Source organism: Muscardinus avellanarius (assembly GCF_963383645.1).
Source record: "Muscardinus avellanarius genome assembly, chromosome: 7".
In the NCBI taxonomy this organism is placed as follows: Eukaryota; Metazoa; Chordata; class Mammalia; order Rodentia; family Gliridae; genus Muscardinus; species Muscardinus avellanarius.
In genome coordinates this window covers 59499382-59571470 of record NC_137793.1, presented here as the reverse complement: position 1 = coordinate 59571470, position 72089 = coordinate 59499382, and positions in this window count along the sequence as shown.

Genomic DNA, 72089 nt, shown 5'->3' with positions numbered 1-72089 from the left:
ACCCAGGGACATTCTGCCTCTGAGCTATACCCCAAACCCTTTTTATTTTTTATTTCAAAACAGGTCTCACTAAGTTGTGGAGGGCCTCACTAAGTTGCTGAGGCTGGTCTTGAACCTGGTAATTCTCCTGTCTCAGGCTCCCAAGTACTAGGATTACAGGTGTGTGTTACCATGCCTGGCTTGGAACTCCTATTTTTTTTTTTTAATTGCATCATGGATCAGTTTAAAAATGTAAAACAAAATTTGTCTCATTAGTTTAGTTATGTAATATTTTTGCATGAAACACCCATCCCTATTAAAGAGATGACTAGGATCCTCTCCTCCTTTTTAGAAGAATGTGTAAAAACAAGGTACATGAAAAAGAAAAAAACACACACACAGGAGAAAATTCCAAAAAAGGAATTTAAATAGCGATCTGAATAGAAGAATCCCTGGATTGCGAAATGAGCCTCTTCAGCATCCATTTGGAATGGACACATTGGTGTAGGGAGCCATGTTAATGTGACCCTTCCCTTCCAGAGAGCTTGGCTTTGCTGTGTTTCTGATGATTAAGAGCAAGAGAACCCCGGGTGTCAACGAGCCTGCCGCCGAGGCTGAGCGCCTCTGTGTTTGGAGGACGAGATGGTGACATATCAAGGAGAACCTTCTCTACCAGCACAAGCACCAGAGTACTGTGCTCCCCATCCTCACGGATGCCAAGACTCGAGAAGGGTGCTCCCGAGCAGATGGCTTGACAGACTAAAGCATTAGTTTGCTGAGCCTCCGTGCTTGCTAATTAATTCTTCAGTTTACTAGGGTTTAAAATGATTGTTCAAAACATGACAGCCCTTAAAATAAAAGCTAGGTGGGAGTCTCAACACGGTATTGATTATTAAGATGGTTATGTCCCACAGCCAAGGACATCCTGAAGTAACCAATTCTCTTACCTGCTCGGTTGTTTAATTGAGCCACTTTTGGTTTGTAAAAAGATTATGTACAGTTCTAATATTCATGTGCTTCTAGGTTGTGTTTTCCAATTCCTCGCTAAAGTGAGTGATAAAAAGAACTCTCTGGTAGATCTCCTGACACAATTCAGATGGAATACTCTTGCCATTTATTAATGGGAAAGCAGACTCTGGTTTGCAGGCCCTGGACGTGGGGAGCTCCGAGTCACCAGTTCTCGTTTGGACACAGTTTCTTACTAGTTAGCACATGTCACTTGACTTCTGTGTGTTCCTTCCTTTCCAGAAAATTAGAAAGCTGATCACTGACCTCCTGTCTCAGGACTGTGAGAGCTAGCTACCTACTCGACAGGATGTTGAGAACATATAGTATTTTCACACTTCAAGAGATTATGAAATAAAATCTAAGGCTTCAGAATTTTATTTTGTTTCTGTGGTGCTGGAGATTGAATTTAGGAGTGATTTACCTCTGAGCTATGCCCCCAGCCCTTTTTATTTTAATTTTGAAACAGGGTCTCATTGGTCAGCCTCCCAAGGGCTGCATTTAGGGTCATGTGCCACCACACCTGGATGCTTCAGATTTTTATTGTATTGAATTTTTAAAAAATTATTAAGCTGGGTGTGGCTTGTAATCCCAGTATCTGGGAGGCTGAGACAGGAGGATCATGGGTTTGCAGCCAGCCTCAGCTACTTAGTGAAGCTCTCTGAGACTTAGTGAGATCCTGATTCCAAATAAAAGATAAAAAAATGGGGTTGGGGTGTGGCTCGGAAGTAGAATCCCCCTGGGTTCAATCCCAGTGCTGCAAAAAAAAAAAAAGAAAGAAAGAAAGAAAGAAAGAAAGAAAGAAAGGAAAAAAGAAAAAAGAAAAAAAGAAAGAAAGGGCTTTTGTGGTGACTTCTTTTTCTATTGGAACTTTGATATTGAAATTGGGTATGTAACAATGCAAAGTCAGGCAACTGTTTATTTAGAAGAGTCAAAGGAATCTCAAGAGCATCTTTGTAATACAACAGGCTTTCCATGTGTGTATCATTTTCTTAGAACCATGAGTGCTTTTTGAAAGATATAATAATTTGGACAGGTTGCTAAGCTATTGCCGTTTGAAAAAGAAGGACTATAATTTGAAGGCTGGGGATGTGAAAAGGAATTCAGAGGCAGGCGTGATGGCGCACGCCTGTGATCCCAGTGCCTGGGAGGCTGAGGTAGAAGGATCACAGGTTCAAGGCCAATGAGTGGTAATTTAGTGAGGCTATGTTAAAATAAAAAATAAAATAGGGCTTCAGATGTAGCTCAGAGGTTGAACAGCTCTGGTTTTCAATCTCTGGTTCCATAAACAGCGACAATAAACACATAGATTACAGTAGGTGAGTGAGATGGTGTAAATGAAGCAGCTGGGCCCCAGATTCTCTTCTGTTCCCTCTGATCATTGCCATGAGTGTCTCTCTCCTTTTTTAAAAAATTATTTTATTTTTGGTACTGGGGATTGAACCTCAAAGCGTTCTACCTCTGAGCTATACCTCAGTCCTTTTTTTTAAATTTGAAACACATTCTCATAAATTGCTGAAGCTAGCCTCAAACCTGTGATTCTCTTGTCTCAGCCTCCCAAGTACTGGGATTATGGGGGTGTGTTTCCATGGCTGGCTATCGAGTAATATTTAGTAAATGAGAATCAAAAAAGAAACAGCTAATTTACCATGGAGGAGGACAGCTTGGCTCTGAATGTGGTTTTTTTTTTTTTTTTTTCTATCTCTATAGGCCCTCATGATGGATCCTATAGATAGTTGGTTAATAGGCCTGGAGGAGATCTGGATGGTGCCCTGGTCCTCAGCATTCACCAGATAGCTGAAAGCCAGAGGGGCACTGGAAGGCTGAAAGACAGCAGCTAGAATAAGAGGAGATGAGACCTGGGAGCAGTTTGACAGCGAAAGCCAATGAGACGGAGATCAAGTAACCAGGCAGTTATATACCTCAGGAAAAATATGATACAGATAAAGCACAAATATTTTAGATACCTTTAAGGTAGTTTACCAATGTACTCTGAATGTATTTAATGGTTAGTATATTTATTTATTTATTTTTGTGGGTCTGGGAATGGAATCCAGGGGCATTCGACCTCCGAGCTACACCCCCTGCCCTATTTTTTATTCTTTATTTTGAAACAGGGTCTCACTGAGTTGCGGAGGGCCTCACTAAGTAGCTGAGGCTGTCTGCGAACCACAATCCTCCAGTCTCAGCCTCCCGAATGCTGGGATTACAAGCGTGCGCCACCATGCCTGGCGGTTAGTACATTTAATAACAGAATTTTCTCTGCTGCTTCTTGCAAGATGTGGTACATGGCTGAAACTTCTAACTAGATCAAATACTTAAATCATCTTCACCTTCTCTTTCTTTCTTTCTTTTTTTTATTTTTTTGAGGGTAGGGGGAATGACACTGGGGATTGAATCCAGGGGTGTTCTATCTTCAAACTACAGCCCTAGCCCTTTTTATTTTCTATTATTTGGAAACAGGATCTCACCAAGTCACTGAGGGTCTCGCTAAGTTCCTGAGGCTGACCTTGAACCTGTGATCCTCCTGTCTCAGCCTCCCAAGTACTGGACTTACAGGAGTGTGCTGCCATGCTGGGCTCACCTTCTCTTTAGACTGTAGAAGATGCAGTGTGGGCATGTGATGAATAGAAGTAGAACAGATTAAATTTTAGTAATTTTTATCTATTCATATTTTTTCTATAATAATCCCCACTTACCACACAACCAAGTCCTCAAATTTACGACCCTTTTGTTAGTTCCTTTTATAAGGTGGTGCTTTACTAGTTTTAAACTTACCACTTCCAGGTAAAAGAATGTCCCATATTTTCTTTTGGGCAATATTTCTTTTAAGATAAATTAGTCTAAGCATGCTAACATTATCTATTACATTAGTAATCTTTTCTTTATTTCCAGGATACTTCTTGACAAATTTTCTTGATATTTTAACTGCATCCTAAGCTACAGAAGAAGACATCTAGGCCAATGGTTTTTCAAATTGCAAATTGTGACCCATTAGTGGGCTGTGCAGTCAATTTGGTTGGTGTTTTAGTCAGCTTTTCCTTTACTGTGACCACAATACCTGATGTGAACAACAGAGGAGGAAAGGTTTATTTGGCTCAGGGTTTCAGAGGTACATCCATAGTCAGCCTACTCCAAGGCAGCACGGTGTGGTGCAGGACAGCAGCTCATCCCATGGCAGCTGGAAAGCAGAGCAAATGAGACAGGAAGCAGCCAGGGACAGATACAGTTCCCAGGGCCACACCCTCAGTAATCTACCTTTTCTAGCCACGCTCCACCTGCCTATGTTACCACCCAGAACAATATCCAAATTGTTACTTCTTCAGTGAAATTATCATTGATAAGATTAGAGCCCTGATTCAGTGATTTTTGTCTCTGAACATTTTTGCATCGCCAATATGTGAGCTTTTCCGGGGGACATTCTATATTCAAACCATAACAGTTGGTCATGTCAGTCTTTAAAAAAGTTAACTAGAATAGAAAATATTTCAATGTGTCACATATAAAGTTAGTTTGCTTTGTAAAAAAATTTATTTCAGCTGAGTGTTGGATTCATGACTGTTTATACACATATGTGGGCACAAAGGGGTGTATATGAGTCCAGGGTTGGGATATAAAATCTATTTCTTACTGTAGATTATAATTTTAAAAGTTTTGATTTTAAGCCTGGTGTGGTGGTACATGCTTGTAATCCAGTACTTGTGAGGCAGAGACAGGAGGATTGAGGGTTTGTGGCCAGCCTCAACTGCTTATTGAGGCCTTCCACAACTTAGTGAGACCCTGTTTTAAAATAAAGAATAAAAAAATAGGGCTAGGGGTGTAACGTGGAGGTAGAATGCCTCTGGGTTTAATCCCTGGTACTGAAAAAAAAAAGTTTTGATTTTGAGAAATACTGGCCCAGTAACTTCTGGGCTGACACATGCCACCTTAGATCCCATCACTGGAAATCTTTTCATCTCGGTCATTCTAGAATTGAACACAGCACCTGGTATGGATCAGGCACACAACAAATGCTTGTAGAATAAGTAAGTGGATAGATACATGCGCATTAGTGTAGTGTGGGTTAATTTTTCCTGAGCTCATTATCCTACATTTGCTGATGTTCAGGATGGCTGTGATACAGTGAGAAAATAAGGACAAGAAATCAACTCAGTCCCTCTAGGAGCTTTAAAAAAGGAAATTTGATTTAGACAGAAATAATTATTATGCATTTCAACCACTGCTGGGCAGAGAATACCTGAAATGCTAAATGGAAATGCTATGTATAGCACCTTTATAAAATTTTATATTATTGTACAGATATAATCTTGTTCATTCAATTTATAGGAAAATATATCATTCATTTAAAAAAATTTTGGTTCTGTTAAGAAACCATTTAACCTGATTCTTGAGCTTCTGTATAAGTGGTTCAACACAGTGAATATCTGATGATGGTTTGGAAAAACAAAGACAGCCATTATACATTTATTTCTTGTTCACCTTGAGCAAAACCGCAGAGCTTCTGTTTCTCCAACACCGAAGTCATGAGACTTTATCCAGTGGCACCTTCCCAGCTGAGCTTCTGTCTCTCTGGAATGAGCTAAGTTTAGTCAGGTTCTCAGACGGAACGTGAGTACAGAAAAACTCACAGCTAATAGCAATAGAAAACACGAGCCCACACCCCTGGCCAAGAGCAGCTGACATCACTGATGCAACAACATCCTGACAAATGGAACCTGCCACCTGCTTACACCTGGAGGAATGGCAAACACCCTCTGGTGAAGCAGCTGAGCGGCTCATGAAGCTTTATCAATAGGGAAAATCTGCAATTGATTTGTTTTCTGTTCATTATCTTTTCCTATTTTTCTGTTAATTGTTTAAGCAGAATCATTGTGTGATGGTAATGGACCAGAATTAAGTGATGAAAATATCAAACCACCCCTCCAACCCTAAAAGATGGCAGAGGCTGTCAACATCTGAAACTATCCATGACCTCACAAACAGTTGCTCATGCACTCCAGCCTAAAGTACTATTTGGGGCTAGAAGGATAATAAATGTTTTTGTTTTTATTTTTGTTTTTGCAGTACTGGGGATGGAACCCAGGAACATTCTACCTTCAAGCTACATCTCCAGCTCTATTTTTTATTCTTTATTTTTGAAACAGGGTCTCACTGAGTTACAAAGGGCCTCACTAAGTAGGTGAGGCTGTCTGAGAACTGTGATCCTTCTGTCTCAGGCTCCCAAATGCTGGGATCACAAGCATGCACCACCACACCTGGTAGTTTTGTTTAAATACATTTGTATAATGATAATGTCTCCAGACTGAAGGAATTGTAGATTACCATAAAATATTGGCCCAATAACTGATGCTGCCCTCGGAGGAAGTTTATGTAGTTTATAATGCAACGAGAACCCTGAGGACAACATTGTTTTGTTTATTTTTTTATTTTGTGAGAGCGAGAAGGAGGCAGGAAGCCAGAGAGAGAAATAGGAAGATGGGCAGGAAACAGGAAGCCGGGGAGAGAGAGAGAGAGAGAGAGAGAGAGAGAGATGGATAGATAGATATCAGAGGGAAAGGGAGAGCAAAAGCAGGAGCAAGCATGCATGTGTGTCAGAGAGAAAACAGGAAACCAGAGAGTGAGAGTGAGACAAGAACCATAGTGTTTTGTTTGTTTGTTTGTTTGTACAGGGGAGTTGAACCCAGGAGCATTCATTCTACCTGTGAGCTACACCCCCAGTTCAGACCTCTTTATTTTTTATTTTGAAACAGAGTCTCAGAGAATTGCTGAAGGTCTTGCTAAATTGCTGAGGTTGGCCTATAAACCTGTGATTTCCCCGTCTCAGACTCCCAAGTACTGGATTATAGGCACGAGCCACCTCGCCCGGCCATAGTTAGTTTTTTGTTTTTTTTTGATCTGGGGATGGAATCCAGGGGCATTTGATCTCGGAGCTCCAACTCCTGCCCTATTTTTTATTCTTTATTTTGAAACAGGGTCTCACTAAGTTGCTGAGGCTGTCCATGAACCGAGATCCTCCAGTCTCAGCCTCCCGAATGTTGGGATTACAAGCGTGTGCCACCACGCCCGGCCATAGTTAAGTTTTTAAATAAGCTAAATGATTATATTTGCAGTACTGTTCTTTGTTCTGAGGAACTGTAGCTATCTCACTTTGTGTGTGTATGTGTGTGTGCTGGAGAGGGAAACTCATTGTGCTAGGCGGGTGCTCCGTCACTGAGCTAAAGCCCTAGTTCCCTTTGTTGGTGTTATGCTAATTCTCTTTATATTTTTTAATGAGATTATGGTGAAAGTTCATTATTATTTTTAACTTGGTTGGTGCTCCTTAAGTGGACACTTCTGATCTATTCCAAGTCTCTAGCGTTTGAATGTCCTTCCCCAATTCTTTGGCGCGTTCATTCAGCCTTTGCGGGAAGCAGGGACTGCGCATCTGGAGACCATGCATCTGGAGTGGATGCTCAGAATGCTCTTTAGTGGCCCTCAGAACCCTCGAATGTTCTCGCTCCATTGAAGATATCTCTCTCTAGAATTTCTCCTTAATGCTCCTTTTATGAACCTGCTATCCGGGAGGAGGTCGTTACAAGTTTGCAGAACTGGGGTTCAGTATGTAGCTCAGTGGTAGAGCTTGTCTAACTTGTCTAACATGTGTGAGGTCCTGAACTTAACCCCTAGCACTGCCAAAATATAATAAAATAATTGGAACACAAAAAATATTGCTGGGTGTAGTGGTACACACCTATGATCCCAGTACCTGGGAGGCTGAGACAGGATGAACACAGGTTTGGGGATACCATAAGCAACTTAGTGAGAACTTGTTTCAAAATAAAAAATAAAATAGGGCTGGGTATGTAGCTTAAAGGTAGAATACCCCTGGGTTCTATCCCCAGAACGAATAAACAAATAAATAAATAGAGCTGGAGATATGGCTCAGAGTAAGAATTCCCCTGGGTTCAATCTCCAATACTGCCTTTCACCCAAAATAAAATAAAATAAAATAAAATAAAATAAGCAGAACTGATTCCTTTTTTGGGGGGAGTAAGGTTTCTTCAGATATATCCTAGATTATTTTAATGATCCTTTATATAGTATATATCTTATAAAGAATATTGTTAAATTGAAAAGATCTTTGTTAAACTAAAGTAATTTCTGCTCCATGAATGATTTTTTTTCAGTTTTGAGAAATTCATCCAATTGAATGAAATCCCTCAGGAGAAAATAGAAACATATTTTGAATTTATTATAATGGTTTAACTGTACTTGGGAACACAAGTTGACAGTCATTTCAAGGGGCCATTCTCTATGCCGTGTTCCTCGGCACTCTCAGGCTGTACCATTCCATTGCTGTGGTGTAACTTACTATCATAGTTACTAGCCCTTTACATGGAAGAGTCTTTTGTAGTTTACAAAACTGGTGCACTTCATGGGGGTGGAGGATTGAACCCAGAGGCATTCTACCTCTGAGCCACACTTCAGTCCTTTTAAATTTTTTATTTTGAAACAGGACCTCACTTAATTGCTGAGGCTAGACTCCAACCCCAAATATTCCTGTCTCAACCTCCAAAGTATTGGGATTATAGGTGTGTGCCACCACACAAATGGTCTTATTGAATCTTTATACTAATTCTGTGATATGGTCAGAGAGGGATTTTTATCGTCATTTTGGATGTGGTAAACTGCTGCTGAAAATTAGTAAGCGACTTGCTTGTGCTCTGGCAACTTAGAGTGGCAGGGCCGGGCCTTCATCCTTGGTCTCTTGACTCCAAATCCACAGCTTTCTCGTCAAATCAAGAAAACCTCCATCCAGCTGCAAGGGTTAATACTCTTCCTTTCATTTTCAACTTTGCTAACATTTGATGTTAAATCCACTCAAGAGAAGGTTCCTCAGAGAAAACATGGTCAATGGGGCTTCTCCAGTAAACAAACTTCTAGGTCAATTTGTTCTATCTAAATAAAGTCAAAGAAACAACTAGAGTGTCCTTCTCCTGTTCTGTGTACACACGAGCACGCAGTGCATACTGTTGACAGACTTCGGTGACACAAAACCTAAATAAAAAGTCGTGGTGTTTCTGATTTGGTACAACCCAAAAGCATCTCAGAGAAAATTTGAGAGTATATATATATATATATATATATATATATATATATATATATATATATATGTGTGTGTGTGTGTGTGTGTGTGTGTGTGTGTGTGTGTCAGCACGCACGTGCACACACACACACGCACACACACTCATCTATATCTTGGTGGCACATAGACTGTCTCTCGGCTCATGATTTTGAGTGACCGACCCAAAATAAGCTTTTCTCTCCTATTTTTTTTCCACAAGAAAGATCAGTTCAGAATAGTAATAGCAATTAGTATTCCACAAGCAGCAAGCGGCCTTCAGCTGCAATGGCAGGATCCAAACAGCCGGAGCAGCATCCATATGACAGCTCAGTTCTTTTTATTTATTTATTCTAAACGCATGTGGTCTCTGCCGCTTCGTGGCTGGGGACCATGATTATAAGGGCAGGGTGACAATTTCAGCCAGGGAAAATTCATTAAAAGGGTTATTTGCTTAGCTCAAGTTTGAGGCCAATGAAGAGACTCCCAGGAAACAGAGAATTAGCTTACACTTTTACCTGCTGGTTCTAGCCAGTCGGCTACGTTCAACAGTTTCTCAAGGACAAGACAGAATTCGTGCTGGCTTGCTATCAAGAAGCTAACTCCAAATAGACAGAGAAACAAAAGCAAGAGCAGGGCCAATAGATAAAAGAGCCCTTGTGAGTGGACCAAAGCGGCTGCTACAAATAGGACAGCGGAAGGAGAGCCGGGAGGGGGAGAGTGAAGGAAGGTCAAAGAAGGATGATATCAATAGAATGTCTCCAAATAGCTCAGAAGACAGCGAGGAGTAGCAGCAGATGTCAGTCCAGCCCCATGTCACCCCCGTGGAGCGTGTGGACAGACTCAGGAGGAAGTGGCACCGCTGCAGTTGGCAGGCAGAGGACAGAGGCAGCAAGGGCTGCCGTCCTCCCTCAAGGGAGCGAGTGGATGCGGAGACGTGCCCCGGCCACCGCCTCGTCCCCTTCCCGCTGGCCCCGCTCCAGCCTTCCGGGTTCCCTCTTTATCTGGGACTTTCATGCCTTCCTCTCCTCTTGATTGACTTTCTTCTTCCAGACTCTGGCTGCCAGTTCTGACTCTGCGCCTCGCCCCGCTGGTTGTTTCTTTCCTGTGCCACCAGGCACCTGCTTCCAGATGCTTCCCTGGCCTCAGCCACCTTCCAGGACTGAGGAGGTGTATCTAGGAGAACATGTTTACTGCAGCACTCAAAAAATTCCCATCGTGATTTTAGACATTACTGGCATGGATTGGCTTTCCTAGCCGTGGAGGAACGCCAAGAATGTATAAAGGAAGTCTGTTTTCAGAGTTCATATCCCTTAATTTTAGTGAATGGATGTGGGTGTGTTGAAAACTTTGCTTCTTAAGAACTGCCTAAATTTCATAATTATTTCACTTTCATCCGCTCACAGATGGCTTTGCCCTGGGTGTAAAAATTGAAGAGCCAATATGAGATGATGCTACCTTTACTCTGGCAGTTGCATTTTAAATTTCGGATGTTGGTTTTTCAGAACCTTGGAGAGCATTGGGCTCAGCCCTGCAGCTCCCTCACCAAGCCTGGGGAGTGTGGGCTGGTTTCTCTTGAACACACATGACATGGGAAAAGCGGGATAAGCTGACAGTGATGCTGGAAATGCCTTCCACGATGACCCAGTTGGTACAATTGAAACTTAGACGCTGTGCCATGTGGTGGTGGGCAGTGCTGAAGACGGTGGATGTGGAGTCAGGAAGACATGAATCTAAAGCTTGACTGCGCAAGCTCCTAGTAATAGAACCTGGGTCAAGCCCATCTCCTGAAGCCTTGGCTCTTTTCTTCTGTATAGTGGAGCTACGTAGTAGCTCCCTTTCCCCCCTCAGTCATCCTTTCCTTCCTTTCTTCCTTTTTTCCTCCCCTCCTTCCATCCTTCTCCTTTATTCCCCTTCATCCCTCCCTCCACCTTTCTATTAGATCACATTTCCATTTATTTTTTAATTACCCATCCATTTATCTACCCACCCAGTGACTGCTTCAACAGTTCTTCTTGTTGTTATTGGTGCTGGGGATTGAACCTAGGGGCATTCTACCTCTGAGGGATACCCCAGCCCTATTTTATTTTTATTTTGAAAATACGTTGCTCCCTAAGATGCTAAGTTTCTGGGGCTGGCCTTGAACCTATGATCCTCCTGCCTCAGTCCCCCATGTACTGGGATTCCACCCACCATGCCCAGCTTCTGCAATGGCTCTTCTCTCCACACAGGACCTGCATTAGGAGAGGACCAAAATGAAACAAGACACAGTTGCTGCCTGCAGAAGGGCATGTTTCTTTAAAGAAATGAGCTGTAGAAGTACCTGCCTGCATTGAAATACGGTTTGAAAACTTTAAGTGTGAGGTCTTTTTTGCATATGCGGACATGGAGGAGCGCCAAAGTCATCCTCTTTCATCTGTAGGACGATTCCAAGTTCAGGGCCATTACCTGCCTATGGCAGTGAAGACACTGAGGCCCAGGGAGGCAAATGAATGACTCAAGACCACACAGCTAATGAGATGGGAAAGTCAGAATTTGAGCCGGGTCTGCCGAACTCTCTAAGTTACTTCCAGTAAATATGCTGCCTCTTAAAAAAGGATAGCTACTCCACTGGGACCACAGGTTACAGGACGAGGCGCCTGTGAAAATTTGGCATCTCCCAGGCATGTACCTTTCTGCTTGCCTTTCCCCTTTTCTTTCTTTCTCTTTCTTTCTTTCTTTCTTTCTTTTTTTCTTTCTTTCTTCCTTTCTTCTCTCTCTCTCTCACACACACACATACACACACACACTCTCTCTCTCCTTCTTTCTTTTTCTCTCTTTCTTTCACCTATTTTTAAATTTTTTTATTTTGAAACAGGATCTCACCAAATTGCAGAGGGCCTCACAAAGTAGCTGAGGTTGGCCGAGAACCTGTGATCCTCCTGTCTCAGCCTCTCAAGTACTGGGATTGCAAGCGTGGGCTACCACTCCCGGCTCCTCTGTGCCTTTTCAAATGAGTGTCTCTCGACTCACTGGCAACTGCTGTCATGACCAGTAGGAAGGGTTTGGTCTCCTCAGAATTTTTCTTTTGCTGGGTGAGGAGTCTGGAGCCCCAGAAGAGAAGACAGCCCTGGAAGGGAGGAAGCAGCCTAGTTTCAGCATCCGCTGTTTCTCCTTCACGTTCTGGAGGGGGGGCTCTCAGCTCACAGATGTCCAGAACATTCACTCACCAGTGGTCCAGCGCTGCGCCACTGTCCGCCCTGTCATTGGCTGCAGATGGCGTCCTCCCTGCTGCGCCCCTCCCCGTGGTGTCTCTGCTGAGGATGGCGTCTCTTGCCCATTTCATATGTATTTATTGGACACCTGGTTAGTGCTGGGGATCATGCTCAATGATTGAGATGGGGTAAGGAGCAGAGGGCCCATGCTTCTTCCAGGAACTTCTCACAAGAAGACTTCAAGGGCTAGACTGCTCATTTCTTGCCGGGGTACAGGCAGTGACTCAGCTACCCTAGGCTTCCTGTAGACCCAGTGATCCAGAAAAGGCAGGTGGAGCTCAAGAGTCCCCCAAGAGCAGCTGGCGCCTCTGACCTGACCTCCCTGAGGAAGAGGGCGGGGCTGGCTGGCTGCATGTTTCCACTGCAGCCCAGCCTGCCCAGCCTCCCTTTGCACCAACCCGTTTTCTCATGGCTATTTCTGTAGTTCTCCTAGAAACCCCCAAATAAACTAATTAGTAATATTTCTTTTTTTTTTCCTCTAAAACCAGCTAGTCAGTTTTTACTTTGCCGTTAAGAATTTTTACCATACCACAGGATACTCAGATCCCATCTCTGCACTTGTAAGCCAGGTGACTCTAGACACATGGTTTAATTCTCTAAAGCCTTGGGTTTCTTATCCGTAAAATGGGCAAGACAGCAGGTGAGAGAGTGTTCATGTCCTCCTCCTGCCATATTTGGAACACGATGCGTGCATAATTAGCTCCAATCAACATGTTTAAAAATAATGAGGGCTGGTGTGGTGGTGCATACCTATAATCCAGTACTTGGGGGCTGAGAGGGGAGGATCACAGATTCGAGGCCAGCCTCAGCAACTTAGTAAGACCCTATTTTCAAAATAAGAAATAAAAAAGTCTGGGGTGTAGCTCAGAGGTAGAACAGCCTGGGTTCAGTTCCCAGCACATAATAATAATAATAATAATAATAATAATAATAATAATAATAATATCATAGTAATGGTGGTGGCATGAAAATAGAGAAAGGTGGCAAAACTTTCTCTATTGAACCTTTCGCCTGTACAACATGCTACTTGTCATAGTTTGGATCTGGGATGTGTCCCATAAGCTCATGGGTTAAATAAAGGCTGAACAAGCCACAATAGCCAATTATAGACCTGACCTGGGCATCCATCAGCAGACAAATAGGTAATGGAAATGTGGCATATATACACAACAGAGATTTACTCAGCTATAAAGAACAACAACATTAGGTCATTTGTAGCAAAATGCTAAGTGACACTGGACAGTCTCAAAAAGCCAAGGGTCATATGTTTTTTCTCATATGTGGATGCCTGAACAAAAATAGGAAGCAAAAGGGACTTCAAATAAGGAGAGAAAAATAGTATAATTTTATAATATTATAGTATTATAAATTATATAGTGGAAGGGGGTTGGGGGAGAGGAGGTAGGGAAGAGAAACATGAGGACTAAGAAAGGACCAACAGCCCATAAGGTTACGTCCATACAAGGGTCCACTACAATCTCACTAACATGTATGGCGAGGGAGGCAGGGGGTAAATGGAGGGAAACACACCAAGTGCTGTGAGCATGTATGTTTGTATCACTTTGAATCTCACATTGCACCCATAAAAGTTTAAAAATAAATGAAGGAAAGCTGGGTCCCAGTGTGGTGCCATTGGGTGGCTGTAGGAACGGTAAGAGGTGGGGCCTGGTGGTTCTTTACCTCGCTGGGGCAGGCCTTGAAGGCGGCTGTGGGACCCTAGCTCGCTCCTCTTTCTCTTTTTCACATTCTGGCTGCGAGGGGATGGCTTTGCTCAGCCATATACTCCTCCAATGTAGTTCTGCCACTCCACATACCCCAAAGCAAAGATAACGATCAGTTGTGCACCAAACCGTGAACCGATATAACCCTTTTTTCTTATAAGTTAGTTATCTCAGGCATTTTGTGCTTTGTCCTGCTCATGGTCAAGATCAGCTTGAACAAATGAATATTAGTCTGTACTGGGGATTGAACCCAGGGATGTTCTACCTTTGAGCTACACCTCCTGCCTTGTTTTATTTTGAAACAGAGTCTCATTAAGTTGCTGAGGGCCTTACCAAGTTGCTGAAGCCTGACTGAAGCCTGTCTCAGCCTCCCAAGCACTGCAGTTACAGGCATGTAGCACCACACTCCACGATGTTAGTCTTTTTGTGTGTGTACTGGGGATGGAACCCAGGGCGTTCTACCTCCGAGCTATACCCCCAGCCCTCATTTTTATTCTTTATTTTGAAACAAGGTCTAAGTTGTGGAGAGCCTCACTAAGTAGCTGAAGCTGGCTTAGAACCACTACCCCTCCGGCCTCCCAAGTACTGGGATTACAAATGTGCGCCACCACACCCAGCCTTTTGAAGTATTTCTTTATGTGAATCACAATAGACATAGAGATAAATTAAGATAGTAGCATTTCACCTAAGACTATCAACTTTTTATTTTTTATTTCTATTTTTTTGTGGTATTGGGGATTGAACCTGGGGCATTCTACCTCCAAGGTACACCCCCAGCCCTATTTTTTTTTGCTAAACCCCCTGCCCAATTTTTTATTCTTTATTTTGAAACAGTGTCTCACTGAGTTGCGAAGGGCCTAAGTAGCTGAGGCTGTCCTCGAACCGCGATCCTCCTGTCTCAGCCTCCTAAGTACTGGGATTACAAGCGTGCACCACCACACCCGGCTATCTTTTGATTAAAAAAAAAAAAAAAAGACTTCACACTGTAGTCTGAATTATTGCTTTGGTTTGGCATGGCGGGTTTTTTCCCTTTGTATTATTTATTCCTGCAGTCTGTCTAGCAGTAGTGAATTGTATATAGCTATGTAATTCTGCTAAAACATTTGTAAATTCTACAAATGCCTTGACGTTAGGCAAAATAGCTGGAGTGTTAATTATCCTGGAAGTATCCAGAGAGATAGTGTCTTATGGGGTGTCCGATATGCTTTACTCAAATTAATCTTGTTTCATACCTAGCCTTCAGGCCCAAAGAGCTTGGTCAGTAAAAGCTGTGAGATGGACAAGCAGAAGTGCAGCATGAAGATTTAAACAGCTTTCGGCTGGGCAGAGTGGTGTAAACCTGCAGTCCTGTACTTAGGAGACAGAGACAGGAGGACCACAGTTTGAAGATATGCCTCAGCAACTTAGCAAGACTCTGTTTAAAAAAATTAAAAGGGGTGGGGATGTAGCTTGGAGGTTGAATGCTCATGGGTTCTATCCCCAGTATCAAAATAAAATAATAAAGTAAAATAAACAGCTTTCAACGTTGAAAGTCCTAGCTTTCTGCACATGTGGCGGCATTTCTAGTAGGAAAGAGAAGACATCTGGGGGCAGGAAGATGGGATGTGGAAAACAACTCGGCAGAACCAAAAAACAGAGGAGAAGGATGGCAAGGGACTGGGGGGGGGCCCACGGGGCAGTCACGTGTCTGCGGAGGGTCGCTGAGAATTCAGTTCCCAGGGATATGGGTTTCTATTTTTTCTTTTTTTTGGTGGTATTAGGGTTCCTGGAAGCCCTTCTACCTCCGGGCTACACTCCCAGACCTATTTTTATATTTTTATTTGGAAACAGGGTCTCTTAAGCCAGCTGAGTTTGGCTTCCAACCTGCACAATCCTCCTGTCTCTGCCTCCCAAGCGCAGGGATTATAAGCGTGGGCCACCATGCCCGACTGGGTTTCTATTTAATAAAAACAAAAAACAAAAAACAATCCCAGCGCTTGGGAGGCTGAGACAGGTGGATCTCACAGGTTGGAAGCCAGCCTCAGCTACTGAGTGAGGCTCTCAGCAACTTAGTGAGACTCTGTTTCCAAATATAAATATAAAATAGGTCTGGGAGTATAATCTGGAGGTAGAAAAGCCCCTGGTTCTACCCCCAGTAAAACACACATGCACACACACACGCACACACACACACACACACACACACACTCCAGGGCATTGCGAATTTTTTTTTTTTTTAAACTGGGGTTTGAACTCTGGGACATTCTACCTCCGAGCTACATATATAGCCCTACTTTCTTTCTTTCTTTTCTTTCTTTCTTTCTTTCTTTCTTTCTTTCTTTCTTTCTTTCTTTCTTTCTTTCTCTTTTGGTGGTACTGGGGTTCCTGGAAGCCCTTCTACCTCCGGGCTATACTACCAGACCTATTATATATATACACACACACATATATATACACACACATATATACATATATATATACATACATATATACATATACATACATATATACATATATATACATACACACACACACACATATATATATATATACATATATATATTTTTTATTTGGAAACAGGGTCTCTTAAACCAGCGCTGCTGGCTTCGAACCTGCGCAATCCTGTCTCCACCTCCCAAGTGGGGGTGGGGGTGGGGGTGGGGGATTACAAGCATGCGCCACCATGCCCGGCCTTTATTCTTTATTTTGAAGCAGGGTCTCATTAAGCTGCGAAGAGCCTCACTGAGTAGCTGAGGCTGACTGTGAACCCGTGATCCTCCTGTTTCAGCCTCCCAAGAACTGGATTACAAGCATGTGCCAGCCACCATGCCTGCCCAGCTGAAAACTACCTTCTAAAGTGAACAGCTACCTGTATGGAATTGGGTTCCTGGAAACCCTTCTACCTCCAGGCTACACTCCCAGACCTATTTTAATATATATATAATTTTAATTTGGAAACAGAGTCTCTTAAACCAGCGTAGCTGGCTTCGAACCAGCGCGCGATCCTCCTGTCTCCGCCTCCCAAGTGCAGGGATTACAAGTGTGGCCACCACGCCCGGCTATACCACACTTTTAAAAAAAGGAACCTTTCAGGAATTCGCATGTCATCTTTGCACGGAGGCCACGCTAATCTGTGTCGTTCCAATCTTAGTGTGCATCCTGCTGAAGCAAGCACTATGTCTGTCTGTTAACTCTAGCAATTGATTCTTGTGATTCTGAAAGTCAAACAAACAAATAAACAAACAACAAAGTTTTTCAAAGAGCGAAGCTGCTGGTTTAAAATATCGTTCTTTCCGTCTCATTGACATTCATGTCATTTAATACTCTCACAACTGGGTAAGAATGCAGCTACACTTTTATCTTCTATTTCTAAGAAATGTTTCGATTCCTCTTTCCCTTTTGTGTTAGCGTCTCTTCGTCTTTTTATTTTGAGATTTCTTTGATTCAGGTGTTGTCTCTTTTTTTACTCCAAAGCTCATTTCTTCCTGTTATTTGATACTTGTTTTTTAGAAGTGTGGTTTGAAAATACCCTCTTCCTTTAGGTAAACTAGTTTTCTCAAATACAAAAACTTATTCAGGGTGGTGATCTGTCAAAATAGTGTGCAGGAAGCTGTTATTTATTAATGGGAACTGCCTGTCGACTTGTGTAGAAAGATTTGAAAATTACCCCTACAGAACAGTGGGAGTCTAAGATGAATAAAGATATAAATCCGTGTCAGCACGATTGCCGGGAAAAGGATTCATTCAAATGCCATGCTGGCAAGAAAGAAAAAAAAATTATAGCACAAAAAATACTTGGCAAATTCTCCTTGTTTGTAACAGCCTATTCTGTGAAGGGTGTGGATTAAATAACAAACTTCAGCCGGAAGTGGTGGCTCAAGCTTGTAATCCCAGGACTTGAGAGGCTGAGACAGGAGGGTGGCAGGGTTGCAGCCAGCCTCAGCAATTTGTGAGGCCCTTTCCAACTTAGTGAGCCCTTGTTTCAAAATAAAGAATAAATAGGGCTGGTGGTGTAGATTGAAGGTAGAATGCCCCTGGGTTCTATCCCCAGTATCATGAAAAAGCAAAACAAAAATACTTCATATCAGGTGTGGTGATGTATGCCTGTAATCCCAGTACTTGAGAAGCTGAGACAGGAGAATTGCAGGTTTGAGGCCAGCCTCTGCAATTTAACAAGACCCTATTTTTTTTTTTTTTTTTGGTGGTACTGGGGTTCCTGGAAGCCCTTCTACCTCCGGGCTACGCTCCCAGACCTATTTTATACTTTTTTATTTTTGGAAACAGGGTCTCTTAGCCAACGCAGCTGACTTCGAACCTGCGCGATCTTCCTGTCTCTGCCTCCCAAGCGCGGGGATTACAAGCGTGCGCCACCACGCCCGGCAGCAACAAGACCCTATTTTAAAAATAAAAATTAATGCCAGGCGTGGTGGTGCATTCTTGTAATCCCAGTACTTGGGAGGCTGAGACAGGAGGATTGCAGGTTTGCTATCAGCCTCAGCTACTTAGTGAGGCCCTCTGAAATTTAGTGAGATCATATTTCAAAATAAAGAATACGCCCGGCGTGGTGGCACACGCCTGTATTCCCCGCGCTTGGGAGGCAGAGACAGGAGGATCGCGCAGGTTTGAAGCCAGCCGCGCGCGCGCTGGCTTAGGAGACCCTGTTTCCAAATAAAAAATGTAAAAATAGGTCTGGGAGTGTAGCCCGGAGGTAGAAGGGCTTCCAGGAACCCCAGTACCACCAAAAGAACAACAACAACAACAACAAATAATAATAATAATAATAATAATAACAATAATAATAAAATAATTAAATTAAAAATAGGGCTGAGGGTGTAGCTCAGAGATAGAATGCCCCTTTGTTTAATCCCCTGTAACACACACACACACACACACACACACACACACCCCCCTAAACTTCATTATGCCTGACACTAAATAAATACCATGGGATAATAAAACAGGAGTCCGGAACCTTGCATCTCTCCTTGTTTGCTTTTGGGGAGGCCGCTATGAATAGCCAGTGAAAATGCGGTTGGAGCAGGGGCCATGTCCTCTGCAGCGTCCATAGCAGATCTTGTGAGCTTCGGGCATAGCCCAGAGACATTAAATACAGTGCCAGCATACAACCTGGACCAGAAAAGGACAGGGATGAGCCAGGCAGGGTCACCTCCCCCCAAAGCCAGTGCGGTTTCCGGGCGGCCCTTATTTGTCGTGAGTGCATTGGTTTCCTTTTCCGCGCGCACCTTGGTTTCCTTTTCCGCGCGCACCTGCTCTGGGCGCTGCGCCTCTCCCGGGCCTCGGGCCCAGCCTGGCATTTGTCCTCCGTGTTAGGGGACCGAGCCGGCGGCAGGGCCCCCGCGTGGCCAGACGACTGGGATGCCGGGCTGGCAGTTGTAACTTCCCTTCAGAACGACACAGAAAGTACCTGACGGCCCGCTTATTCGCTGCACTGTTGTTCATGTACTATGTGATCAATACCGGAGAGACAGAGGAGATCCCAGTCCTCAGCTCAAACGCAAGCCCACCGAGGCCAGCCGGAGCCTCGCGGGAGGCAGCTCTGCGCCTGCGCGGCTCGGCGGGAGGGAGCTGGGAGGCGAACCCCAGCTCCAAGGTGGGACTGCAGACTGCTCGGTGGGGCCCAGAGGACCCGGCCTAGGAATGAAGACCCACTCCTAGGTTCTGGTGTGAGCCAGGAGTGATGACGGAGCCATTACTGAGACGCTGGCGACCAAGACAGACGAGAGATGGGAGGAGGACCCAGAGCGTTGATCTGGACGCAGCGGCCCTCGCCTCCATGTCCACTGCTTGGGAGGCTGAGACAGGAGGATCCAGGGTTCAAGGCCAGCCTTAGCAAGTTAGCGAGACCCTGTTTCTTGTCTTCTTTCTTTCTTTCTTTCTTTCTTTTTTTGGTGGTACTGGGGGTGGAACCCAGAGGCTTTCTACCTTTGGGCTATACTCCCAGACCTTTTTAATATTTTATTTGGAAACAGGGTCTCACTAAGTTGCTGAGAGCCTCACTAAGTAGCTGAGGCTGGCTTCGAACCTGTGTGATCCTCCTGTTTCAGCCTCCCAAGCGCGGGGATTACAAGCGTGGGCCACCACGCCTGGCTGTGAGACCCTGTTTCTAAAAAAAAAAAAAGGCCTGGGAGTTTATGTCTGAGGCAGAATGCCCCTGGGTTCAATCCCCACCAACACACACAAACACTCATACACACACACACACACACACACACACACACACACACACACACACACACAGAATTTTTTTTTTCTGTTACTAATGTATGGCACACTGTTTTCCTTTGTACTGCTTAACATAAATTAACTGAGCAGTCCTCTTTGATGGGCATCTAGATCTGTTTCCATTCTCTGGTACTGTGAATGCTTTAGGAACTTTTTTTCAGTATTCAAATTATTTGGTATGTTTTAATTATTGCCTTGAGATAAAATTTCATAATTGGAGCTTATGGGTTGAATAATATACACTTTTTTTTTGGTACTGGGATGGAACCCAGGGGCATTCTACCTCCAAGATACACCCCTTAGTCCTATTTTCTATTCTTTTTTATTTTATTTTGAAACAGAGTTTCACTAAGTTGGGGAAGGCCTCACTAAATAGCTGAGGCTGGTCACAAACCTGTGATCCTCCTGTCTCAGCCTCCCAAGTATTGGGATTACAGGCCTATGCCATCATACCTGACTGAATAATATACACATTTTAAGGCTTTTAATAAATATTTTCTAATCATCTCGTATGTTTACATTTGCACTTCTACCAGCAATATTTGAGATGGCTTCCTATTCTAGTGTGAAAAGTAAAAAAAAAAAAAAAAAAATTAGAGGTGTACCTCCAACCTGTACCCCCAGCCTCCCAAGTACTGGGAGAGCCACAATATTTGTCCTACAGGTTTGTTATGACCATCCAGTCTCCCTAAAATGTTCTAAGAACCTGGGCATTCAAGGTGCTGAACTTGGGCTGGGGACATGTCTTGTGGTAGAGCATTTGTCTGCACGTAGAGGGGCCATGAGTTGGATCCCCAGCACCCCTACTTAGAAAGAAAGAAAGAAAGAAAGAAAGAAAGAAAGAAAGAAAGAAAGAAAGAAAGCTAAATGGGCCAGGGGAAGGGAGAAGAGGTGGCCATTGGGAGGCTTAAAAAGTGAGGGGAACCTGGGTGCGGTCGTGCATGCCTGTAATCCCAGTACCTGAGAAGCTGGGACAGGAGGATCGCAGGTTTGCTACCAGCCTTGGCTACTTAGTGAGGTCCTCTGCAACTTAGTGAGACCGTTTTAAAAGAAAAAAAAAAAAGTTGGGGTGTAGCTCCGAGGTAGAATGCCCCTGGGTTCAATCCCCAGTAACCCCCCCCCCCACACACACACACACACAAGGTGAGGGGGAGCCGGGTGTGCTGATACACCTATGATCCCAGTACTTGGGAGGCTGAGATGGGATAACTGCAGGTTTGAGGCCAGCTCCAGCAACTTAGTGGGACTTTGTGTCAAAATAAAAAATAAAAAGGGTTAAGGGTCTAACTGTGAGATAGAATGTCCCTGGTATTCATCTCCAGTACCTTTAAAAAAAAATACTGAGGGAAGCCGGGCTGAAACAGGAGGATTTCAGGTTCGCAGCCAGCCTCAGCTACTTAGGCCCTCTACAACTTAGTGAGACCCTGCTTTAAAATAAAGAATAAAAATAGGACTGGGGATGTAGCTTGGTGGTAGAAAGTCCCTAGGTTCCACCCCCAGTACCAAAAAATAAAAATAAAATAAAAATAAAGGGATTCCCTGGTAAACAAAAAACTTACCCAAGCAAGAACTGGCTAGAGGAAAAAGTTCCACCTCGTTCTTGATCGGCTCTGGCCTCCTCCCTGCAGCCAGCACTTCTTTCTTTCCCACTTTCCCACGCAGCCCTCCCACCATTCCTGCACCCAGAGCCGGGATGCTGCTCCCGCACGTGGAGGTGTAGCCGGAGAGGTCGCTGGAGGAGCTGCACGCATCCTGGGCCGGCTGCCCCAGCTCAGGCAGCTAATTGTGCCGGGCTGGCTTGAATGCAGGCGAGCTCTGTGAGCGCTGGCTGGCGCGGATTAGCCGTGCTTTCCCATGAACTACAAAAGAACGCCTAAATCTGGGACGTTTGTCATCAAGGGGCAGGCTGCTCGGGATGCAAGGTAACCAGAGCTTTCCCCGACTGCTGCAGTCTTTGGGGGACGAGGGTCACTCTAATCCTTCCTGTTTATATTGTGGACGCGTAGACAGCCAGGCTTAAGCCCTGCAGTGGGAAATGAGTCGCAATGCAGGCATTCCTAACCAGCTACGTCCTCTGGTTCTTTCTCTTTTCTTTTTTGGAGGGCACCGTTGTCCCCAGCCGATTGAGCCCCTCTCTGCAGCACTGCTGGGGTTGCCGCAGAGACGCGCCAGCATGGCCCTCTGCCCACCAAAGCCCACTTCGCCCTTGCCTTTCCAAGGTGCCCTTGTTGACACACTTCCCGGTTTTCTTTCTTCTCTCTTCACGCGACCACTTTGCCCTCCCATTATTGGGAGGATTTCAGAAGATTGTTCTAGCATAATTGCCCAGGCACATCGAATTTAACAGTTAATTCTCAGAAAATGACAAGTTTTTTTTTTTTTTTTTTTTTTTTTAGGTGTTTGTGGAAACCTACAGATTCATTAGTTAGTAGAACTCTATTAAAATGTACTTGGGCTGGGCACATGCTTGTAGACTGTCAGTACTTGGGAGGCTGAGACAGGTGGACCACAGGTTCAAGGACAGCCTCAGCAATTTTGGGAGACTCAGCAACTTCCCGAGACCGTTTCCAAAGAAAAAATTTTAAAGGGGTTAGAGGTATAGTTTGGAGGTAGAATCTCTCTGGGTTCAAGCCCCGGTACCACCATAAAAAAAAAAAAAAGTGGCATTTGGAAAGGGTGTTAGCAATGGTTCCCAGTTTGCCAGGTCTCAGAATGACTTAGGGCTGGCACTGGCCAACCCTCATAGTACCTGCCTTCCCATCTCACACGCAGAGCTGGATCTCTGAGGTTGGGGAACGTATATCTATATATTTTTATTTTTCTCTATTAGTGCTGGAGTAGAACCCAGCACCTCAGAGTGCTAGGCAGGTGCTATACCACTGAGCTACATCCCCAGCCCAGCACCAGTATTTAAAAGCCACTTAGTAGATTCTATGGCTCATCTGAGGCTTTGGCTGAACTCATTTTTAAAAATTTTCTTTCTTTTTTTGGTACTGGAGTTTGAACTCAGGGACATTCTACCTCTGAATTACACTCCCCCACCCCCAGTCCTTTGTTGTTGTTGTTTTTTTTTTTTTTTTTAGGCACTGGGGATGGAACCCAGGATATTCTGGGCTGTACCTCCAGCCCTATTTTATTTTTTATTTTGAAACAGAGTCCCACTAAATTGCAGAGAGCCTCACTAAATTGCTGACGTTGACCTTGAACCTGGGCTCCTCCTAACTCAGTCTTTCAAACACTAGGATTACAAGCATGCACCACCCACACTTTGCTAGCACTTCTTTTTCTTTATTTTAAAACAGGGTCTCAAAAAAAAAAAATAAAACAGGGTCTCACTAAGTTATGGAGGGCCTCACTCAATAGTTTCTGAGGTTGGTTTCAAACCTGTGATCCTCTTGTCTCAGCCTCCTGAGTGCTGGGATTACAGGTGCATGCTACCATGTCCAGTTCTTTGGTCTCATCTAAAGCATGGGGGCACGTGGTGGCTGGCAGGAGGTGGCCCTGGGCAAATGGAAAATCATCTGCCAACACAGCAAGATGACTCAGGCCTTATTTAGCCAATGGTGAGGAGTTAGGCTTGTCCCCAAAGCACGTAGTTGGTATTTCTGCAACAACTATGTGGAAAACATTTACTTCTCGGATTTCTTTGCCTGCCCCTTTCTTTGGTACTGGGGATTGAACCCAGAAGCATTCTAGCTCTGAGCTATACTCCTAGCCCCTTCTACTTTTTATTTTGAAACAAAGTCTTGCTAAGTTTTCATACGCTGGCCCCAAACTTGCAGTTCTCTTGTTTCAGCCTCCATGTGATTGCACAGAAAAGAATCCAGTTCTCTTCTCATTTTTAGCTCATCTCCTTCCCCAAGGTCAGGAGATCTACTTTTCTTTTTCTTTATTTTTTCTGGTACTGGGGATTGAATCCAGGGCCACACTACCACTGAGCTATACTCCTATTCCTTTTTTTTATTTTGAGATAGGGTCTCACCAAGTTGCCAGGCTGGCCTCAAATGTGGGATCCTCCTGCCTTAGCCTTCCAAGTACTGGGTCTACAGATGAGTGCTGCTGTGCCTAGCTGAAGACATGTTTTCTATGGTGCGTGTGTGTGGAGGTGGGGTTCCTGTCTGTGATTAGCAAACAGGGATATATCTGTGCTGTTAAAGCCCTTTATAACAGGGCCTGTTCTTTTGCATAACCCTGTGCATAGCCCTGTGCACAGATAGCCCTGAGCAATTGTCCATTGAGTATATATTAAGTGTGCTGTCCAATGTCAGGCAAAAATGAACTGCCAGATTTTATCTCTGCCTTCAAGAAATTTATAATCTATTTGAGGAACTAACACAGAAACATGTGTAATCAATAGTAAAAGGGTTGAATAGTAAAACCAATGGTACAAACAATAAACTTAGGGAGACTTCAGAGAAATGGTAAACATTCCCATGAGAAAGAAAATAGAAAAGACATTATTAGCCTACCTGCTCATGCCTGTACTCTCAATACTTGGGAGGCTGAGACAAGAGGATCACAGGTTCAAGACCAGCCTCAGAAACCTAGTAAGGCCCTGTTTCAAAATAAGCTTTTTTTTTTTTTTTTTTTTGGTGGTACTGGGGTTCCTGGAAGCCCTGAAACAGGGTCTCCTAAGCCAGTGCACACGGCTGGCTTCGAACCTGCGTGATCCTCCTGGCTTCGAACCTGCGCGATCCTCCTGTCCCTGCCTCCCAAGCGTGGGGATTGCAAACATGCACCACCACGCCTGGCTAAACAAACTTTTTTTTGAAAGGAGGCTGAGCATGTAGCTCAGAGATAGAATGCCCCTGGGTTCCATCCCCAGTACCATAAAAAAGAAAAAGGAAAAGAAAGAAAAGACATTTTAGGAATGCAGGACTCATGAAACCAGTTTGGTCATGGTACACCATCTTCTTGATATGGTTTTTTTGTTGTTGTTTTTTTGGTTTTTTTTTGGTTTTTTTTGGTGGTACTGGGGTTCCTGGAAACCCTTCTACCTCCGGGATACACTCCCACACCTATATTATATTTTTATTTGGAAACAGGGTCTCTTAAGCCAGGGAGGCTGGCTTTGAACCAGCGGGATCCTCCTGTCTCCGTCTCCCAAGCGCAAGGATTACAAGCGTGCGCCACCACGCCCAGCTTGATATGGTTTTGAATGTGATTTGTTAGTATTTTATTAAAAGTTTTTTGTTAGGCATGGTGACACATGCCTGTAATCGTAGTACTTGGGAGGCTGAGGCAGGAGGATTGCGGGTTTAAGGCCAGTCTCAGTAACTTAGTGAGACCCTCAGCAACTTAAGAGACCCTGTCTCAAAAATAAAAAAATAAAAATAAAAAATAAAAGGGGCTATGGGTGTAGCTTGGAGATAATATGCCCCTGGGTTCAATCTCCAGCACCAAAGAAAAAAAGTTTTTTTCTTTGCATCTATGTTCATCAAGGATATTGGTCTGTAATTTTCTTTCCTTGAAGTGTCTTTATTCGGTTTTGGTAGACAGGTGACATAGGCTTTGTAGAATGAGTCTGGGGATATTCCATCTCTTTCTATCACATTGAATAATTTAAGGAACATTGGGATTAGTTCCCCAATTAGCCAATGAAAAAATGGACAATTGAACTGAATAGAAACTTCTCAAAAGAACAAATACAAGGGGGACGTGGTAGTAATGCCTGTAATCCCAGCATTTGGGAGGCTGAGACAGGAGGATGGCAGTTCACAGCTAGTCCCAGCTACTTAGTGAGGCCCTTTGCAATTCAGTGAGACCCTGTTTCAAAATAAAGAATAAAAAAAATATGGCTGGCAGTGCAGCCAGAGGTAGAATGCCCCTGGGTTCCATCCCCAGTACTGAAAAAAAATAAAAAGAAGAAACACAAATATCTAATAAATAAGTGAAAAATGTTCAATTTCAGCCGGGTGTGGTGATGCACGCTTGTAATCTCAGCTTTAGGGAGGCTGAGATAGGAGGATCAGGGTTTACAGACAGCTTCAGCTACTTAGTGAGTCCCTTTGCAACTCAGTGAGAGTTTCAAAATAAAGAATAAAAAATAGGGCTGGGTTCCATCCCCAGTACCAAAAAAAAAAAAAAAAAAAAAAAAAAGTTCAGTATCATTAGCAATCAGGGAAATGAAAATCAAAACTACATTCTAACCCCAGTTAGAATGGTGACCATCAAGGATACAAGCTAGCAAGGATGTGGGGAAATAGAAGCTCTTCCACAATACATTGTTGATGAGATTGAAAGTTCGTACAATCACTATGGAGATCATTTGATGGTTACTCGAAAGACTAGGAATGGCACTGCATGGGACCCAGATATACCACTCCTTGGTATTTTTCTAAAAGAATTAAAGTCAGAATACTATACTAATATATGAATATCTATGTAATAGCACAATTCACAATAGCCAAGTTACGGAATCAACCTAGGTTTCCATCACAGATGGATGGATAATGAAAACGTGGTATAGACACACAGTGGAGTTTTACTCAGCCATAAAGGAGAACAAAGTTATGTCATTTGCAAGAACATGGATGGGACTGGAGAACATTACGCTAAGTGAGATCAGCCAGACTCAGAAAAACAAGGGTTGTTATGTTTTCTCTCATATGTGGAAGCTAGAGAGAAAATTGGAAAGAAAAGAGACTTCATGGTTATAAGGAGAGAAAACAGTAGAAGGGGGTTGGGGGAGGGAAAAGGGAGGCTTGATGAAGGAAATAGACAATAATATTATGTCCATGCATGAAAACATCAGTAACAACCTTACTAGCATGTATGGGGAGGAAGGAAGGGATAGCGGGAGGGGGCTAGGAAGGAGCCACGCCAAGTGATGCATATATGGATGGACCACTTTGAACCTCACTATGAAGCATAATTATATTGCACCAATAAAATTCTTTAAAAATAACAATAAGTGTAGAGTGAAGAATGACGGCTCGTGGCTTGCCATTGGAGAAGTCACCATTTGCCCAGATGGAGAATCCAAGAAGAGTAATAGAGAAGTGCGTGGGAGAAGTTGCTCTCACTTAAGCACTTTGCTTCAAAGAGGCCCAAAAGGAAAAAGGCAAAGGGGACTAGTTCAAAACACCTGGCCTCACAATTGTGGCTACTGAGCTGAAGGCAAATATCACGAAACTTGACAAAATACAAAAAACAACATCCCCAGAAATCTGGAGGGAGGAATGGGAAGAGGCTACTTACCTCATCTAGCAATCCTCACTAAAATAAGCCTGTATCGCAAAATGAAAATAATCAAGCTTCTTAAATATTTTAGTTTTCTCTTTAAAAAAAAAAAAAGCTATTTCAGCGATTTATCTGTGTCAAGGAATATTGGTTTAATATTCAGTGGTACTTTCAGTTTCACTTCAAGTTATGTTTCCTGATTGAAATCAGGAAAGATTAAATTTAATGTTTTTAATATTTCAGAGAGTAAGCATCATGTCCTCCTCATGGACCTACCTCTTTCTGTCTGATTCTTCACCTGGATCCCTTCATACGTGTAATGACACCGGTAATGATGCTGGTCGAGTGTGAACACTGGTTACTTCTGGGCAGGGTGATTCTCAGTGGTTGTTGATACTGTCTTTTTTTTGAGGGGGTACTGGGAGTTGCGCCTAGGGGCATTCTATATCCAAGCTACACCCAGCCCTTTTTATTTTATTTTTAATATTTATTTATTTATTTTTAATTTTTTATTGGTGCACTGTATTCATACATCATAGTGGGATACAAAAAACTTTTGTAGACATACATGCACACATCGCCCAGTCAGCCCCCACCTGATCCCTACCCCATTCCCTCCCCATCCCTCCTTCCCGTGCTTGGCTTAGTGGTTGACATCTAGTATTATAGCAATTTATCCAAAATTAAAAATGATAATCTCACATAACAGTTTCATTTGTCTGATACCAAGCTTTTGATAACTTAAAGATAACATTTTAATATTTCTTTTTGCTTTCTTTCTTACCAGAGAATATTTTTTTCTTTTTTTTTTTAGGTGAAACTATCATATATTTATATATTTATTTTTCGGAAAAAAATCTATCCTGATATGGAATATGGACTCTAGATACCCAAAACGATCTCGAAAAAGAACAAAGCTAGAAGATATATATTTTCTAATTTCAAACCATATAAAGCTAAAATAATTGAAACAGTGTAGTACTGTTCTAAAGGCAGATATATAAACCACTGGAGTTAAATAAAAGCCTAGAGATACATTCTTCCATATATTGTCAAGTTATTTTTGACAAGGTTTCCACGAACATTTGGTGGTGGAAATAATAATCTTTTAACTAAATATTGTTGAAAAATAATAATTACATGAAAAAGAATAAAATTGGACCATTACCTAATCCCATATACAAATATTAACTCAAAATAGATAAAAGACCTAAATATAAATCTTAATACTATAAACTTTTAGAAGAAAATCTGGGTCATAAAACCTCACAACATTGAAATTGGCAGTGATTTCTTGGATATGATTTCAATGGCACAGGCAACAAAAGGGTATACAAACTCCCTAAAAAATAAAATATTGTATATCCAAAGACAATGTAAACAGAGTTAAAAGTTACTGATAGACTGGGATAAAATATTTCCAAATGCTATATCTGAAGGTATATTAATATTCCAGCTAGAAATCCTAAAAATTAACAATAAAAGCAAACAATACAATTTAGAGATAGGTATAAGACTAACATAAATAATGAATCTCCACAGATAACTAATCTTAGTTGTCTGTTGGATGGAAAATCTTATTTCTCTGGTTCTGGTGTGTGTTACCTATTTCTTCTTTGTAGTTAATCTCTTTGAGTATTTTCTCTAGTGCTGGTTTTGAAGACATAAATTGCTTCAGTTTCTGTTTGTCATGGAAGCTTCTTATTTCTCCATCTAATTTGATAGAAAGTTTTGCTGGGTAGAAAATTTTTGGCTGGAAGTTGTTTTCTTTCAGAGTTTGGAATATGTTACTCCCAGCCCTTCTGGCTCTCATGACTTGGTTTGGGAAGTCTGGAGTGATTCTAATTGGTTTGCCTCTGAATGTCACTTGGCCCTTTGTTTTTGTTGCCTTTAAGATTCTCTGCTTGGCTTCCACATTGGTCATTTTGACAGTTATGTGGCATGGGGATCCTCTTCTCTGATCCTGTCTAAAGGGAGTTCTATAAGTTTCCTGGACCTGTGTATCAACCTCTTGCTCTATGTGTGGAAATTTTTCTGCTATTACTTCCTTGAAGAGATTGTTGATCCCTTTGGTTTCACCTTCTTTTCCCTCCTCTATTCCAATTATTCTTAGGTTAGCTCTTTTAAAATGGGCCCATATTTCTTCAATGTCAGATTCCTGCTGTCAGATATTTTTTTCTAGATTAGAAGCTATGTGTTCATTTTTGGATTGCTCATCTTCTAAGAGTGAGATTCTATTCTCCATGTGGTCTAATCGGTTGTTTGTACTTTGAATAGAGGTCTTTACTTCCTTAATTGCATCCTTTATCTCTTTTTGGCTCTCTCTGAATTCTTTTCGAAACACCTCTATTATTTCTAAAGTTATTTTCCTGATTTGATCTTCTAGAAATCTCTGAATTTCTGTTTTATCGGGTTCTGATGTTGTGGGATTGTGGGCATTCATTGCTCCATTGTTATTCCTCTTTCCCATGATTTCGGGAGTTTGTGCCTTCTCTGGGTTCTTCCCTGGGTCACTGCGACTTCACTTAAGGTGCTCTGGATCTCGAGTCTGTGGTATCTCAGTCACCACTACTCCTTTACTGGGTTGTATCGCAGAGTCTCAGACCCAGGGAGTCAATAGAGGCTGCTTTAGACAATGGGGGGTGCCAGGTTGCGTGTTCTCCTATGGTGTGATATCTCTGCCACCGCCACTCCCCCACTGGGTCAAGTCCCTGGGAGTCAGTACTGGGATTTCTCCTCTGGGGCCCGCAATTTGATTCACTGCTGTCGAATACGCTGATAGAGGTGTAGTGGACTCGGTGAATTCGCTGCTGCTGCCGCTGGTGGCAATATGGCGCTATTGCCACGCCCTCGGCCGTGAGGCTGGCATATTTCTTCTCTGTTTTTGAGCTCCGCTCTGAGTCCCTGCAGCATGTGCTGAGACCAGCCACTGGGAGCTTTAGATGTTCCCTGCGCTGAAAAATCTGCCGAATCCCACCAGGCTCTTCTGCAGCGGCTCACCTCGGCTCGCTGTCTGCCGCTCCTCTCTGGAGCCTGGTGGGCTCTTGAGTGTGTTGGTCTGTAGCCGTAGCCGTCCGGTGAGCTCGCCGCTGCCGACGGCAGTAAGGCGCTGCTGCCGTGTCCTCAGCCGTGAGGCCGGTGTATCTCCTCTGTGGCTCTGAGCTCCGTTATGAGACCCCCTCCTCTCTGGGGCTGGTGATTTTTTTGTTTCTCTGGTGATGGTGTTTTCTGGCTATGAAAGGCACTGATTTTGTGGTAATAGAGATTGGTTGTTAGCGGGTCTCTTAAGCCCTGCTTTTCTCGGTCGCCATCTTCCTGGAAGTCCCATTTATTTATTTATTTATTTATTTATTTATTTATTTATTTATTTCCCGGGTCTGGGGATGGAACCCAGGGGCATTCGACCTCCAAGCTACACCCTGTGCCCTATTTTTCATTCTTTATTTTGAAACCGGGTCTCACTGAGTTGCGGAGGGCCTCACTAAGTAGCTGAGGCTGTCTGCGAACCGCGATCCTTCAGTTTCAGCCTTCCAAATGCTGGGATTACAAGCGTGAGCCACCGCGCCCGGCTTTATTTTTTATTTTGAAACAGGGCCTTGATAAATTGCTGAGGCTATTTGCCATTTTCCTTTATGCCTTTTGAATTACTCTTTTTAAAAAATGTGTCTTCAACAAGTGTGGTAGCACATGCCTATAATCCCAGGACTTAGAAGTTAAAATAGGAGGATCACAGGTTTGAGGCTAGCCTCTGCAATTTAGGGAGACTCTCACCAACTTAGTGAGAACCTGTTTCAAGTAAAAATAAAAGGGGCTGAGGTATAGCTTAGAGGCAGCATGCCCCTGGGTTCAGTATCCAGTACCACCAAAACTGATGGTAGCAGTTGACTGACACGTACTCATATTTATGGGGCACAACACGACATTTCAGTTCCTATACTCAGCGTATAATGATCAGATTAGGGGAAACGCCATATCCATCACCTCAAACACATCTCCTCCCTTTGTACTGGAAACATTTGCAATATTCTTCACTAGTTGTTTTGAAATGTCCCGTTAACTGTTGTCAGTCGTAGTTATCCTACTGTGATATGGCATGTTTCTTATTCTTTAAATGTCCTATAAATCCAAGTTCTTGGGAAGTGATTGTGTTTAAAAAATCCTGAGAGATATGTAAAAGGGTATGGAAAAATAGAATTATTTACAAAAATAACACACCACATACATGTTTGCTTGCTGTTGCAAGACCACTTAGGCTTAGGGAAACACTTGATAATCTCTGGTGTTGTTGATCTTGGACGTGGTTGGCTCGCCCTCCGCCCAGTGAAGGGTTCCCACTGAGAAGCTGGTTCCCCCTCCCCTTCGGTTCTGATGATACTAATGCTCCCTTATGTGACAAATGCAGAAAAGAATGCAGGAGATAAATGGGAGGCTGGCGTTCGGTTCACAGAGGCTCTAATGAGTCAGCCTAGATGATGAGGCGCTCGCTGGCAAGGTTACATTGTTGTGAGGTTGGTTCTCACCTACTTCTGCTATTGTGTCCTTTCTCCATGCCAGCAGCAATGGGCAGAGCACAGGGTAGCTACTGCTGCCCGTCAAGAGAGGTTTAGTGGCTTGAGCTTCTGATCTGTGGCTTTCTTTCCAGCTAATATTTTCATGTAGCTTAAATTAATAAGACATGAAGGAATTTCTAATATAATGCTCTGCTTCGCTCTTGCATATTAATTACACGCATACGTCTTCCATCTAAGAACCGAGCCACGTGGCTCGAAGCTCGAACGTGCTCTCCAGGTTCCTGTTGATCCCTCTTTTACTGTTTTATTTTTTTAGGAGCAAATGTGCAATAAAAATACGGACAAGCACTTTGGTTTTTGTTTTGCTAATAAGAGAAAATCATTAGAGCCGCTCTTTCTCTTATCCTTCATCATGGGAAAGAGCAGGCGGCGTTGCGGGGACTGAAGGTCACGCTGTCTGGTTTTGTGGGGACAGATGGCCATTGCTCATCATGTTAGCAAGAAGCTCGACGCTCACTTCTGGACGTCAGCTGCTCACTGTGTAGAGTTAGTGGTCATTTAGCTTCAGGTGGCTCCAGGCCTGGTGCTGTCTGATGTCCTGCCATCGTAATGGAAGAGATCTGGACAGCAAGACTTACTTTCCCGTCCTCTGCTATGAAACAAAAGCAGACTCTTCAACACAGTGAATATAGATGATCATAAGTTCTTCCTTCCTTCCTTTCTTTCTTTCTTTCTTCCTTTCTTCCTTTCTCTCTCTCTTTCTCTTTCTTTCTTCCTCTTTCTTTCTTCCTTCCTTTCTTCCTCTTTCCTTTCTTTCTTTCTTTCTTTCTTTCTTTCTTTCTTTCTTCCTTTCTTCCTTTCTTCCTTTCTCTCTCTCTTTCTTCCTCTTTCTTTCTTTCTTTCTTTCTTTCTTTCTTTCTTTCTTTCTTTCTTTCTCTCTTTCTTTCTTTCCTCCTTATACCAAGGATTAAACCCAGGGTCATTCTATCTCCAAGCTACAACCTAGTCCTTTTTTTTTTTTTTAAAGATCTTGTTAGGTTGTTGAGGGTCTTGCTTAAGTTGTCGAGGCTGGCCTCAAACCTACAACCCTTCTGTCTCAACCCCCATGTACTGGAATCACAGGTAGGTACCATCGCACCCAGCTTCGTAAGTATTATTGACTTTGATCACTGGGATTTTGCTTTGCCATCTATGTATTCTGCATTTAGAGCCCCGGGAGCAATTTGGTAGGTTATCTGAAAAAACAAGCATTAAACAAACCAAAAACAACCTTGTGAAAAGGAAGCCATGGGTGCCCAGGGCTGGCGGGCAGACGGGAAGTTGCAGAGCTGGGCGGGCCTGGGCAGGACAATGCCACTCAGAGCTGGACCGTTACTCAGCTTCAGAAAAGTATTAAGTTCCTTGGTTGTTATGGCTTTATTGGTAAATCCTGGGCTTCTGAAGTCAAAGTTCTCTGGAGCAGCTACATCGTTAATTCTCACTGAATTCCCGTGAGTAAGTGTCTTGACAAGAAGACAGGAGCTGCTGGGCATGGTGGCGCGCTTGTAATCCCAGCATTCGGGAGGCTGAGACTGGAGAATCATGGTTCGCAGACAGCCTCAGCTACTTAGTGAGGCTCTCCGTAACTCAGTGAGACCCTGTTTCAAAAATAAAGAATAAAAAAATAGGGCAGGGGGTGTAGCTCAGAGGTCGAATACCCCTGGGTTCCATCCCAGACCAGCCAAATAAAGGACGGGAGCTAGGCTCAAGCACCAGACATTTCTTCCTCAGATGTCTGTTAAAGCTCAGGACGCAGGGGATTTAATTACTCATTTACTTATTTATTTTTTGGTACTAGGGATTGAATCCATTCTACCTCTGAACTACACACCAGCCCTATTTTAATTTATTTTAGTTATATTTTATTTTGAAAGAGGGTCTCACTACATTGCTGAGGGCCTCGCAAGGTTGTTGAGGCTGGCCTTGAACCTGCAATCCTCTTGTCTCAGCCTCTCAAGTGCTGGGATTATAGGTATTTCCCACCAAATTTTGGCTTTAGGCAAGATTTTATTTTTATTTTTTGGTGGTACTGGGGTTCCTGGAAACCCTTCTACTTCCGGCCTATACTCCCAGACCTAATTTTATACTTTTTTAAAATTTGGAAACAGGGTCTCTTAAGCCAGGGCGGCTGGCTTTGAACCTGCGCGACCCTCCTATTTCCACTTCCCAAGCACGGGGATTACAAGCGTGAGCCACCACGCCCGGCTAGGCAAGATTTTAAAAGCAGGGATGGGCCAACTAACAGTCTGGTGTGGTAGCACATGTCTGTAATCCCAGTACTTGGGAGGCAGAGACAGGAAGACTGCGGGTTCAAAGCTAGTGTCTGAAATTTAGCAAAACCTCGTTTCAAACTAAAAAATAAAATAGGGCTGGGGGTGAGCTCAGACACAGACTGCCTCTAGGTTCAACCTCCCAGATCAAGAATAAAGAAAACCCACCCACCAAGATTGTACATCCAGGACCTAGGCAGTGAATGAAGAGAGAGCTGGTGGCCTCTCTCACTGACTCTATGCTTAAAAAAGAAGTGTGGGGGCCTTTCCCCCTCCCAGACCAGGACATTAACCACAGAGCCAATGGATGCCTAGTAATTTGTTTCTAAGTTACAAGAAAATTCCCGTGGGAAGCAACTTAGATTCACTAGTATATTCAACATCTCAAAGCAAGAACTTGGTTACAGAACAAGGAGGTCCACTCGGAAGAGGGGCTTTTCCAATGTTTGTGACATCAGAGAGGGAGCGGGGGCACCTTCCCCGGAGACACTTAAGGCCTCCACTCCAGGACTGAGGTCAGACAGCACAACATTTTTTTGTATCTGATGAACCCTTTCTACTGTGCAGATTTCTTACGCATTTGATTTCCAAGACATTCCTGAAAAATCAACAAGGCTCACCTCATTCCTGGTAAAGAAACTGGGTCGCAGAGAGATTAAGACGACTGTCCGAGGGCTGGAGCTAGACTGATCTAAAACCCAGCAACTCCCCACGGGCCTGCTGACTAGACTAGCCTGGTCTCCTAAAACAGAAAAGACGCAGCACTCCGGGAGTTCCTGCATTTAGTTGAAAGTCTGTAGCTGCACGCCTGGAATCCCGTCACTTAGGAGGACAGGACAGGAGGAATGCAGTGTAAGGCCAGCCGTGGCAACTTAGTGAGACCTGTTTCAAAACCAAAAACAACAACAACAACAACAACAAAAAGAAATAGGACTGGGAGTGTAGTGTAGAAATAGAATACTCCTGGGTTCAATCTCCAGCACCAGAAATAAATAAGTAAAATAAAATAAAAAGTTTACTACTCTGCAATGGTGTCTCACCCAGGAAATAGGGGCGATAAGATTATGTATCTTGTGTCAGAGATCTGTGTGAGATTAAATGATATATTTGAGCTCTTTAGAATCAGCCCCAGCACCCAGGATTTCTCAGTCAGGGGAGGTTTCTTATTCTTTTTCTTGACTGGCTGTGATTCTCTCGCCTCCTCCTTCAATTTTGTTCTCTTCTTTTACAGGCCTTACTTACTCCAAATTTTACCCAGCAGGACCCTATGGAACATCGTAGAACAATACCCGTCCCAAGGGTAGAAATTCCATCCCAGCTTGCCTACTCTGCTTTCATCTTGGAATTTTGGACCAGTTCCTGGCATTCTGAACAGTAAGTAAATCTAAAAGGGAGAGCTCATTCTAATTCTCTGCCCTGGAGTCAGGGTTTTCCTTGTTGCTACTTTCACTTTTAAGGGTCCCTAAAGTGCTTTCGTTTGACGGGAGTGGGAGGCTTCAGCCCCTATGAGGCCCCTCATCAGAATGCACAGCCACCCGGCCCAGAGTGTGGGAAGCTGCCCAGGGCTTTGCGGGCCAGGGAATTCGCTGGAATTCCAGTGCTGCCCGTGCAGACAGAGAGGGACCTAACCAGCCAGCCAGTGAGGCTGGTCTCTGAGTGTTGTTGGACCTGAGAAATGGAGAGGAATTGCAAATGGCTCTGTGCTTACTGAGAACACAAAGAGGGGATTATGGCCAGTGGAGGGGAGGCTGGGAGCCTGCAGCCTGGCTCCGGGCCTCTCTTGCCTTTGAAGATTTCCTTCCAGCCACCAAGGCAGGAAAACAGCCAGATGAAGGGACAGGCCATACCTGGATCTGCTGCCTGGCCTGAGCCACCAGCCTGGCCTGCAGCCCAAGGCCCTGCCCCTGGCCCTGCCCTCCAGCCCTCTAGCCTCTCCCTCCACCCCGGGCCCAGAGCCCAAGAAAGCCGTGAGCCTTCCTTCTTAGGCTTTTTGTTTTGTTTTTTGATACTGGGGATTGAACCCAGGAGCATTCTACTTCCGAGTTATACGCCCTAGCCCTTTTTACATTTTTTATTTTTTTGAAACAGCCTTGCTATGTTGCTGAGGGCCTAAATTGCTGAGACTGTCCTGAAACCTGTGATACTCCTGTCTTACACTCCCAAGTACTGGGATCGCAGGTGTATGCCACCATGCTTGCCCCTTCCTTCCCTCCCTTCCTCCCTTCCTTCCTTCCTTCCTTCCTTCCTTCCTTCCTTCTCTCTGTTTCTTTCTTTTTGTACTGGAGATTGAACCCAAGGGCTGTCTACTCTTAGGTATACTCCTGGCCCTTTTTAGTTTTTCTTTTGAAACAGGGTCTCTCTTTTTTGTTTTTTATTCTAATTTTTTTTTTTTTTAATGGTGTCTCACTATTCTGCCCAAACTGGCCTGGAATTCCTGGGCCAAAGGAACCCTCCCGCAGAAGTCCCGAGCTGCCCCCTGAGCAGTGGGGACTCTGGGCCTACCTAGCATCCAGCCATCGTGAGCCTCTGTCAATGTAGCCTTTGACCGCACAAAATGTGGGAGCGGGTGCTGCCTCTGGTGGGAGTGGCTGGGGAGAGAGGAGTGGCCCTTGAGCAGGTATCTGAGGAGCTAGGTTATTAGCTTAACATTTTCAGTATCTGTGAGTACCTGAAGTAAGATAAATAGCTAATTTCCAGTTGCTGTGGCATTTCAGAAGGTCCTTGGAATGTCAATTCCCATTGACTAGCCCAGTGTGATGGTACACATCTGTAAAACCAGCTACTCTGGAGGCTGAGACAGGGGGATCACAAGATAGAGGCCAACCTCAGCAACTTAGCAAGAATCTGTTAAAAAATGTAGCTCAGGGATAGAATGTCTCTGGGTCCAGCCCCCAGCAACACCACACACACACACACACACACACACACACATACACACACACACACACACACACACACACACACACACTTCCCTTTGGCTAGAGAGCAGTAGGGAAAGAGATGCAGCATGTGGGTGGGTGGGTGGGAGCGGCAAGGAGGGGCTACGGCCTGGGCATGGACTGCTCCTAGCTCTTAGGGGAAGAGTCAAGCTTGTCCACCAAAGGCAGACCGTTCAGCTGAGTATGATGGTGTTGCTTTCTGCAGTTCAAGCAGATGAACCAAACAGAAGCCAGAAAGTCACTTGTCAGGTCTTGCAGATATGGAAACCTACTCATTATAGCCAAGAGTAGCTGGTGTTTTGTGGACGCGCCTTTCTAATCAACTTTCCCTTGTTGGTGGTTAGTACAGAAGACTCAACAGGAAGCTGCGTTTCAAATCTTGGTCTTGCCGTTTTTTTCTTACCTTGGATGAGAGCCAATCCCTCTAGTCATGGCTTATTTATATGGAAAATTAATCAATCAATCAAAAGTTATTGGGTATCTACAGTGTGGCAGTTATTAAGCCAGGCACTGGTAATAAAGAACACACAGGAAACATGTTCAAGTGGGTGACACAGCCGGGCGTGGTGGCGCACGCTTGTAATACCCGCGCTTGGCAGGCGGAGACAGGAGGATCGCGCAGGTTCGAAGCCAGCCGTGCTGGCTTAAGAGACCCTGTTTCAAAATTTTAAAAATATATAAAATAGGTCTGGGAGTGTAGCCCAGAGGTAGAAGGGTTTCCAGGAATCCCAGTACCACCAAATGGGTAACACAGATATTAAATTCAGAATATTTCATTCAGAAATGAAAAGAGGATTGCATATAATGATAAGTCTGAAGACAGAAGTGCCCAGCTCAATGGGGCAGAGATCCTTCTGGAAAGGACAGCAGGTCTAAAACTGTGGTCTGCGGTTCTTTGGTAGGGGTGGAATTCGAGGCTGAAACACTTTCAAGGAGTTCACGAAATCAAGATCATTTTCATGAGACTAAGGTGTTATTTACCAGTTTTCATTGTACATTATTTCCCCCTTTAGCCACAGTTTTACTTTCACTCTCTGTGGTTTCAGTTACCTGAAGTCAACTGTGATCCAAAAATATCAAATGGTAAATTTCAGAAATAAATAATTCATAAGTTTTAAATTGCCACTGTTCTAAGAGCTCTCATGCTGTCTTGCTCCATACTGCCTGGGATTTGAATCATCCCTTCGTCCAGCATGTCCCTGGCATATACACTACCCTGCCATTACTCACTAGCCATCTTGGTTATTAGACCAACTGTCCCTGCGTGTGTGTGCCCATCGACCCTCACATACGAGGCCACCGCTGCGTCATAATGCTTACGTCATTCACCTCACTTTAACTTGTCACGGAGGCACTGTATCATCTGACATCATGCAGGAAGAGGATGAGAAAAGTACAGTAAGATTTTTTTTTTTTTGTGGGTCTGGGGATGAAACCCAGGGGTATTCGACCTTCGAACTACACCCCCTGCCCTGTTTGTTTTTATTCTTTATTTTGAAACCGGGTCTCTCTGAGTTGCAGAGGGCCTCACTAAGTAGCTCAGGCTGTTCGCGAACCGTGATCCTCCGGTCTCAGTCTCCTGAATGCTGGGATTCCAAGCGTGCGCCACCACGCCCGGCAGTAAGATATTTTGAGACACAGAGACTACATTCACGCGACTCTTAGTAAAAGATATTATTACAATTGTTTTATTTATTGTTATTGTTATGAATCTCTTACTGTGCCTAATTTATAAATCAAACTTTGTTATAAGCTTTATGTATAGAGAAAGATCAGTTTTCACACACATGCATAAATGTGTATAAAGTTTGTTTCAATTTGCAGTTTCCAGCATCTACTAAGGGTCTTGGAATGTGTTGTTCTTGGATAAGAAGAAACTACTGAATTGACTTTTAAATTGATGAGATAATAGTCATAGTGAATAAAACTGCTTGCATCTTGCGGAGTTCACTGGTGCACACCAGCAATCGTAGTTCTTGGGATGCTGAGACAGGAGAATTTCAGGTTCAAGGCCAGCTTTAGCAACTTAGCAAGACCTTGTTGACCTTGTTTCAAAATAAATAGTAGTAGTAGTAGTAAAGAGATGGGGGTATATCTTAGAGGTAGAATGTGCTTGGGTTCAATTCCCAGTGTAGGAGAGAGAGAGAGAAAGAGAGAGAGAGAGAGAGAGAGAGAGAGAGAGAGAGAGAGAGAAGAGAGAGAGAGAAAGAAAGAGGGAGAGGGGAAAGGAGAAGAAAAAAGAAATTGTTTAAGTCTTAGCAAGTATCAAGTAATGCATGAAACTACTAGTAGTGATCATATTCTTATTGCAAAATAAACAAGTAAACGAGCAAATAAATAAACAAATTTCTAGTTTCACCTGAGTATTCATGATAAAAGCAATAAAAAGTTAATTTTATAGGTCATTGAATACACGTTTCAAAAATATGTATAAAATTAAAGGTGTTTTTCATTACTATAAAAATATTTGATATAATTAGTTAATAAAGGCTTATTTTTTAGTTAATAAAGGTTTATTTGGGCTCATACTTTTAGAGATTTTAGCACATGATCAATTGACCCATTACTCTGTGTGTGTGTGTGTGTGTGTGTGTGTGTGTGTGTGTGTGTGTTTTACTGGGGATCAAACCCAGGGGTGCTCTACCACTGAGCTATGCTCCCCAAATCCCTTTTTAAAAAATCTTGAAATGCAATCATGCTAAACTGCTGAGACTGGCCTTTGACGTGCAACCCTCTTGTCTAAGTCTCCCGAGTCCTGGGATTACCGCTGTGTGCCATCGCACCTGACTGACCTGTTGCTTTTGGGCCTGTGGTGAGGCCGCAGCACAAAGTAGGGAGCTGGACTCCTCACCTCGTAGCCAGGATGTAAAAAGCAGAGGAAGAAGAAGAGACTGAGGTCTTACTACCACCTTCAGAGTCAGACCCCCAATAACTTAAGTCCTCTCCGTAGGCTCCACCTCTTAAAGGTTCAGCCACCTACTGAGAGTGGCACAGGCTGGGGACTGGGCTTCTAACACATGGCTTTGGGGACATTTCAGATCCAAACTATGAAGAAAGCGTGCATAAAGCACTTCTACTACAGCTATCTTGAAGAAAAGCATTTGCGTTGTTGCTTGAGTTGCTATCTAAACTAGCTGTTTTTTTCATGGAACACATCATTTACCGCAAAGATGATTGATGGGGAAATTATTGGGTTTTTGTGTGCATGTGTGTTATACTTGGAACTGAACCCAGCATTTTAAACTCTACTTATGAGCTACATCCTCGGCCCTATTTTATTTTTATTTTGAAACAGCGTCTTACTAGGTTGAATTGAGTGTCACTACTTGCCGAGTCTGTCCTCAAATCTGCGATCCTCCTGTTACAGCCTTCCAAACACAGGGATTAGAGGCATGCGCCACCATCCCCTGCTGAAAATTATTATTATACACACTTGGATAATTGGTAGAAATTTTGTCAATAAAAAATGAAGTGAGTCTGTCATTTTAAGAAAAAAATATATGACAGTATTTGTTGCCAATAATAAAGTTCAAGTGAAAACTAGAATTTTGGAAAACTTCTGTCTTCCACTTTGATTTTGATAGATTCCAAGTGTTTAAGTCCTTTAAATGATAGCACCAATGTTGATATTAATGAAAGCAGTTTTTGGCTTTATATAATGAAATGTCTCAATATTTGAGAGATATGCATAACTCAGTAAACTACTATTTTCTAAATGATGAATGCATAATGTTACAAAGACATTAATGGGTAAAAACCCATTTTAAGTGCATTGGGCCCATGGATTTTAATGTAAGAGAGTAGAAATATACATTGGTACGATAATTTTCATATTGCTATTAATCTTTCAGAAATTGTTAAATATGCTGGGCGTGGTGGCACATGCTCGTAATCCCAGCATTTGGGAGTGCTGAGACAGGAGGATCGCAGTTTAAGGACGCCTCAGCTACTACCTAGTGAGGCCCTTTGGAACTCAGTAGACCCTGTTTCAAAATAAAGAATAAAAAACAGGGCTGGGGGTGCGGCTTGGAGGAACTTCCGAGACTGCACCCCTGCAGCTCCGTGTCTTAGTGATTCGTCACGTTTCTTCTACAATTTGCTTTCCTCTTTCCAGACATATTTATTCCAATTTACTTTTTGTTTTGCCTGAGTACTTCCTTGAGTGGGGTTTTCAGAGAGAAAAAGCAGAGTAATTTTTTATAAAGTGGAATATTTTGCAAGAATGATAAAAATATTTATAGTTTGCTCTCACATATGAAGAATTTATTGTCAGAGATAGAAATGTTGGATCAGACAGTTTTTTCTTTTTCCTGGAAAAATCTGAAAACATGCTCACAGGCATGTTTAGGTTTAGTTGGAGGTGGTGCCAGAGTTATTTTCTTTGCTTTGAGGGGCTCAGCGGCTGGGTGTGGCTCAGTGTAGAGCCTTGTCCACCGTGTGCAGGACCTCGGTTTGACCCCAGTGCAGTGCTGCAAACAATAAATGAGTAAGACAAAAACAACGCGGGAAAGCCGGGCGTGGTGGCGCACGCTTGTAATCCCCGCGCTTGGGAGGCGGAGACAGGAGGATCGCACAGGTTCGAAGCCAGCCATGCTGGCGTAAGAGACCCTGTTTCAAAAATATAAAATAGGTCTGGGAGTGTAGCCCGGAGGAAGAAGGGCTTCCAGGAACCCCAGTACCACCAAAAAAAAAAAAAAAAAAAAAAAAAAAACAACGCGGGAGTGTAATCTTTTCTGAAAATTAAAAAAATTTTTACTCTAGAGGAAAAATTGCCCCCAATCTGGTCTGGAGAGAATTTGTGGTCATATGTTTCTCAATGTCCCCTAGGAAGTTTATATTCCTTATCAAATGTCTTTTTTTGTGGTACTGGGGATGGAACCCAGGGGCATTCTACCTCCAAGCTACACCTCCAGCCCTATTTTTTATTCTTTATTTTGAAACAGTGTCTCACTGAGTAGCAAAGGGCCTTGCTAAGTAGCTAAGGCTGCCTGTAAACTCTGATCCTCCTGTCTCAGCCTCTCTCAGCTGGAATTACAAGTGTGCGCCACCGTGCCTGGCTTCCTGATCAAATGTTTAATCAACTTAAAAATAAACTTTAATGATCTTAAAGGGCCGGGTGTGCTGGCACATGCTTGTAATCCCCGCGCTTGGGAGGTGGAGACAGGAAGATCGAGCAGGTTCGAAGCCAGCCTTGCTGGCTTAAGAGATCTTGTTTCCAAATAAAAATACAAAAAATAGGTCTGGGAGTGTAGTCCGGAGGTAGAGGGGTTTCCAGGAACTCCAGCACCACCACCATCATTTTAAAGGGAACTTGCCTCTGCAAAGCAGACATATCAGTGAAGACTCTAATGATCTTTATCCAGGCACAATGACACATGCCTATAACTCAGGACTTGGGAGGCTGAAACGGGAGGATTGCAGGGTAGAGGACAGCTTCAGCAACTTAGTGAGACCCTCGGCACTTACTGATACCCTGTTTCAATATAAAAAAGGTTGAGGGTGTAGCTCAGGGGTACAATGCTCCTGGGTTCAATCTCCAGTGGCAAAAAGAAAGAAGGAAAAAAAATCTAATGACCTTCAACCAGATCTTTTCTACCTCTCTCTCTCTCTTTTTTATACACGTGTTTATTAAGAGAGACGTTTTGACTTTGACAAATGCTCATAAGTCAATTTTCTGAATTTTCTAAAATTTTATTTGTGGGGTTCAGAAACTTCCTTGAGGCATGCTCAAGTGTGAAGGCTGGTGCTGCTGGTGCTGAGTCAGAAAAAAAGAAGGGATAAGAAAACCACTAATTTGTTCCAGGATTGTTGGCCTGCAGGTAACGGGAAACCATTCAGGTTATGGAGGACACACTGCGGGCAGACGGCTCTGGTGGTGGAGGCAGATAAAAAGCCAAGACGCCCTTGTGTCCTCGCGTTAGTCAGCTTTCTCTAACAAAACACCTGAGATAACCAACTTATAAGGAGAAAGGTTTGGTCCCCAGTACTGAAGGACTCCGTCCATCACTGGTTGGCAACTTTGCTTCCATCGCGGCGGCAGCGCATGGCCATCCCTCGCCTCACAGCTGGGATGCAGAAGAGGAGGCTGGCATGCCACCATAATCCCCCTAAGGGCACGCCCCCAAGACCAGAAGACCTCCCTCTAGGCCGCACCTCTTAAAGGCCCTGCTACCTCCCAGTAGTGCCAAGCCGTGGACCAAGCACTTAACACTAGTAACCTGGGGATGCTTATCCCCAGCCATCATGGAAAACACCCTGCCAACTGCTTGTCAGAACCCTGTGCCTGGGAGAGTCACAGTCAGGCTGATTGAAACCATTCTTTTTCCTCCAGGGGCTCTAAACTTGAGCCTGGCTGCAGATCTGCTGAGTAGGTCTCTTGGAGAGGAGTTCAAGCGTCATGGCTGCTATTTTTCACTCCAGGTGATTTCAGGGGCAACAATGACTGAGAAGCACCAGCATATTTTGTGGCTACAGTGAAACTCCCCCCCCTTAAAAACTGAAACAGAGTTTCATTAAGTTGCTAAGACTCTGAGTTGCTGAGGCTGGCCTCAAACCTTCAATCCTCTTGTCTCAGCCTCCTAATTACTGGGATTATAGGCATGCCCTACTGCCCCCAACTCAGAAAAACATTTTTTTTTTTTATGGTACTGGGGTTCCTGGAAACCCTTCTACCTCTGGGCTACACTCCCAGACCTATTATATATATAATTACAGGGCCTACTAAGCCAGCAAGGCTGGCTTCAAAACTGCGTGATCCTCCTGTCTCTGCCTCCCAAGCTGGGGGATTAAAAGTGTGCGCCACCACGCCCGGCAGAAACGCCTTTTTGTGAACTGTCAGTCCTTCTCTATGCAAAATAAATCATATTATTTATTTATTTATTTATTTATTTATTTACGTACTTATTTATTATTGTGTGGTACTGAGGATTGAACCCAGGGACATTCTACCTCCTACCTACACCCCTATTTCTATTTTATTTTTTATTTTGAGACAAGGTTTCACTAAGTTGCTGACGCTGGCCTTGAACCTGTAACCCTCCTGTCTCAGCCTCTCAGCCATTGCACTCCATCCCCTCTCTATTGTTCTTTCCAGGCACACTCTGAGCTGTTCCTGCACTTGTTCAATTTTCCCTATACCTTTCTGCCATAAAGTATCTTTACTCAGATGTATTTTTACCCAATTCAGTCATCAATGCAACAACTATTTTGAGAACTTCTTTTACTCCAGGATCATGCTCTCTGACAAGGTCCTCTGTAGCAGAGCCCAAGCATGTAAATAAGCACCTTTCCTTTCCTGATTTGGGTCCCAAAGCTACGGCTTCTGAGCTCTCACTGTCATCGCTGCCCAGGACGCAGTGACTCACCTGTCTCTGTTTTCACCCTCAATGCGACCCCTCTGTTACCTGTGCTCATGGCTCCTTTGCTACAACCAGGTGGAGTTGGTGCTTGTGTCTGAAGTTGTAGCTACTCAGGAGGCTGAGGCTGGAGGACGGCCTGAGTCCAAGAGTCAGAGGCCGGCTTGGGCAACATAGTGAGACTCTGCCCCTCCCTATAAAAGAAAGGAGGAGGGAAGGAAGGAAGGAAAGAAAAGGAGACATCTAGCTGGGTGTGGTGATTCTCAGTACTAGAAGGCTGAGACTGGAGGATTGTGGGTTTCCAGTCTCCACAATTTAGCAAGATCCTGTTTCAAGATTAAAAATAAAAAAATTAATAATAATGGAAAGCCTGGCGCTTGTAATCTCCGTGCTTGGGAGGCGGAGACAGGAGGATCGCGCATGTTCAAAGCCAGTCTCACTGGCTTAAGAGACCCTGTTTCCAAATAAAAATATATAAAATGGGTCTGGGAGTGTAGCCCAGAGGTAGAAGGGTTTCCAGGAACCCCAGTACCACCAAATAATAATAATAATAATAATAATAATAATAATAATAATAATAATAATAATGGCTGTGGGTGTAGCTTAAAGGGAGAATGCTCTTGGATTCTATCTCTGGACACACACATACATACATACCACAGAAAGAGAAGAGAGAGAGAGAGAGAGAGAGAGAGAGGATCTTTTGCTACATCCCTGTCTTCTTGGAGGCTGCAGGCTTGTCGAGGCAGCAAGACCCCCTGCAAACAGTTCTTTACTGGGGTTCTGTGAACTGAATCCATCGTTGGTTGTTGCAGGCGCGTAAGACCTAGAGACTCAAAATAAGCAAAACACTTACATCAAGGTGGAAGGAAAAGCTGTGCCTCTTGACTCCCAGAGCCTCCTGACCCACACAAGAGCCCTTCTCTCCGCCTCCTTCCAACTTCCCGTCCTGTTCTGAGGGTCAGGCTCCTCGTCACGGGGAGGTGGATGGGAACTGAGCACAGATTTGGCTGAGTATAAAAGGGATATATGGTTTTGCAGTCCGTGTACATTCGGCTCACTCATTCTCGGGGGTACATGGTTTCCACCTTGTTGATTTTCTGTGCTCATTGACTTGACGCCTGCTGTTTAGGGCGCTTGCTTCATGTCTTCTCCAGCCTTCTTCTTTTGTTTTTAACTGCCTTGCCAACACTCTGCTTTCAGCATGAAATATTTTGAACTAATCTCAGTGGCTTATCTTACTTAATATGTGTTATGATTTGGATTTGAAATATCCCCTGGACCTCATGTTCTACAGGCAGCCTTGGTCGGAGGTGAGTCCCTGGGGGCATGGCTGGGCCGGGTAGTGTGTGCGTGCGTGTGTGTGCGTGTGCGTGTGTGTGTTGGCCTGCCCAGCTGCAGTGTCTAGCTCTGATCCTCTTTGACCTTTGGCTCTCTGCTCCCCACCATTGTGCCTTAAGGAACTAGAGCCTCAGCATCACTCAGCGGCTGGTCTAAGTGGGACACACACACACACACACACACACACACACACCCCTACAGATCGGTAAGCAAATAAATCTTCCTTCCTTTACATTGTGTGTCAGGTGTTTGGGTCATAGTGGTGAGAATACTGTATGAAACAATATGACACTGTCTTTTTAGTAAAAGTGTTACATACTAAATAATCAATGTTAAAAATTGAAGGGATCTTACCAATCATTCTTGTCTAGTTCCTCCATTAATTATTAGGATACAAGGGAGGTTGAAAAAAATTTTTTTGTGGTACTGGGGATGGAACCCAGGGGGTTTTCTACCTCCGGACTATATAACCCAGTCCTATTTTATATTTTATTTGGAAACAGGGTCTTAATGAGTTGCTGAGAGCCTCACTAACTAGCCGAGGCTGGCTTCGAACCTGTGTGATCCTCCTGTCTCAGCCTCCCAAATACGGGGATTACAAGCATGTGCCACCATGCCCGGCGAGGCTGAAGAATTTGTGGGTCACACAGCTGGAAAAATAGTAGAATCAGAGTGCTTCCAAGTAAAGAAAGAAAGAAAAGGGATGGAGTGGGGGGTAGCACTCAAGACATAGAAGTTGGGGTGCTTTGGGCTGCAAGTAACAACATTTCATTCAAATGAACTTAAACAATAAGGGCATCCATTGTCTCACATAGCAAGCGGTCCGAGGCAGGGCGGGCTCCAGCTGCGGCATGACCCGGGCTTTGCTCCACCTCCACCTGTCTCCATGGGTTGCTTTGTTCTCAGGATGGCTTCCCTCATGGCACTGAGGTGACTCCAGCAGCGACTGCAGCAGCGGCGGGTGGGTCCTTCTTTGTTTACATCCAGATGGAGAGAGAGAGAGGAGAGAGAAGGCGTAGAGTGGAAGTCCTCCTCTCTGGGTGGCTGGCTTTGGCCACACCCTTGCTCCAAGCTATCACAGGTTCCAGAGGAAGGCCATTTGTGTGCTCCTGCATTCTGAAGCCCACCCCTGGCCAGCGCCCTGATCCGTTTAGTTCTGTTGCTCCCACCTCTGGAGATGGGGATGAGGTCGGTGTTCTGGTGGCATCCGAGTTTCATGGGGAGAGATTGGTCAGGATTGCCTTAGGAAAAAGGAAAGGAGGAAGTGGACAGTTGGGTCGGCAACCAAATGCCTCCTCCAAGCAGTGTCTGTCCTCCCTGGCGCCTGTGGCACAGGGCACGGGGAGGATGGCACGTGCCGGGTCTTCGTGCCGCTCATGTCGCTCTTTATTAAGGTCGGTGTAGGTGGGAGGCACCACCAGGTGAGCTCTGCCAGCTGGGGGGCGTGGCCATGCCGCCTGCTGCCTGTGGAAACTGTCCTGTGCTGAGAGCAGCCAGGACAAAATTAAAATAAGGAGGCGCTCCTGTTTGATCTGAGGCACAGTGCATGAGTCAGGCTGAGGGGGGAATATGGCACCTACCTCCTGCAAAAGCTGGGCGGACGGAGCAGGAATTCTTGCTGCCTCCCACAGAGAACTGAGGGAAGAGCAGGGGCTTCTTTGCCGGGACCCCTAAGCCCCTGTGCGTCTCTGGCTGGCAAGTGGCCCTTTTCCGGAGGGGCTGCAGTGTGCGCCACTCACACTACTGCTGACACTCCAGCCAGGTCTGTGCTGGCACTTTTTCTTCTGGGTGGTACTTTTTCCTGCTTTCTGAGGTTTTTATTTATCTCCACCCATGAAGGCTGGTCTCCCTCCCCAATATGGCCCATTGTCCTGACTTTAGGTCATTCTCGGAACTTTTTATTACCTTAGGGGGAGAAGAAATACTAGGCACTGACCCCAGGGCTCTCTGTCTCTGAGCTACACTCCTTTTTGTTTTTTATTTTGAAACAGGTTCTCATTTCTGAAGGTCTTGCTAAATTGCTGAGGCCGTGCTTGAACTTGCGATACTCCTGTCTCAGCCTCCCAAGTCCTGGGGTTATAGACCTTTTTACTATTCTGAGCCCTACTCATCTTATCTCAATTTATTGTCGTGGTCTTCTGTGCCAGTTCCACTGGGCGCAGTTGATGGGGAATGCTTTGAGGTTCGTGAAAAGCTTTTTCTAGAAATTTGCAGTTAGATAACATCCCTGGGTCTCAGTGATCCTTTTTTAAGCATCACCACCATCTACGTTAATCATCCTGTGTTTGATGCTTAGACGGAGAAGCGCGGAGCTGCTTGTGCGGGCCTCGGGGCGGGGGCTGCGTGGAGGAGCCCTGTCTTCCCGTCTGCAGAGGCAGCTTGGGTCTGTGCTGTGGGGGTGGTGTGGAAAAGCTTTTGGCTCCTGAATTACAATAAGGATTCGAGTCAAGAGAGCCCACAGAGATTCTGCCCATAAAGCTGTCTCATCCTCCTCTTCTTTTTCTGGAAGTGAGGCCCAAATAGTAATGTTTTCCCCCACTGCATGCAATTTTGCATGTGGGGTGCAACAAAGAGGGTAGGCCAGAAAGCATTCCATGGTGCTTCTCCCTCTCTCATCTTGGGGAGCGTGTGCTGATGCATCCTGAGTCTGGCCGTGCGTTGAGTTGGGCATTCTGTCCAGGTAGCACCAGGTTGCCTGGGTGCCTCATCCCTGGCTGAATGTCTCCACCTCGCCGCCGGCTGGCTCAGTCTGGCCCCAGGTCCTAGAATCAACCCTAATGACTGAAAGATACCTGCCACGGGCTGCGGTGGTGCACACCCGTAATCCCAGTACTGGGGAGGCTGAGACAGGAGGATCGAAGGTTGGAGGACAGCCTCAGCAACTCAGCAGGACCCTCAGCAGCTTAGCTTGTGGTTTGTAGGAAGGCACAGGAGAAATTTAAAAAGTAAGCAAACAAATCTATATAATTACGTATTCTGAGAAGGATACAAAATGTGCATTGTGCATAGAAAATGACTGAGGATTTCCTTTAGCTAGGCAGGGAAGGCTATTTATAAACCAGTGATATTGGCCCAGCTACTTGGGAGGCTAAGGCAGGAGGACCACAAGTTCAAGGCCAGCCTGGGCAACTTAATGAGACTCTGTCAAAATAAAACAAAAAGGGCTGGGGAGGTCTCTTGGTGGTAAAGCACTTGCCTGACATGGTTCAATCCCAGCACCGTACACATACACAAACAAAACAAAACAACCCAACAAGATGAAATAAAAATAAAAGGAAGACATGCTTGTAACCCCAGTACTTGGGAAGCTGTGACGGGAGGACTGCAGGTTTGTGGCCAGTCTCTGCACCTTAGTGAGACCCCATTGCAAAATAAAGAATAAGAAATAGAGATAGGGGTGTAGCTCAGAGGTTGACTGTCCCTGGGTTCAATCCCCAATACCATTAAATAAATAAATAAATGAATGAATGAATAAATAAATAAATAAATATAAAAGGAAGAAGAAAAAAGTGATATTCAACACTGAGTTAGGAAGTCTGTGGGATCATCCGGCTTTGGAAGCCTTGTATGTTGGTGCATGCCTCTGCCTCTTATTCCAGGACTTGGGAGGCTGAGAGAGGAGCACTGCAGGTTTGAGGCCAGCCTCAAAAATTACCAAGCCCATTAGCAACTTACTGAGATCCTGCTTCAAAATAAAAATAAAAGGGCTGGGATGGAGCTCAGAGGTGGAATGCCACTGTGTCCAATCCCCAGTAAAACAGAGAGAGAGAGAGAGAGAGAGAGAGAGAGAGAGAGAGAGAGAGTTAGTTTTGAGGTGAAAGGAGATTCAAATGCCCTGGGGCAGGAAAGAGGTTGGTCTCCTGGGGCACTTCAACAGCTTCTAGGAGAAGAGGTGGGGAGAGCTGCCTATGTCCCATCACCCGACTGCAGAAGTGCCCATTTAAAGATGGAGTCAGGACGTTAACTAGGAATCTAGAGTCTAATCAAGGTTATTTCCAAGGGCGCAGGGATCTCTCTCAACAAACTGACTGGATCCTGCTGCCTAGTTCTCCATTAAGACCTTCAGTAGCGCTGTGATTTTCACCACCAAATGGGATTCTATTTGTATCATGACGTGCGCCTTTAAGAACTGGGGAGAGCTGTGTTCTCAGTGGGGGACAGAATGACTCGAGAGAGGATGTCTCAGCAAAAACAAAGAGCGGCCAAGGCACAGCCCGGGCTCTTATCTGCACACCCAGATTCTGGTCAAGAAAGGCTCAGCGGGATCAGAGCGGAGCCCTAATCTGCGATAAACAGATGGGGCATAGAAGGGCGCCGGGGTGCTGGGGAGGCCTCAGGGAGTGGGCGTGGGAGGTGGAGTTTTCCAGGCCAGGTGAGGCAGCCTGGCAGTGGAGCGGGTCTGAGAAGAGCTGTGATCACGGAGGACTTTATTTCAAAGCCAGGCACGGATTACTGGCGCCGATGCCAACATTTATAGGATGTGTGTCTATGTGCAGACACGTGAAAAACACTGTACAAAAAGAAATGTCAGACTGCTAAAGACCCTCCAAAGCCTCAGAAGAGTCTGGGTGAGCGAGGGGCCCTAATTCTCAACCCCCGTTTGCTTCACAGCCCTCTGCCTGTGTGCGAGACCTCTTCATACAAGGTCATGGGGCTTTGAGTTACTGACATAGAAAAAGGACATCAAATGTGGATCACATGGTGAAGCCCTGATACGGTGGCAGAGAAAGAGATGGGAAGAAGAAGCAAACGGTGCGAGCTGGTCACCAGAGAGGACACCAGGGCAACCGGAGCACAGTCACAGAGGGGAAGGGTGAAGAGAAAGAGCAAGACCCAGAGGTGGCTTAGCCTCATCTATAAAAGGGATTGCCAGCAGGGCTTGTGATCCTAGTATTTGGGAGGCTGAGGCAGGAGGATCATGGTTTTGAGGCCAGCCGCAGCAATTTAGTAAGAACTTCATCAACTTAGTGAGACCCTGTTTCAAAAGAAAAAAATATAATGGCCGGGCGTGGTGGCACGTGCTTGTAAGCCCCGCACTTGGGAGGCGGAGACAGGAGGATCGCGCAGGTTCAAAGCCAGCCTCAAAGCAAGAGACCTTGTTTCCAAATAAAAAAAAGTATAAAATAGGTCTGGGCATGTAGCCCAGAGGTAGAAGGGTTTCCAGGAACCCCAATACCACCAAAAGAAAGAAAGAAGAACGAAAGGAAGGAAGGAAGGAAGGAAGGAAGGAAGGAAGGAAGGAAGGAAGGAAGGAAGGAAGAAGTATAAAGGGCTGTGAGTATAGTTTGGAGGAAGAATGCCCCAGGGTTCAATCCCCAGCACCAAAGGGTGGCGTGTCATCAGGGTTGGTCATGAGCATACGATAGTAATACTTTGGCCTACTCAAAGTACAGGGCACGTTAAAAGCCCCTTTAGCCTAAAACCACCACCAGGCCCTTCGTCCTCGACCTGGCAGGAACTGCCTTGCGTGGCGGCATTAGTGGGACGGTGCTGTCCCAGGGCCTCCCTTTGCAGCTGTCTCTGGTACTGACTTCTCCCCGCCTCAGTCCTTCATCCCACTCTGCCGATGACTGGGATTTGCTGTCAAATCTGTAGTTTTCCTAAATAGGAAATTCCTAAGCGTTACCTCCGTCCTTCCTGTGGCCCCTCCCGAAGCCCAGCATACAAATCATGTTTCATTCCCTTAGGGATCTGTGAAATATCTACTTTCATAAGCTTCAATACAATGAATTTATGAACTCATGAACTATCCTTCACAGAAATACTTTATTCACTGAACAAAACTTACTGTCCATTTATGATACACTGGATCCTGAGGCCTTAGGGATACAAGGGCAACTAAGGGAAGCTCCAGCTGCTGGCGGTGCTGCACACCTGTAACTCCTGCTATGTTAGGGGAGGCAGCAGGAGGATCACAGGTTCAAGGCCAGCCTCAGCAACTTAAAAACCTGCAATCCTCCTGTTTCAGCCTCTCGGGTACAGGCTCTAGGGTACTGGGACTACTGGTATTTGCCACCGTGCCCAGCTTGGTTTTATTTTCAATTTTATTTTATTGTTATTATTATTATTAATTTGTGTGCTGCTGGGGATTGAACCCAGGGGCATTCTATCTCCGATCCACACCCTCAGCCCTATTTCGTATTCTTTATTTTGAAACAGGGTCTAAGTTGCAGAGGTCTTCATTAAGTAGCTGAGGCTGGCTGCGAAACTGGATCCTCTTGTCTCAGCCTCCCAAGTACTAGGATTATATGTGTGTGTCCGGCTTGGTTTTATTTTTTGTTGTTTCTTTTGTTTGGAGAAAATGAATCATGGAAGAACTTAGATCCATTACCTTGCACAAAAGAACATGATATTTTAGCCATAATGCAAAAAGTAAGCACTTTAAATATGTCAAGTGTTCCCGGGAGTGACTTAAACACAGAGCCAAAGTTCACCAGCTCTTTCAGATCACTTGAAACGCCATCAATACCATGAGCAGGGAGTGCCGGATCATTAGTCTAATCACCTTCTGCCACGGGAATGTACAAAAATCCCAGTTAAGTTCACCTGGACAGAAGCGCGTCCTATTACACGTGAGCGGGCCCGGTGCCCTTCAGTACAGGGTGTCTGCTCTTTTCTGGGTAGCATCCACACAGGGCTATTTCACAGGAGCCTGAGTGAATGGTAGAAGTGACTGTCTGTGTACTCCTGAGTCCTGCTTTGGTGCAGAGCAGGCTGATTTGGAGGAAGCCAAAGATAGGGTGCCTTAATATTGTCATGGTAAAAATATTGTCACCACATGGTTAACATTGTCATGGTTAATATTGTCATGGTTTAGCTGTGCCCGTTCCACTTGCCCTTTATATTTGCAATGGTTTGGAAGTATCCAGCTGGAGTGTTGGAGCATGCCTGGAATTTCAGTGTGTCTGTAAATCCATTTGTTGGAGTTTCTAGTTTCCTGGGGCCAATGTTCACCCATGTAGCTCCATGAGAAGAGGAGGATTATAAACGTGTGTCCAGATCAATGAAACGTTACAGATTGCTTTAAAAGTATTTTCCTGTGGGAATCTGAACCAAAGGGTGATATAGCTACTTGGTCTTGCTGAAAGAGATGATTCTATGAAAGTGTGACTACTTTTTAAAGTAGTAAGGAGCTCTCTCTCTGCTTATTATCTGTTGTTTTTTGTTTGTTTGTTTGTTTAGTGGTGCCAGCAATTGAACCTGGGCCTCCGGCATGTGAGTAAGTGCTCCAACATTGAGCTCCATTTCCGGCCCTTCAAAATTTCATTTGGGGACAGGATCATGCTAAGTTTCCCAGGCTGGCCTTGAACTTGTGATCCTCTTGCCTCAGCCTCCTGTCCTTGCTCATTGAGATTATACATCTGGCCTGGGGCACCCATGCCCACTTTTTAATCAACTTTCTGTTACTGTAACAAAATAGCTGAGGTAATCGACTTACAAAGAGGAAGGCTTATTTTGGTTCATGGTTTCAGAGGTTTCTGTTCGTGGGTGGTTGCCCCCATTGCTTCTGGGCTTGTGCCGAGGGAGCACATCATGGTGGGGTGTGAAATAGAGAAAGAGACAAGGTCCCACAGTCCCCTTCAAGGGCACACCCCAGTGATCTATGGCCTCCTGCTAGGCTCCACTCTTAAAGTTTCCACCCTTTCCCAATAGTGCCATGATGGAGACTAGGCCTTGACCACAGGAGCCCCTGGGGGTAAGCTCAGGATCCAACCTGTAGCACGCAGGGCTTGGTCAGGTGGGGCATCACCACAGCCACAGCGCTTGGCACCAGGACAGTGACGATGTAGCCGACGTCTATATAACTTTAGTTAGTTTAGTTTGCAGTACTGGGGATTGAACCCAGGGGCATTCTACCTCCGAGCTACACCCGAGCCCTATTTTTTTATTCTTTATTTTGAAACAGGGTCTCACTAAGTAGCTGAGGCTGGCCATGAATTTGCGGTCTCCTGTCTTAGCCTCTCAAGTATAATTTAGTTTTTGACTTTTTTGTGCCATGTTTCAGCTTTGTTTGAAAGGACCGATAGTCCATGCCGCTACCAAAAGCCACCCTTTAGGGACCCAAAGATTTGTTTTTACCTCCACTTTCATGTCTTCATGGTTACCATATGGTGTTTCTGCCTCTAGAAGTCTTCACCAATCCTAGTAGCATGTTTGATTTATAGACTGAAAGTTCAGGATATGGCGGGGAGTTTAGCTCAGTGATGGAGTGCTTTTCTAGCGTGTCACTGGGGTTTTACCCCCAGCACTGAAAAAAAAAAGGCTTAGAATAAAATCAAATAATGCAGATAACTTTCAGTTGGAAGTAGATCTTTTAACTTTTTATGATATATCTTCAATTTATAATGAAACAATCTTAAAACATTTTTCTTAAGAAATTTTGTATTTTTCCTTCCTTCCCTCTTTCTTCCCTCCCTCCCTTGTGAAACCAGGAGAATTTTACCTCTGGTTCAGCCCCCAATCCTTTTTAGTTTTTATTTTGAAACAGGGCCTCACTAAGTTGCTGAGGCTGTCCTCAAGCCTATGATCTTCCTATCTCAGTCTCCCAAGTACTGGGATTATAGGCGTGTGCTACCATGCTCAGTTAGGTCTCCTTTTATTACAAAGACCAAAAGGCCAAAGGCTTCGGTTTCCATTTATTGTGGGTTGATATACATCCCCTGAAAGATGTGTTCAAGTCATAATCTCATTTGGAAATAGAGGGGTTGGAGCCTGGTGCGGTTGTCCTAGATTAGAGTGGCACTAATCCAATAACTGTTATCCTCATAAGAAGAGGGGATTGGACACAGGGGCCACAAACGAAGGAATAACAAGGCCTGCTGGAGATCACTAGAAGCCAGGAAGGCCAGGAAAGAGCCCCCATAGAGCCTCGGCTCTGAGGATGCCGAGTTGGGACTTGGAGCTTCAAAACTGTGCGAGAACAGTCTTGTTTTAAGGCGTACAGTTTGTGGTCGCTCACTGCAGCCCTAGCAAATTAGCATATCTTCCTTTCCTTAAACTTGTGTGCTAGGTATTGAGTCCCTGTGAGCACTGCCAGAACCAAAGTGGAGTTGCCTGTGTCAAGTCCTAGCCAAAGAGTTAATGACCCCACAGGGCCCGAGGGAAGGGCTCTCATACCTGTGGGCCTGGCAGCATGGACTGTCACAGACGACTGCCAGACCCACCCCACGCACAAAACGCTCCCGCAAGGACATTTGCTCAGCAACTGCGCATCCAGCCACCCTTGGTATTGATTCTTGTATTCAAGGACAATTGATTCAAAACAATTTAATCTTCCTTATCTTGCCTTTTAAATTTCTACTTGGGTATGGTGGTGCATACCTGTAATCCCAGTACTGGAGAAGCTGAAACAGGAAGATCACAGTGTCCAGGTCAGGCTCAGCTACTTAGTGAGGCTCTCAGCAACTTAATGAGACCCTGTAGTGAAACAACAACAACAACAACAACAACAACAACAACAACAACAACAGCCCCTGGGTTCTATCTCCAGCACCTAAAATAAAATAAAACAAAACAAAACAAAATACACTCCCTCTTGATTCAGCCTCTGTGAATATACTCATACTTTACTATGTCACATGCCTTCCCCTTGAAATTCTCTGCTATTCCTGCGTACTCAGTAATGCTTGGACAATCACTTTTCCTTGGTATTCCTGACATAGTGTTTGTTTTTTAAAGAGTTGGTGAAGCCCTCTGCTTATTTCTGAGCTAGGTGAGTTACATGAGGGGACACACAGACTCCTAGAGCAGTATCAATGGCAAAAGCCAAAGTGTCATCTCTAAGACACACGAGGAGGGATGGCTCGGGAAGTTGGGATTCCATTAAAAGAGATCTGAGTTCAATTCAGTGGCGACTACAAAGGCAGCCTGCTTTATCTTCAACAAAGAATAGCTCCTCAGTGCGACCATTGGTCAGTGGGTTCTGTATAGAGGATGATGGGGTTTGAACTGGTTTTATTATTTTGTATTTATGATTTATAACTTCGTCAGTAGAAAGACTTTTTGAGTCTACCCTCCCTTCCCAGCCAGTACTGGGGTTCCTGGAAGCCCTTCTACCTCCGGGCTACACTCCCAGACCTATTTTTTATTTTTTTATTTGGAAACAGGGTCTCTTAAACCAGCGAGTTTGGCTTTGAACCTGCACGATCCTCCTGTCTCCGCCTCCCAAGTAGGGGGATTACAAGCGTGCGCCACCATGCCTGGCGGCAATTATATTTTTACTAGTGACACAATAATCCATGTTTGAGCTGGGGGTGTAGTTTAGTGGAATAGCACATGCTGAGCATGTCTGAGGCCCTGGGTTTAGTCCCCAGCCCCCCAAAATAATAAGTAAATAAATATAATCTCTCTTCCTCTAAGTTTTCATGTCAGGTGTTTGGGTCACAGGTGTGAGAGTGCGACCTAGACAGAGCCACAGAGGCCAGGAGGAAGCATCAGGTTTGGGTATGGCACTGAGCGGGTGCAGGGGCAGCGGGGTTGGAGGCAGAGTAACAGAGCTGAGCTAGTGAGTCCCTTTTTCTTAAAATTTATTTTTATTGGTGCATTGTAATCATACATCACATTGGAATACAAGACTTGAGAGGATATACAAGCACACATCATCCAATTAGCCCTCATCCAGTCCCCATCCCATTCCCTCCCCCTCCCTCCATCCCATGCTTGTTTGGTGATTAACTTTGATACATATGTTTATGTACCTCCTGCTTTTTAAAGAGGCTCCGTCCTCCCCTATTCCATACCCTCTGATTGGTCACCTTAATTGCTTCACTATAGGGCCCTTTCTATATAGCTCGACCACTTCCTGTTGCCCCTTTCCTCCTAGTTATTGCTGATTAGGGGAAGCATCTGGTTTTAATTTTCTGCGATATTTCTCTGTGCATGCTGCGTTGCAAATACCGATCCCACTTTTGACGGCCCCAATTGTGGCCTGGCTACCCGGTGGACTGATCCAGACCTCGATGGCTCAAGCAGCAGCCTTGCCTCATGGGAGGCCCGGTTCTGGCCTCACTGGCCCTGACACTGGCCTAACCCCTCAGCTGGCTCTGATCCCGGCCTTGGAGGCCCCAGTACCGGCCTTCCTCACGGCAGGCTCCGATGTTAGCCGATGGCCCTGGCATCAGCCTAACCCCCCGGCAGGCTCCGATCCAGGCCTCCGAGGCCTCAGTAGCGGCCTTGGTTCATGGAAGGCTCCGATGCCGGCCACTGGTCCCGGCACTGGCCTAACCCCTCGGCAGGCTCCGATCCCGGCCTCTGAGACCCCGGCACCGGCCGTGCCTCGTGGCAGGCTCCGATCCTGGCCTCGCTGGCCCCAGCACCGGCCTAACCCCTCGGCAGGCTCTGATCCTGGCCTCGGAGGCCTCAGTAGCGGCCTTGCCTCACGGAAGGCTCCGATGCCGGCCTCACTGGCCTCAGCACCAGCCTAACCCCTCAGCAGGCTCTGATCCTGGCCTCAGAGGCCTCAATAGTGGCCTTGCCTCATGGAAGGCTCTGATGTTGGCCAGTGGCCCTGGAACCGGCCTAACCCCTCAGCAGGCTCTGATCCCGGCCTCGGTGGCCCCAGCACCAGCCTTGCCTCACGGCAGGCTCCAATCCCAGCCACGCTGGCCCTGGCACAGGCCTGACCCCTCAGCAGACTAGTGAGTCCCTTTTTAAGAAGCAGGTGAATGTCCATCACAAAGAAATTGAGCTGGGGCGGAGCCCAGTGATAGAGCACTTGTCTAGTGTGCACGAGTCCCTGGATTCCATCCTCACTCTGGGAAAAGGGGAGAGAGAGAGAGAGAGAGAGAGAGAGAGAGAGAGAGAGAGACAGACAGACAGACAGACAGACAGCCCTTGGGTCGGTTGTTCTCCCCAGGAGTCACCAGGGAGGAGGCACAGACACAGAGGGGATACAGTGAGCAGCCAGTTAGAGGAGAGCTGAGCAGGGCTCCTCATGTCCTCCCTTCTCCTGCACTGTGGCAGAGAAAATGCTCTAGGTGGAGCGGGGAGCTACGCCTGCCCTCAGGAGGAACACCAGCCACCTGTAGTCTGTCCTTGTCCTGGGTTCTGTGATCATGCCTGGCATCTTGGTTGGCATGACTGAAGACGTCTCCTAACGAAGCCCCAGGCACTGCCAGAGCTGTGCTCATGTCAAGTGTGTTTTTTTCTCTCTCTGTCACCTACAGAAAAGCTCTGAGACACCCCTGGCACAGGTCAAGGAGCAGGCAGGAGGCGTGGCAGGGCGAGGCTCTGCACCTGCTCTGTCTGCTGACCACACTCCAGCTGGGGGATTATCGGGTGCTTTGGGACTTGGAGAGCTCGGGGCTCTTAACCAGTCAGCTTGTGAGTGGGGCAGACCATCTCTCTCTGTCGCTGTTTCATAGACTTTGAGTCGTGGCAGTTTACTGTGATCACAGACAACACCCAGGGTTGTAGGAGACCATTTCAGCCTCACAAATTTCTTAAAAAGAACCCTGCCTGGGGCCTGTATGAGTGGACCTGGTGGACTCTCAGACCGTAACACTAAAACCTGCGGCTTTCCTTCCTCAGCCCACTGGATGGGAGATGGGTGGTGGTGGGATCATTCTTACTCTCTACAGTGGTTCCAGCCTGGGGAGAGTGCCTTTCTGTGCCTAGGTTTTTGATACTCCATGCAGAAGAAAATGGAAACTTTGGGAGAATATCTCCACTTAATGCAAAATATTCACTTAGTCTGAAGTTATATCATTACTTTATATTCTAGAGTGTAAAATTTGACCTTTCTACCTGAACCTAAGCATGAGTCACTAGATGAATCCAGAGTGTAGAATGATCTATAGGACATCTTCTTTCTTGGAAAGAATCAGTATCATGAAAAATATTTTTTAAAAAAGATCTCAGTAGGCCTTTGTTTTTCATCATGAAATTAGGCAACACTTCACTCCATAAAATAGAATGTGTTACGTGTGTGTGTGGGGGGGGTAAGGGGGATGCTACCTCTAATCTACACCACTAGCCCTTTTTATTTTTTATTTCTTTGATCTGAAAGAGGGTTTTGCTAGGTTGCTGAGAGTCTTGCTAAGTTGCCTAGGCTGGCCTTGAACTGGTAACCCTCCTGTCTCAGACTCCCACGTACTGAGATGACACTGCACCACCACTCTCGGCTCCATTTTTAAATTTTAATTATTATTATTATTATTATTTTTTGCAGTACTGAGGGTGGAACCCAAGGTGCATTCTACCTCTGAGCAATACCCCCTGCCCTATTGTTTATTTTATTTTATTTTATTTCATTGGTAGTACTGGGGTTCCTGGAAACCCTTCTACCTCTGGGCTACACTCCCAGACCTATTTTATATTTTATTTGGAAATACGGTCTCTTAAGCCAGAGAGGCTGGCTTCGAACCTGCTTGATCCTCCTGTCTCCGCCTCCCAAGCACGGGGATTACAAGTGTGCGCCACCACGCCCAGCTTATTCTTTATTTTGAAACAGGGTTTCACTGAGTTGCAAAGGACCTCACTAAGTAGCTGAGGCTGTGCACGAACGGTGATCCTCCTATCTCAGTCTCCCAAATGCTGGGATTACAAGTGTGTACCACCATGCCTGGCTTTTTTATTTTAATTATTTATTATTATTATTTTGTGGTGCTGGGGATTGAACCCAGGGACATTCTACCTCCAAGCTATACCTCTGACCCTATTTTATGTTTTATTTGGAAACAGCGTCCAAAAAGTGGCTGAGGCTGGCTTTGAACCTGTGATTCTCCTGTCTCAGCCTTCCAGTACTGGGATTATAGGTATGTGTTTTCATGACCAATTCCCCCTGCCTTTCCTCTCCCCCCTTTTTTAAATATGGGAGGACAACTCTAAATTAAAGATACTAAAGAGACATAAGCAAATATGTCTAGTATTCCCAAGAGTGTTATAAGCAAGTAGAACTAGATTAAACTGGGATGGAAAAATTTATAAATATTTCTGAAACAGTGGGGAAAATTCAAACATGAAGTGCTTATTAGGTTTTAACATTTCTTGTAATTTTCCTTGTTGTTACTTTGTTACAACTCAAGACCCATCATAACAAGCTGGGGAGAGTGATGATACCTCACAGTTGGTTGTTAGCAGTACTGGGAAGCAAACCCAGGGCCTCATGCATGCTGAGCACGGGCTCTGCCGCCCATCTACATGTCTGTTCTTGGGTGAACTCCCTTGGCTGGGATAACAGTGGTGTGACTGTGTTGGAGAATATTTCTTTTTTCCTTAGAAGCAGATGAAAAAACACTTAGGGGTGAAGTGGTTGAAGGTCTGCAGTTTTCCAATGATCTATCAAATGAAAAGTTAGACAAAGATAAAACAAATGCGGGCAAATGTAGACAATTTGTGAAAATAAATGAAAGATACATTAATATTTATTATGCTGTTATTTCAGCTCCTCAGTAAGAGAAAAATTTCAGGAAATAAACTTGTTGAGTGTGTGTGTGTGTGTGTGTGTGTGTGTGTGTGTGTGTGTGGTACTGGGGATTGAACTCAGAGGATTCTACATCTGAGCTACACCTCCAGCTCTCTTTCCTCCCTCCCTCCTTCCCTCCTTCCTTTCTTCTTCTTCTTATTATTATTTTGGTGGTACTGGGGTTCCTAAAGACCCTTCTACCTCCAGGATATACTCCCAGATCTATTTTATATATTTTTTCTATTTGGAAACAGGTCTCTTAAGCCAGTGAGGCTGGGTTCGAATCAGCGTGATCCTCCTGTCTCTGCCTCCCAAGAGTGGGGATTACAAGCGTGTGCCACCACACCCGACTTTATTCTTTATTTTGAAACAGGGTCTCACTAAATAACTGAGGCTGGCCGTGAGCCTGTGATCCTCCTGTTTTAGCCTCCCAACTACTGGGATTACAAACATGTCCACCATGCCCAGCTAAACTTGTTAAATTTTTGTTAGCTAATATTTTTCTTTGTATAAAGACTTCTTAAAAATTAAGAGAATTCAGTATAAAAATCAAGAAGGAAAGCTTGAATTTCTCTCTTTTTTATTTTTTTTATTTTTTTATTATTTTTTTATTAAGCATTTTTTTATTGGTGCACTGTATTCATACATCATATTGGGATACAAACTTTTGTAGACATACATGCACACATCGCCCAGTCAGCCCCCACCCGATCCCCACCCCATTCTCTCCCCATCTCTCCCTGCCATGCTTGGCTTAGTGGTTGACATCTAGTATTATAGCAATTTATCCAAAATTAAAAATGATAATCTCACATAACAGTTTCATTTGTCTGATACCAAGCTTTTGATGACTTAAAGATAACATTTCAATATTTCTTTTTACTTTCTTTCTTACCAGAGAATATTTTTTTTCTATTTTTTTTAGGTGAAACTATCATGTATTTATATATTTATTTTTCAGAAAAAAAAATCTACCCTAATATGGAAAATGGACTCTAGATACCCAAAACGATCTTGAAAAAGAACAAAGCTAGAAGATATATATTTTCTGATTTCAAACCATATAAAGCTACAATAATTGAAACAGTGTAGTACTATTCTAAAGGCAGATATATAAACCCTTGGAGTTAAATAAAAGCCTAGAGCTAAATTCTTCCCTATATTGTCAAGCTATTTTTGACAAGGTTTCCACGAACATTTGGTGGTAGAAATAATAATCTTTTAACTAAATATTGTTGAAACATAATAATTACATGGAAAAGAATAAAGTTGGACCCTTACCTAATCCCATATACAAATATTAACTCAAAAGAGATAAAATACCTAAATATAAATCTTAAGACTATAAACTTTTAGGAGAAAATCTGGGTCATAAAACCTCACAACATTGAAATTGGCAGTGATTTCTTGGATATGATTTCAATGGCACAGGCAACAGAAGAGTATACAAACTCCCTAAAAAATAGAAAAAAATATTGTATATCCAAAGACAATGTAAACAGAGTTAACAGTTACTAATAGAATGGGATAAAATATTTCCAAATGCTATATCTGAAGGTATATTAATATTCCAACTAGAAATCCTAAAAATTAACAACAATAAAGGCAAACAATACCATTTAGAGATAGGTAAAAGACTAACATAAATAATGAATCTCCACAGATAACCAATCTTAGTTGTCTGTTGGATGGAAAATCTTGTTTCTCTGGTTCTGGTGTGTGTTACCTATTTCTTCTTTGTAGTTAATCTCTTTGAGTATTTTCTCTAGTGCTGGTTTTGAAGACATAAATTGCTTCAGTTTCTGTTTGTCATGGAAGCTTCTTATTTCTCCATCTAATTTGATAGAAAGTTTTGCTGGGTAGGAAATTTTTGGCTGGAAGTTGTTTTCTTTCAGAGTTTGGAATATGTTACTCCAAGCCCTTCTGTCTCTCATGACTTGGTTTGGGAAGTCTGGAGTGATTCTAATTGGTTTGCCTCTGAATGTCACTTGGCCCTTTGCTTTTGTTGCCTTTAAGATTCTCTGCTTGGCTTCCACATTGGTCATTTTGACAATTATGTGGCGTGGGGATCCTCTTCTCCGATCCTGTCTAAAGGGAGTTCTATAAGTTTCCTGGACCTGTGTATCAACCTCTTGCTCTATGTTTGGAAAATTTTCTGCTATTACTTCCTTGAAGAGATTGTTGATCCCTTTGGTTTCACTTTCTTTTCCCTCCTCTATTCCAATTATTCTTAGGTTAGCTCTCTTAAAATGGGCCCATATTTCTTCAATATCAGATTCCTGCTGTCGGATATTTTTTCCTAGATTAGAAACTATGCGTTCATTTTTGGAATTATCATCTTCTAAGAGCGAGATTCTGTTCTCCATGTGTTCTAATCGGTTGTTTGTGCTTTGAATTGAGGCCTTTACTTCATTAATTACATCCTTTATCTCTTTTTGGCTCTCTCTGAGTTCTTTTCGAAGCACCTCTATTATTTCTACAGTTATTTTCCTGATTTGATCTTCTAGAAATCTCTGATTTTTTATTTTATCGGGTTCTGATGTTGTGGGGTTGTGTGCATTCATTGCTCCAGTATTATTCCTCTTTCCCATGATTTAGGAAGGTTGTGCCTTCTCTGGGTTCTTCCCTTGGGTCACTATGACTTCACTTAAGGTGCTCTGGATCTCGAGTCTGTAGTATCTCAGACCCCACTACTCCTTTACTGGGTTGTATCACAGAGTCTCCGACCCAGAGAGTCAATAGAGGCTGCTTTAGACTGTGGGGGGTGCCAGGTTGCAAGTTCTCCTATGGTGTGATATCTCTGCCACCGCCCCTCCCCCACTGGATCAAGTCCCAGGGAGTACAGTACTGTGATTTCTCCTCTGTGGCCCGCAATTTGACTCACTATTCTTGAGTACACAGATGTAGCTGTACTGGATTCGGTGAATTTTCTGCTGCTGCCGCCGGTGGCAATATAGTGCCGCTGCTACGCCCTCGGCCGTGAGGCTGGCGTATTTCTTACTGGTTTTGATTTCCACTCTGAATCCCTGCAGCGTGTGCTGAGCTCAGCCACTGGGAGCTTTAGATTTTACCTGCGGCGAGAAATCTCGCCTGGCTGTTCCGCAGCAGCTCCCCTCGGCTTGCTGTAGCCGTCCGGTGAAGTCGCCGCTGCCGCCGGCAGTATGGTGCTGCTGCAGCGGCCTCGGGCGTGAGGCCGGTGTATCTCCTCTGTGGCTCTGAGCTCTGTTCTCAGTCCGCTTTCTCTCTGGAGCCTGGTGATTTTTTTGTTTCTCTGATGATGGTGTTTTCTGGCTATGAAAGGCACTGATTTTGTGGTAATGGAGATTAGTTGTTAGCGGGGCACTTAAGCCCCGCTTTTCTCGGTCGCCATCTTCCCGGAAGTCCTCTCTTTTTTATTTTTTTGGGTCTGGGGATGGAACCCAGGGGCATTTGACCTCCAAGCTACACCCCCTGCCCTGTTTTTTATTCTTTATTTTGAAACAGGGTCTCAATAAGTTGCGGAGGGCATCACTAAGTAGCTGAGGCTGTCCACAAACTGTGATCCTCTGGTCTCAGCCTCTCAAATGCGGGGATTATAAATGTGCGCCACCACGCCCGGCTTTGAATTTCTCTTGATAAAATGTTTTATTGTTATGATATGTTTGGACTCTACTTTATTCCCTGATCTAAACTATTTTTTTTATATTAGGGATTGGACCCAGGAACATTCTACCACTGAACTATACCTTCAGCCCTATTTTATTTTTTACTTTGAAAGAGGATCTCACTAATTTTCCAAAGCTGGCTTTTAACACTGGATCCTCCTTTCTCAGCCTTCCAAGTACTGAGATCACAGGTGTGTGCCACTTTACCCAGCTGATATAAATGACTTTTCTTTTTCTTTTCTTTGAGACAGAGTCTTACTATGTTGCCCAGGCTGGTCTCAAATTCTTGGGTTCAACTGACCTTCTTGTCTCAGCCTCCCCAATAGTTGAAACTACAGGTTTGCACCTCCTCTTGACCAGCTTTGAAATATTTTAAATAAAGCATTTTAGAGTTAGTGTAACAATCTCCTTTCTTTGATGAAATTGTAGTTTAAGTAATAATTATTATGCATTAAAATAAAATAGAAACTTGGCAAGACCACAATGATTCTTTTTCTTCTTTAAATGTCACTGGTTCAGAAATTTTAGTTTCTTCTAGAGAGCAGTGCTCCTGTGCTTGGCCCACTCATGACACAGTGCACACGGAAGATGGGGACATTTTCGGGGCCAATGGGGTGAGGCCACTCATGTCTGAAGGCAACTAGCCTGGAGACTCTGGCTGTTCCCAGGATGCAGGGGTCACTGTCTTGGCACTCCCTGAGTCCGCTGGGCCACAGTAGTATGTGTGATTCTTGTGGGCATTTTTTTCCACACACAAAAGTTCTCTGAATTGTTTTCAATACCATTTGAAACCTTAGCTTGACTCAAAAAAGGCTAAGTCAGGTGTGGTGGCTACGCTTGTAATCTCAGCATTTGGGAGTCTGAGACAGGAGGATCATGGTTCACGGCCAGCCTCAGCTACTTACTGAGGCCCTCTGCAACTCAATGAAACCCTGTTTCAAAATAAAGAATAAAGCCGGGTGTGGTGGCACACGCTTGTAATCCCTGCACTTGAAAGGCGGAGACAGGAGGATCGCGCTGGTTCGGAGCCAGCCTCGCTGGTTTTAGACACCCTGTTTCCAAATAAAAAAATATAAAAAAATAGGTCTGGAAGTGTAGCCCAGAGGTAGAAGGGCTTCCAGGAACCCCAGTACCACAAAAAAAAAAAAAAAAAAAAAAGAAGAAGAAGAAGAAAAGAAAGAAAGAAAGAAAGAAATAAGAAAGAAAAAAAGAAAAAGAAAGAAAGAATAAAAAAAATAGGGCTGGGGATGTAGCTTGGAGGTAGAAGCCTCTGTGTTCCATCCCCAGTACTGACTGGCCTGCAATGAGACAGGAAATGTTAACCCAGCTTAATCCAAATGTCTTTTTCTCTATGGCACTGGGGATTGAACCCAAGGCATTCTACCTCTGAGCTACACCCCCAGCCATTCTTATGTTTTATTTTGAAACAGGGTCTCATTAAGTTGCTCAGGCTGACCTCAAAACTGCAATCCTGCTGACTCAGCCTCCCAAGTACTGGGATTACAGGTATGTACCACCACACCTGGCCCAAACCACCATCACACATTTATTTATTTATTTATTTATTTATTTATTTATTTATTTATTTATTTATTTTTCAGTACTGGGGATTGAACCCAGAGGCATTCTACCTTCAAGCTACACCCCCAGCCCTTTTTATTATTTACTTATTTGTTTATTTTTTGTGATACTGGGGATTGAACGCAGGAGCCTTATACCTCTAAGCTACATCCCCAGCCCTTTTTATTTTTTGTTTTGAAACAGTCTGGCTAGATTGTTGAAAGTCTTACTGAGTTGCTGAGACTGTCTTCGAAATTGTGATCCTCCTGTCTCATCCTCCTAAGTACAGTGATTAAAGGTGCGTACCATCATGAACAGCTTAATTTTGTTGTTGTCGTTGTCGTCGTTGTTGTTGTTGTTGTTTGAAATAGGGTCTCACTAGGTTAGAGTGTTGTTAAGGTGCTGAGGCTGCCCTCAAACTTGAGATCCTCTAGTCTCAGCCTCCCAAGTGCTGGAGATTACAGACATGCACTACCGTGCCCCACTCCAAATCTATCTATCTATCTATCTATCTATCTATCTATCTATCTATCTATCTATCTATCTATCTATCATCTTCCAATACTGGGGATGGAACCCGAAGACAGTCTACCTCTAAGCTACACCCCCAGCTCTATTTTTTTTTTCTTTATTTTGAAACAGGGTCTCACTGAGTTGCAAAGGGCCTCACTAAGTAGTAGCTGAGGCTGTCAGTGAAACATGATCCTCCTGTCTCAGCCTCCTAAATGCTGGGATTATAAGCATGCGCCACCACCTCCAGCTCTCCAAATTTTTTTTTTTTTTCAATACTGGGGATGGAACCCAGGGGCATTCTGCCTCTGAGCTACACCCTCAGCCCTAATTTTTTATTCTTTATTTTTGAAACAGAGTCTCACTGAGTTGCAGGGGGCCTAAGTAGCTGAGGCTGTCCGGGAACCCCGATCCTCCTGTCTCCGCATGCATCACCACGCCCAGCTTTTCCAAATCTTTTTAAATGAAGTAACTTCTCCTGTTTAAGCTCAAAGTTTAAATGTATTGAAAATCCCTCTCTCTCTCTCTCTCTCTCTCTCTCTCTCTCTCTCTCTCTCTCTCTCTCTGTAGTGTTGGGGATGGAACTGCACAGGCTGGGCAAAATGCCTTCTACTGAGCTGCACCTTGGGCTAGGAGGCCACTTGAATGAAGTGGAAAGAATGCTGGCTGGGCTTAGAAAGCTGGCTCACCCATCTCCCTCCGGTCCCAGGCATTAAACCCAGGAGGATTTTACCTCTGAGCACCCCTTTTAATTCTTGTTTTTATTTGACCCTCACTAAGTTGCTGAGGATTTTGATAAGTTCCCAAGGCTGGCCTGGAACTTACAATCCTTCTGCGAGCCTCCCAAGTACTGGAATTACAGGCATGCACCACCACACCTGGCAGGTGTTTGTGTTTTTTATTTTTTAACTTCTCTATGCACTGTATATCAAAATAGACTGGTATCTTGGCACTGGGGGTGTAGCTCAGTGGCAGAGGATGTACTTAGCTTGTTGGGGGCCCTGAATTTGATCCCCAACACCACACACACGCGCACACACACACACACACACACACACACACACACACTTGGTCTTCATCCTTAAAAGACTCATTTAAGTGGTCTGCAATCCACCTCTTTTGTTTTTGTTTTTGGTGCTGGGGTTTGAACCAAGGGCCTTACACATGCAAAATACTTCTTCCAGGGTTCCATCCCCAGTACCACATGCAAAAAGTACTCTACAAATACGAAATATCAGTTATATGATGTAACTACTATAATTTCCTGCTGGTCATCTTCTAATTTCATGGTTGACTCATTCTGGAATCCTTGTGGTCTCCGATTTTCTACTGTTCAGCAAGAACCCACATATCCTGTGGTTGGCCTGAAGAAGAATCTGGAAAGTACTCACATAAATGTGTGCGAGGGTGCCACTGATGGAGAATGTGCTTCCTCTCTCGAGCTCAGTGGCACTGCTCCTGTGCTGCTTCTCAGTCTGGCTGAATCGCGTCTGTGCCTCCTGCCACACACTTGGGACTGAATGCCTGCCGTGTGTGCCAGGGAGAAACCAGAAAAGCAAGTGTTTGGGTCACTGTGTAATTCCAGACCAACTTCCTTTTTCAAATATAAATCTGATGGTCAAAATAAAAACGTGGAAACAAGGTGATTCTACAGCTCAGGACAGAAGTGTGACTTTGAGGCTGAGATTCGCGCGGTTGTCAGCCCGACTATAGAGAGGTTAAAATGGCACAGGCTCCAGTGTGCTGGTAAGGATCACAATGACAGCCATGGCTGTAGCCCACACTCTGCCTGCCAGAGGGTGACAGATAGTGCCTTGCCGCGGCCAGACCTCCTCTCAGCGGCTCCTGTTCACTTGCTTCCTCTTCACCATGACACGGCAGGCTCAGGGCTGTCATCAGCACCTCCTTTACAGATGAGGAAGCTACACACCTTGAGTTTGGTTCTAGACTTGATTTTGCTGTGACTCGGCTGAGTGAGGTTGGACAGAACAATACACTCTCAGGATCTCGGTTTGTGGTTGGATTAGAAATCTTTGAGTGCGCTCTCCCTGGTGGCTCGAGAGCTTGTAGCCATTCATTCCTAATGTTCTCTGCCCTCCTTGTTTCATTCAGCCATGACAGTGCACTTCTGCCCATCGGTCTGACTGGTTTGGTTCACTGGCTGTCTTTTTCTATCCTCATCCTGCTTTGTTTTCCATCCCCCTCTGCTCTCTTTCCCCCAAGCTCTTCTGCATCTTGTCAGACTTCTCTTCTGATATAGACAGCTTGTCTACATGTATCAACCCCCGAGTCGAAGCTGATATCGAGGAGCCAAATCCAGGCCTTGGTACATTAGTGACTCAAGTAATGTCATTTTCCTGAAAATAACATGACACAGAACTGGCCATGGCAAGTCACGTCTGTAAGTAATCCCAGTACTCGGGAGGCTGAGACAGGAGGATCACAGGTTCAAGGCAGCCTTAGCAACCTATCTAGACCTTGTTTCATAATATTAAATAAAAAGGGCTGGAAGTGTAACTCAGAGGTAGAACACTCCTGGGTTTAATTCTCGGTAACACACACACACACACACACACACACACACACACACGAACAAAACAAAACAAAACAAAACAAAAACATAATGTGGAAATGAGTAATAAAGTGTGGCCTGAGACGCTCAGTGTCAGTCTCTCCCACCTTCTGAACTACTTCATGGACCTTGACTACACAACCGCTACCAGCCCTGGTGGAAAGAAAGATACTCACGTGTACTAACACACCAATACCTATGCAACTGAAAAGGCCAGGGTGTCCATTCTCCTTCCAGATCTGTAAACGTGGACAGTGAGAAAGCAAAGCAAGAACATTCAAGAGACCTAGGACGACTGTGTCTTTCTTTACTCTAAATAGCCAGAAAAACAATGACAATATTCTGCTCTGTGCTAACTTATTCCAGAAAACAGCCTTCTAAAGGAGAAACTAAATGTAATGATAGCAAATTTCGAGGACACCCAGGTCCTTTTCTCTGCTTTGCCACTGGAACCTTAAAACACATGTTTCCTTCCTTCCTTCCTTCCTTCCTTCCTTCCTTCCTTCCTTCCTTCCTTCTTTCCTTCTTGTTTCTTTTGCCATACTGGTAATAGAGCCCAGGGACATTCTACTTCTGAGCTATGCCCCCAGCCCTATTTTTTATTCTTTATTTTGAAACAGGGTTTCACTGAGTTGCAAAGGGTCTCACTAAGTAGTAGCTGAGGCTGTCCGTGAAGCACAATCCTCCTGTCTCAGCCTCCCAAATGTTGGATTACAAGTGGGTGCCACCATGCCCGGTTGGTTTTCTGTTTTTTATCTGTTTATATGAGGGCTCTCATGGTCACCATATTAAGGCATGAAATAAAAGAGGCCGGGTAGATGATTTAAAAATATTCTCAGCTGTGTATGCCACCTGGCGATTCTCACAGTCAATTCTCTATTTAATGCTAGACAGTGGCATTTGTGGATTCCTCCCAGTATTCAAGTAACTCACATCAATGAACATGGTAAATACATTGAGCCAAAACACCATCGAAAATATCTTTGTTAGCAGGGATCAGAGGTTATATTAATTAAAATGTACCAAGAAGGTACAGAGTATACTCCCAATGAGTCATAAAACTATCTTAATCTTAATTAAGGATGTTCTTTCCTGGCATTTTGCAACACAGGCAGTTATAATCAAAAAGAACTTCTGGCGTTTCTAGAAGTAGGGTCAATAGACTCAGATTGGCTCCCTTTGGGTAGGAGCTGGGTATGTTTTGATAGAACCATCTTAATGAATTGATATTTAGTCAATTTCTTCTCCATCTTCAGAGAAGGTTAGGAAAGGTAAAGAGTGAAAGGGTGAGAAACAGATGAAGCTGGGGTAGGACAGTGAAGGACTTGGCATATTAAGAAAGTAAATGACTCTATAAAGGGAGAGCCTGTGGAACCAGGCAGGTTCTTGCTACACAAAATAGTGGCATGTGCTGGAACCTTGCCCTTGTGGGTCGGAACCTTGACATACAGGTCCTTGTCTGGAAAGATGAGATCTCAATAGGTGTTTTACCCTTGAATGCAGATATGCTCATTAATTTTGGAGCAATTTCACCTGGCATGAATTTTATGTTCTTATCAAAAAAGGAAAGGGACCAGATAGGATGGTGCATGGTGTAATCTCAGTAGTTGAGAGGCTGAGACAGGAGGATCACGGATTCAAGGCCAGCCTCGACCACGTAGTGAGACCCTGTTTCCAAATAGAAAGAGCTGGGGGTGCAGCTCAGAGGGTTCGATTCCCGTTACTCCCGCACCAAGTATACATATTTAAAATAATTTGGTGCTTCCCTGTGGAAGCTTAGTGTTTTCTGTATGGATTTTGAAAACCTGACCACGCCATTGAGAAATTTCTCCCCTGTATGCCATCATGTGTGCTGACTGGTTCCAGATCTTTTGCCATGACTGCAAGCTGACATTTTATTTCCATGAAGAATTTTATCAGGAAAACTTTCAAGCATTGGCGAATGAATTCGACTTTCATTATTGGAAAGGGCAAATTAAAGAATCCGGGGCAGAATGATAAGAGGTAAGCCTCATGTGCTCTGCCAAACCTTCCATTTTTCAAATGACACGCGCTCATCCTCCACATCTCAAATTATTTGAGAGAAAAGAAGTTGGGTTAAAATTCAAAGATGAAGCCTTAGGGCTCCTTAAGTGGTCTTTCTGAGTGAGAAAATAAAAAAGGAAAATGTTATTTTTTGGTTTGTGATGTGTAGAATGTTGAGGTTGTTAATATGAAAATACTTTTGTTTCCCCAATTTTAAAGCTGGTAGAGCATAGGAATAAGAATGGTCTGCGTTGGCACAGGCAGCCTGACATTTGGGAGAGGAGAGAGAAGCTTGCTGCTGGCTGGAGGATGAGATCCTGAACTTGCTTAGTTCTACCCGGAAGCAGCGGGCCCCACCCCACCACCGTGTACCCTCTTGGTTAATACTCTCTAGAGCAGAACCCGGAAACGGCAGTATATGACCTCAGCGTTAATCCACATGTATAGCCTTGTCAATTAAAAGGCCAAAAAACAGGCAGCTTAATAGGACATTATGCCGCAGATTACTCTAATCGGCTCGCCATATTGATTCCCGAGCATTCTCAATTTGTTTATCAGAACAAAGTTTATTCTTTTTTTTTTATCATTTTGCCAATTCATTGCCGAATCCCACGGCTTTGGCAACATATAGTTTTACATTGTGGGAAATTCTCTACTACAATTAATATTGAACTGGTCACTGTGAGCTGGTTTAATATGATCAAAATAACATAGACGGACTTTGCGCCATAAGAAAAACAGGTGGGGTTGCAAAAAAGATGGGTAGATAGAGGTGATGTTGTTGTCAGGGGGATTTTTGCCTGGACTCGATCTAAATACATCTCAAAAAATTGTAAAATAGAATCTACCAGCTAAAACTAATGAGCACAGAACTGCATTGATTTGGCCCAGGGTGGACAAATAGAACATCTGGTATCTTTGGCACCAATGACACAGCTGGCATTGCTGGAGACGTTTCTGCAGAAGGTACAGATGCAGAAATGGGAGAATTGGTACAGACCGTGCAGATGGAGCTGTTGGAACAGATGACAGTGGGCAGAGCTGGCGATGCCGGCACAGGTGTCGTAACCTCAACAGCTGGCACAAGTTGTGACAATCCTGGGATTTCTTAGTACAAGGCACATGTTCATTTTGGCTTTGGCTGCAGAGAGATAAGAGCATTTTATAATTAGTAAATGTGCCATTTAAAAAAGAACTTTTTCCCCCTCCATCCTTAAGGACATCCACCTCCAACTGTTAAAGCTTGGAATGTAGAGCATTTTTGCAAATTAGAATTTCCCCGAGAAAGTCATAATTGATAAATACAGATTTCATAGAAGAGGCAATTAGATATTTTTGTTCTGGTATAGATAGAATTCATGAATGGAATTTCTTCATCGGATTTCTGTGGGAAATAAAGGTCAGATTTTTGGAAGTGAACGTATACTTTGCATTTAAACGAAATTTATTTGTTAC